This window comes from Salvia splendens, chromosome 4 (assembly GCF_004379255.2).
Source record: "Salvia splendens isolate huo1 chromosome 4, SspV2, whole genome shotgun sequence".
Classification (NCBI taxonomy): domain Eukaryota; kingdom Viridiplantae; phylum Streptophyta; class Magnoliopsida; order Lamiales; family Lamiaceae; genus Salvia; species Salvia splendens.
This window is the reverse complement of record NC_056035.1, coordinates 23,258,342-23,330,430: the sequence shown is the minus strand read 5'-3', so window position 1 is coordinate 23,330,430 and position 72,089 is coordinate 23,258,342. Positions and strand designations below refer to the sequence as shown.

At 38.9% G+C, this 72,089-nt stretch overlaps 5 protein-coding genes across 8 annotated transcripts in view; 2 read left to right on the top strand and 3 right to left on the bottom strand.

Moving 5' to 3' along the window:
• LOC121799175 overlaps positions 1 to 5,114 on the top strand; it is a 5,376-nt gene extending 262 nt beyond the window's left edge. Inside the window, exons 1-2 of the mRNA XM_042198518.1 lie at positions 1 to 4,597; positions 4,907 to 5,114. The exon at positions 1 to 4,597 is cut by the window's left edge and continues 262 nt beyond it. Of these exons, the coding sequence (XP_042054452.1) occupies positions 637 to 2,286 (1,650 nt within the window). The 5' untranslated portion in view covers positions 1 to 636 and the 3' untranslated portion in view covers positions 2,287 to 4,597; positions 4,907 to 5,114. The remainder of the gene's footprint in view (positions 4,598 to 4,906) is intronic.
• A 19,036-nt stretch (positions 5,115 to 24,150) lies between these two features.
• Positions 24,151 to 27,540, top strand: LOC121799514. 4 transcript variants are annotated; one of them, XM_042198909.1, is made up of 4 exons: positions 24,151 to 24,569; positions 24,689 to 24,788; positions 24,886 to 25,216; positions 26,003 to 27,540. In XM_042198909.1, exons 3-4 carry the CDS (start codon positions 24,974 to 24,976, stop codon positions 27,149 to 27,151), a joined length of 1,392 nt encoding a protein of 463 aa, XP_042054843.1. In that variant the 5' UTR covers positions 24,151 to 24,569; positions 24,689 to 24,788; positions 24,886 to 24,973; the 3' UTR covers positions 27,152 to 27,540. The 4 variants fall into 4 exon arrangements, with proteins under 4 accessions (XP_042054843.1, XP_042054844.1, XP_042054842.1 ...); XM_042198910.1 differs by lacking the exon at positions 24,689 to 24,788 and having other exon boundaries at positions 24,151 to 24,502; positions 24,892 to 25,216; XM_042198908.1 differs by lacking the exon at positions 24,689 to 24,788 and having other exon boundaries at positions 24,152 to 24,502.
• Positions 27,541 to 33,895: 6,355 nt separating this feature from the next.
• Positions 33,896 to 35,304, bottom strand: LOC121800853. Its single transcript, XM_042200347.1, has 2 exons — positions 34,586 to 35,304; positions 33,896 to 34,487 (listed from the first exon to the last, which is right to left on the bottom strand). Exons 1-2 carry the CDS (start codon positions 35,302 to 35,304, stop codon positions 33,896 to 33,898), a joined length of 1,311 nt encoding a protein of 436 aa, XP_042056281.1.
• Positions 35,305 to 43,459: 8,155 nt separating this feature from the next.
• On the bottom strand, positions 43,460 to 53,972 carry LOC121799174 (protein DEFECTIVE IN EXINE FORMATION 1-like). The gene is made up of 13 exons (XM_042198517.1): positions 53,683 to 53,972; positions 53,360 to 53,470; positions 52,987 to 53,069; positions 52,681 to 52,798; positions 52,438 to 52,595; positions 49,264 to 49,925; positions 49,107 to 49,177; positions 45,628 to 45,884; positions 45,006 to 45,187; positions 44,640 to 44,923; positions 44,429 to 44,546; positions 44,167 to 44,349; positions 43,460 to 44,074 (listed from the first exon to the last, which is right to left on the bottom strand). The coding sequence occupies exons 1-13, from the start codon at positions 53,832 to 53,834 to the stop codon at positions 43,757 to 43,759; spliced, it is 2,697 nt and encodes an 898-aa protein (XP_042054451.1). The 5' UTR covers positions 53,835 to 53,972; the 3' UTR covers positions 43,460 to 43,756.
• Positions 53,973 to 71,145: 17,173 nt separating this feature from the next.
• Positions 71,146 to 72,089, bottom strand: part of LOC121800852 (protein FAR1-RELATED SEQUENCE 5-like) — a 2,378-nt gene continuing 1,434 nt past the window's right edge. Inside the window, exons 3-5 of the mRNA XM_042200346.1 lie at positions 71,792 to 72,089; positions 71,582 to 71,689; positions 71,146 to 71,410 (exon numbers count right to left, since the gene is read on the bottom strand). The exon at positions 71,792 to 72,089 is cut by the window's right edge and continues 32 nt beyond it. Coding sequence (XP_042056280.1) covers positions 71,146 to 71,410; positions 71,582 to 71,689; positions 71,792 to 72,089 — 671 coding nt within the window. The remainder of the gene's footprint in view (positions 71,411 to 71,581; positions 71,690 to 71,791) is intronic.

The window sequence follows — 72,089 nt, the reverse complement described above, 5'->3', positions numbered from 1 at the left end:
AACTCTCGAGTCGAAGTAGCGTCTGGAAAGGAACCCTAGATCGAGGCGAACTCGGCGGCGCCTCTCCCTTTGCCGTCCGTAGGTCACCGCCGCCGCCAAGCTGGCTTTCCGTTTGAAACACCGCGGCCCGCTGCCGCTGCCTCTGGTCCCTTCGTTGCTGTTGCATGCACGATCGTGGAGGGGTCGATGCGTACATGCGACGTAAGAGTAGGACGCCTAAGTGCATAATAAATGAGTTGAAGGAATTGAATAAGGAGAATGTGACATCCGAATTGATGAGCTGGCAAGGTGGTACGGGTGAGGTGGTTTAGAGTGAGGTGGCATGCGTGAGATGAGGGAGTATAAAAGGATGGGGCCACCATCTTTTCATGCACGTCAATTGTGTGATTGTTCGTTGGGCCAAGGATCGTAGATCCGAAGCATTTCCTCTCGTTCAGTTGTTCCTTTCGTCATTTCACTTTCCGTAGCTTGTATTGTTCGTTTTAATCAATCCATCATTTTCGTTTCCCCCATTACTTGTGTTGATTTCTCGTGTTATGTTGAATCGGTGTTGATTTTGGTTGTCGTTGTGGTGTTTTGAGCTAAGATTGAGCTGAAATCACATCAAGTGGTATCCAGAGCTCTCGATCTCCGGACATGAGTTCGGCGACGCGCGGTGCCGAGTCGGAGAGGAAGATGTTGATGGAGGCGATGGAGAGGAGAATGGGTGAGATGATTGAGCAGTTTGCGAAGAAGCAGGAAGGGAAAATTGAAGGGAAATTGGAGGGTATTATGAAAGCTATTGCAACCATCAGCCTGCAAAATCAACAGTACATGCAGAATTCGGAAGTAGGTGAAGGTAGTGGGAAGAAGAAGGAAATCGCGGTAGACCTGAATGATGTGAGAGAGGATCTGGGAAGATCAACTCGATATGAGTTTCCTAAGTTCGATGGAGAGGGATTTGAAGGCTGGGTTATGCGATCTGAATTTTTCTTTGAGGTGGCAAAGGTGCCGTTCAAGGATCGAGTAAGAGTGGCGGCGATCCACTTCGAAGGGAAAGCCTTACAATGGCATCGGGGTTTTGCAAGCTTGCAAGGTGAAGCGGCTTATGCCGATTGGAATTGCTATATTGCAGCGTTGGGAGCGAGATTTGGCGCGCATGCTTACGAAGATCCACTAGCAGATCTTAGGAATTTGAAGCAGAAGGGTACTCTGCAATTATACATGGATCAGTTTGATGAGATCTACCCGCGAACGGGAATTAGAGAGGATCAGGCACTTAGTTTCTTCTTATCTGGGCTGGTTGATGAACTCCAAATGCCGGTGAGAATGTTCAGACCAAAGTGTTTGGCTGAGGCTTATTCGTTGGCTAAATTACAGGAGCTGACGGTGAGAGCTCTAGGAGGAAAGTCGAAAGCAAATCATAACGTAGGGCAGGGTGCAAGCAGCTACTATTCTCAATCCAAACCATTGGTGGTAACATCTACTAATTACAAGCCTAGTGGAAATGTTAATGCGGGTGGCGGTCGGGATAATGGCAGAGCTGGCGGAGCTAGAAACCACCATAACCTTACACCCGAGGAAATGGATGAGAAGAGGGCAAGAAATGAGTGTTTCTGGTGTAAGGAGAGGTTCACACCGAATCACCATTGCACTAAGCGACGCTCTTATGTTATGCAAATGCTGGGGGACGAGACCGAAGTGAAAGAAGATGAGGAAGGGGAGCAGGTAGAGGAAGAATCTGAAGATGAACTTAATCTGCAGTTATCTCTACACGCAGTATGGGGAAGAGAGGGTCCTCAAATTATGAGAATGAAAGGATTATGTCAGAAAAAGGTGCTCAAAATACTGATTGATACGGGGAGTACTCACAACTTCCTTAGTAGTCGAGTGGCTGGAAAAATTAAGGGCCAATTTGTGCAGGTTCCACCTAGAGCCGTGGAAGTAGCAAATGGGCAATTGCTGCAGTGTACTCAAAAGAGTAGCACCTTCCAGTGGGAAATGCAGAGTTTCAAATTCACCACTGAAGTTTATGTAATTCAGCTGGAAACTTACGATCTTATTTTGGGTGGCCAATGGTTATCTACCTTGGGAGAAATTAAATGGGACTTTAGTAAGCTCAGTATGGTGTTTCTGTTGAATGGGGAAGAGGTTAAGTTGCTAGGAGAGGATTGGCCTGTTAAGAGTGAGCAGCTGCATCAGTTGCATGTGTGTAAGCAAAATGATACAGATGATCATGAGCATAAGATGAGTTTGTTGATGCCTACTGCGGAAGGAGAGTTTGGAAGTTGCTATGGACTTCATTGAGGCTCTTCCAAATTCTCAAGGAAGAAATGCTATAATGGTGGTGGTGGATAGGTTGAGCAAATATGCTCATTTCATGGCGTTGTCTCACCCTTTCACAGCCAAACAAGTAGCTGATGTATTCTTGAACTCTGTCTTCAAATTACATGGTATGCCAGTTAAAATAGTCAGTGATCGCGGAGCTATCTTTGTGGGGGTTTTCTGGAAGGAATTCTTTGGATTGCTAGGTGTGGAGCTGTTATATTCTACAGCCTATCACCCTGAAACCGATGGGCAATCAGAGGTGGTGAACCGTTGTTTGCAGAGCTATCTAAGGTGCTCGGTAGGGGAGAAACCTCATTCGTGGGCACATTGGCTAGGCCTTGCAGAGTATTGGTATAATACTTCATTTCATACCAGTATTAAGATGACACCCTTTGAGGCATTGTATGGGTATGCTCCTCCTCTTCATGTCCCTTATCTACCAGGAGATTCTCAAGTTGAGGCAGTGGACATTGCATTGAGGGATAGAGAGGAAATGATTCAAATCTTGAAGCAAAACTTGGAGAAATCTGCAGCAAGGATGAGGAAGCAAGCCGATAAGCACAGGGAGGATAAAGAATATTCTATTGGAGATTGGGTATGGTTAAGGCTGCAGGCTTACAGGCAGAAATCCATACGAGGACACCATCAAAAGTTTGAGCCTAAATACTATGGGCCATATCAGATTCAAGACCGGATTGGAAAAGTGGCGTATAAACTGAGATTGCCTACTACTGCTGCGATACATGATGTCTTCCATGTGTCCTTACTGAAGGCCGCATCACCTCCTAACGGTCCAGTACCAGATCTTCCTGTTATATCCCATATTAATGATGCCATTCCTCAGGCAATACTCGAGCGGAAGATGATCAAACGACGTAACCAAGCTGTTACCCAATGGCTGATTCATTGGGTGGGACAATCTCCGGCCGATGCTTCATGGGAGTTTGCCGACGTGATTAAAGAACGTTTTCCTTGGTTCCTTGAGGACAAGGAACCTTAAGGAGAGGGTAATGTTGCATGCACGATCGTGGAGGGGTCGATGCGTACATGCGACGTAAGAGTAGGACGCCTAAGTGCATAATAAATGAGTTGAAGGAATTGAATAAGGAGAATGTGACATCCGAATTGATGAGCTGGCAAGGTGGTACGGGTGAGGTGGTTTAGAGTGAGGTGGCATGCGTGAGATGAGGGAGTATAAAAGGATGGGGCCACCATCTTTTCATGCACGTCAATTGTGTGATTGTTCGTTGGGCCAAGGATCGTAGATCCGAAGCATTTCCTCTCGTTCAGTTGTTCCTTTCGTCATTTCACTTTCCGTAGCTTGTATTGTTCGTTTTAATCAATCCATCATTTTCGTTTCCCCCATTACTTGTGTTGATTTCTCGTGTTATGTTGAATCGGTGTTGATTTTGGTTGTCGTTGCTGGTGTCCCACCGTAGGGCAAGGAGAGGAAGCTTCGTTTCTCTCTCTCTGCACCCACAGCTTCGCTCCGCCCGCACCGCTGGCCCTCCGTCGAGCTGCGATTCCGCTCGCTGCAATCCCAGTCGGCGTCGCCTGGATGCGCCGCCAAGGCAGCCACCGTCCACCAAAGCTAAGCCTCTGAACTCTCATTATCTAGCCCGCATCTATCCCGTTGATTAGGTGTACAACGGGTGAAGCTTGGTATTTGGGATTATAGCTATTCACAAAACATGGAAAGCAAAGCCTGAGGACAAGCTATGATTTTTCGTTCTGTTTGGGGGGTTGCTCTTGCTTGGTGGCTTATATCCTAATTTAAGATACATAGTACTGTTGTTGCCTACAAATTATCATGTTGCCTGTTGTTATGTGTTGAGAAAATGGTTGTGTGTGTGTTCACATGGATGAAAGGAATGATAAGGAGAGTTGTGATGATTTACATGTTGTGGTGAAGGGCTAAAAGGAAGGAAAGTGTTCTACCGTTCTTGCTTGCTCACTGCCCTTTTCCCTATTGTTTATTTAAAGTTATTGATGAAGTGAAAAACATAATCATTTTTTATGTAATTGTAAAAATAGTGATGATAATAATAATCTCTGGTTTTAAATTAATTAATCCAATCAAATATATGTCTAAATTAAACCTATGATGCATTGCTTGATTGATTTGCTTATTATGTTATAGGCAATAGTTGAGGTCAATTAAATAACTAAATCTGACTAGATGAAAAATCGAACATTTTTTAACTAAGAGGGAGTATTGGAGCTTGATAAAGGGCTGTTGGAAATAGATGCAAGAGTGGTCAAGCTTGAGGAAGAGCCTCTGGAAATAGAGGTACTTCTTTACCTTTCATTTTTGTTTCATTTTTGTTGATTGGACCTGGAACTTAAGCTTACAGACTATTGAAAATTCACTAGGAAACGGACAAGAAAAAGAGTGTTTGTAAATTCATTAGCAATTTGAGCTCGGTGTGATAAATTTTCTTTGTACTGAACCCTGTACTGAAGAGCAGTTAACACCTTAGTAATTTTCTTGACCTTATTTATGATGTTATGGAATGTAGCAATTTTTGAGTTATCATTGCTAAGATATGTTATTGACACAAATTGATGTTAATATTTTGTGTTTCTAATATCATAACAGGAACACATTGTTGGTGCGAAGATGAAGTTAACCAAGGATTCTAGTGCGGATGAGAATGCAATAAGGAGCTTCTAAGAGAAAACCTAAGTGATAGATAAATTGTATAGTCATTTAGAACCTTTTTTGTACCTTTTTATTTAATATTATATACGATTACATGAAAACTATTACATAAGTTATTTATATAAAAATATGTTTTGTATTTGAAGTCATGCTAAATGTCATGGGGAATTGATAGTACGTTGGAAAATGGATGTAATTATATATATTTAGATTTAGAAAAATCAAATAATGCAATTTATAAATGTTTGAAGGATGAAAAGATAATTTTTACATATATGTAGGTTAAAACTGTAAATTATGGATATTTGTAGGTGAAAATGTAATTATCAATATTTGTGAGGGGGATTCTGTAGATATTTAGATATAATAATGGGTGTGCTCGCATTGATAATATCCTTACACTTTTAATGACATGAGATTGTGTTTTTCTTGACATTTATGAGTGTGGTAATAGAATGTGTATTATTACAAGTTACATATTCTTACATTTACTGTCATCACATTCACACAAGGTGTGATTATAGATAAAGTGTAATAAAAACATATTCCTGCTCACATTTTCAAGTGTCATTAAAAGCCAATTTTCTAGTAGTGTAAGTTATCCACCCAGATCACAGGTTCTGACTTAGTTGAAATTTTCAACTCACCAAGAACAAAACTAAGCCAAGTGACCTCAGCTGCAGCATGAGCCAAGCTCCTATACTCAGCCTCAGTACTAGACCTAACCACAACATTTTGCTTCTTCACACACCAAGAAATGAGGCTGCTTCCAAAGTAAGTGCAGAAACCAGTGGTTGGTCTTCTATCATCCAAGTCTGCTGCCCAGTCAGAATCAGAAAAGGCAGACAAGAAACCATTGGACTTATGAATTTGAATTCCAAAATCTGAAGTCCCTGACAAGTATCTCAAGATATGTTTGACAGCTCTCCAATGAGTATCAAGAGGTGAGGCCATGTATTGACTCACCTTGTTAACAGCATAGTTGATATCTGGCCTAGTGATGGCTGCATATTGAAGAGCTCCTACAATGCTTCTTTACAGTTTAGCATCAGAGACTGGTTCACCAACATTCTTGCTTAGCTCACAACTAGAAACCATGGGTGTAGGACAACCTTTTGCACCAGTCATGTTGGCCTTCTTCAACAAATCTTTGATGTATGCAGATTGACATAAGTGAAGTCCATGCTGAGTTTTAACAATTTCTACTCCAAGAAAGAGATTGACATCACCAAGATTCTTAAGAGAGAAATGAGCATTTAACTGTTCAATTACTTTCTCAATGGCTGCAGGACAGTTTCCAGTAACTAGCATGCCATCAACATAGATTAGGAGATAGATAGACTCAGAACCTGATTTCCTGATGAACATTGAAGCATCAGCTTTGGACTGAATGAAGCCAAGTGTGATAAGTACTAAGTGAATGGTGAAGAACCAAGCTCTGGAAGCTTGTTTAAGGCTATAGATAGCTTTATTCAACTTGCAAACTAGATGAAAACCTCCCTGCTCAAAACCAAAAGGCTGCTTCATGTAGATGTCTTCTTTTAACTCACCATTGAGAAAGGCATTATTTACATCCAAATGTGTAATATCCCAACCAAAAGTCACAGCAATTCTAAGAATTAGCCTGATAGTAGCCGGCTTAACCATTGGACTAAAAGTCTCAGTGAAGTCAAAGCCAGGTTGTTGTGAAAAGCCTAGAGCTACAAGTCTGGCCTTGTGCCTAGCAATCTCTCCAGAAAGGTGCAATTTTAGCTTGAATATCCATGTACATCCTACAAGGTTCTTCCCAGGAGGCAGAGCAGTAAAGATCCATGTTTTATTCTTGAGAATAGCAGTGAACTCAGCATGCATGGCAGCCTTCCATGCAGGCAAGAGTAATGCCTCTTGAGCTGATCTGGGAGTGTAATGTGGAGAAATGAGCAGAGTATATACTTTAGGCTTGAAGATCCTAGACTTGGACCTAGTAGTCATGTGATGTTTGGCAGGAACTGGATCAGCAACAAGATGATCACTCAAAATAACAAGAGAGTGTTGATTGCCTGAGACTGAGTGTGTGTCAGTGACTGAATGATGAGAAGAATTTAAGAAATGATGAAGTGGAGATGACTGAGGTGAATCATCACTGGGTAGATCAGCATGAGGTGATGGAGGTGAAGTAGGAGAGGAGACAATTGGAGTATAGATATCAGCTGGCAGTGATGTGCTTACTGGTGGAGACAGTGTGTGAGAATCTGAAACACCAGAAGAGAAGATTGAAGAATATGGGAATACTTTCTCATCAAAAATAACATCTCTAGAAATGATCACCCTTCCATCAGGGAGAAGAACCTTATAGCCTTTGTGATAACCACTGTATCCCAGAAATATAGAATTCACTGATCTGCTATTAAGCTTGTGTTTGTTATAGGGCCTGAGAAGAGGAAAACATAGACAACCAAATACTCTTAAAGCAGAATAGTCAGGCTCCTTTGAATACAATTTCTGGAATGGATAGACATTGGCAATGATCTTGGAAGGCATTCTATTTATCAGAAACACAGCAGATATAAAAGCATCATCCCAGAATTTAAGAGGAAGTGAAGACTGAGCCAAAAGAGTGAGACCAGTTTCCACAACATGTCTATGCTTCCTCTCAGATAATCCATTTTGTTGAGGAGTATATGGGCAAGAAATCCTGTGAGATATTCCATTTTTCGTAAGAAATGAAGTTAAGCTTTGGAATTCTCCTCCCCAATCAGACTGAAAACTCTTGATTTTTGTTTGAAAAAGATTTTCTGTCAAGGCCTTGAACAACTTGAACACATCAGAGACATCACTCTTGTTTTTCAAAAGATAAATACAAGTGAATCTTGAATAATGATCCACAAATAAGACATAATATTTATAACCATTTTTTGAAATTAGTGGGGATGGACCCAGAGATCACTATGGATGAGTTCAAGGGGAAAAGAAGCTATTGATTCAGAAGAATTGTACGGAAGTTTGTGTGCTTTGAGATGCAACAAGAGTGACATAACTGGGTTTCATTCATTGAATCAAACGGGATATTACAACTTTTGAGAACACTTTTGACAATATCTAGAGTAGGGTGTCCTAGTCTATTGTGCCACAAAGCTAAAGCAGGGTCAGCAACTTGATTTGAAGTAGCACTAGGTGCTGGTATAGTGGATCTAACACTGTGTATGGCTGGACTGCCTTGATTGAAAGGAGTGGACAGGGAAGTGGTGGAGATAGCGCTTCTCTTTATTGGTGAATGGTCTACTAGAAAATGGTACAACCCTTTGTCAAAAGTTCCCTTGAACACGATTTCCCGGGTTCCCAGATCCTTGACAAAACAAAAGTCAGGATGAAACTCAAAGAAGACAAGGTTATCCCTAGCAAATTTTGACACACTGAGGAGATTCTTGGTTATGCTAGGAACATGTAGGAGATTCTTTAAGGTAAGCTTCCTATTGAAACTAGAAGAGTGAGGTTTGAAAACAGATTCACCAATATTAGAGATAGCAACAGAAGATCCATTTCCAAGCAAGAGACCATTACCTTATGTGTATTCTGCACTGGTGTTGAGGTTGCTTAAATCACCAGAGACATGGTGAGTGGCTCCAGAATCTGGGTACCAGCTAGTTGAAGCATTTGAATCATAGCCAAACTCAGATGGTGCTCCAGTGCTCAGAGATGGAGGAGGCGTAGCTGCAGCAGAATGCACCAGATGTGCTGATGGACTGAAGAAGCCATGTTGCTGATTTTGAGCATTCCCTCTGAACTGAGGTTGTTGCGGCTGTGGAGGGGCATAATTTTGCTCAAATCTGTGCCAGCATTTTGCTGCAGTATGCCCAGGATTGTCACAAAATTGACACACCACCTTGTTGTTTCCTCTGCCATAGCCTCTTCCACCTCTTCGATTTCTTTCTCCACCTCTGCCACTTTCAGAATCAAACCTAGTGTTGTATGGAGTGAAATCTTTCTTTTGATTTGATGGCTGCATCAGATTCAGAAGAGGTTGTGACCCCTCTGTGCTGGAGGAATGAGATCTCATAGTCTCCATCCTTGACTCAAAAGTGAGTAGAAATGCAGTAGCATCACCTAAACTCCATGAGTCTGACCTTGAGCTGATTGCACACACAGCTGGATCATATTCTTGTCCCAGGCCTCCAAGAATGTGCATCACTTGCTCATCTTCAGATACTCTGTAGCCTACTGATATAAGAAGATCAAAGCAGTTTCTCATCTTTCCAATGTACTCACTCATGGTCAGGGAGTCCTTCTTGAGATTTTGCATTTGCTGTCAGTATTGCATTATTTTAGCTGTAGATCTGCTTGCAAAATTGGTCTCAAGGGCACTCCAGATATCCCTTGCAGACCTCATGCCAACCACCAAGCCCAGAGCTCCTTCTGAGAGTGAAGAGAGAAGCCATGCTGCAACTCTCCTATCTTGCCTCTGCCATGAAATAAACTCATCATTAATGACAGATCCCCCTTCTCCCTCTGCAATAACAATTGTCTGGGGTGGAGATTTCTTTTCTCCATTCAGAATTCCTTCAAGCCCATATCCATAGGCAGTGACATCAACTTGTTGTTGCCACATTAAGAAGTTTGCATCAGTCAGCTTCACTGATATGGGGGGGCAGCTGCTGTGCATAGAGAGACGGATTGTTTTAACCCTGAGCAATGCCTCCAGATGTAGAGCTGGAGCTTGCCATTTGTGGAAAGAAAACAAACACGTAGAGAAAGGCGGTATAGAGACAAGATCAAGAAGATCCTGCTCTGATACCATGTAAAGAACTATGTAAAACCATGCGAAGAAAAATGTAAATGGACATAACTCAAAATAGATGGTGAAGAGCCTCGACTACGGTTTCATTGATTGATTAACTTACAGCCAGATCCTATTACATATACTGCATATTGGAATGCTCTAGAATCTCTCCTTAATCTCCATAGTACAAGGCAAATCATACTTTAACAACGTTAATCAAAACTAACTCTGTTTATCAAAACTAACTCTTCAACGATTCCTTCTTCTTTAATCCACGTATCAACACGTCTCTCCAAGTACAAGTGTGGTCTTCCATCTTAGCTGTCTCGCTTGGCTTGTCCTTGGCTTCAGCTCGTGGCTCTCCTTGCACAGCACGTGCTTCAATCTTCTTTGTCGCATTCGCATCGATGCAACGTACAGTGAGGTCCAGTGGCTTGACACCTTGGTCCACAGCTTGATCAACTTGGCCATTAGGACCATGATTCATGGCTTGATCAAGTTGGCCGCCATTACGACCATGATCAACACGCTTGATCGATGGCGTGATCAAGCCATCTCGTTCAACACACTTGATCGATGGCTTGATCAAGCCATTTCCTTCTTGGTTGATCAAGTCAATCTTCTTCGCATACATCGATGGCTTGATCAAGATCTTCCTTCTAACATCTCCCATCCATCCCCAATATCAAAGAGCATAAATCCGTAGCCTATCACTTCTCTCTCTATCTCGTTGCACAACCAAACGTTTCCACCGTGCCTCGTTGACCGTCGGTGTCGCCCTCTCGGCGCTCAGTGCTGTCAGCCGCTCTCAAATTCCCTCATCAGCCACCGTGCCTCGTTGTCACAGCATGCCGTCTGCTGTCCGAAACTCCTCGAGCCTGAAATCAGTTATGTTAGGGTTCATGTTTTCGTCGAGCAGGACATTCTTGAGCTCCAGGTTTCCGTCGGTTATATACATTTGGAGGCAGTAGTGTTTTGCGGTGATTTGGATGAAAATAGAATTGGAGTAAAAAATAGTACTAGTATCAAAATTGCGGTAAAATATTAGGAAATAATTTGGTAAATTCATAAATATTGTAAGAGAAATAATAATAATAAAAGAGAAAATAGAATAGATAAAAATTAAACAATTCTTTTTTTCTTTCAATTTCGCATACCATGATTCCATATTTTGAAAGGTCAGCGAAGTTAATCTCAATTCCAATCCCTATCCTAAAAACTGATGTGAACCGACGCTTCGTATATTGCTGCTCTCAGAATCTGGGCAGTGGACCTTTCTAAAATCAAATTTTAGGCCTCAGTTTTCTTTTATTTGATTTAATTTGATCTTATAATTTTATGGTTCATTAAACTTAATCATATTTTTTAAATGGGAGCGTATTATTATTATTATTATTATTATTATTATTATTATTATTATTATTATTATTATTATTATTATTATTATTATTATTATTATTATTATTATTATTATTATTATTTTATTTATTATTATTATTATTATTATTATTTTATCCTTTGTCTCAGTCTAAGTGATACGTTTTCCTTATTGGTACGTCCCAACCTAAGTGAGACATTTTTCTTTTGGCAATAATTAACTTACTCATTTCTCCTATTTTATCCTCTTATATCTCTCTTACTTTTTTCACTTCTATTTTATTCTTTCTTTCTCCTTGTTACTTTACTATTATTACTATTACTTTATTTTCTTTTTCTCTCTGTTACTTTATTCTCTCCCTTACTTTACTATTAATAATTTAATCAACTAAACACCACCACCTAAATTCTGGTGCCAAAATAGGAACGTCTTAATTAGGCCGAGACAAAGAGAATATTTATTTGATGCATTTTGGTTTGAAGTTAAGTGAGACACTTTTTATTAGCATTAAATAAACTTGCAAGTATACAAAGTATATAGTCCAGAGCCTTTGTCCTAGCAGCAAGGAGCTTAGACATTATTGTATCGGGTGCCGAGTTCGAGCCCTCTTGACATCAGTTATAATTTTCTCCTTTCAGTAGGAGTTTATTTTTTATTTCCTCCTTCATATAGGAGTTTTAAAAAAGTATAAAAGTATATATAGTATAGCTAATGGTCCGTTATATAGTATAGCTAATGGTCCGTACCGGATATCGAATACAGGAAAAATGAACACAGACTGTCTACCTTCTACTAAGATTCTTCTACTATTTGAAAAAACAAGAGAATTTGGTTTTTGAAAATAAAAGATGTAAAAACAATAACAAATAATGAATGCAGATAAAAACACATAGGAGGATGTGCTTTCACAGTTATGGTTATACAAATTCCAACTACAATACCCTACCACGGTTCATACTTCACTAGAATGAGTCACAAATATATTGTCAATGCGGCACAAAGTGGATTACAGACACCAGGGGCGTCAATTCTAGATTTGTAACTCGTAAAAGCTCCTAAGAATCCTAATGTTCTCGCTCTCAATTATTAGTGTTGTTTTAAGGAAAGCTAATTGTAACGTCAACAAAGCTCTTCTAACTCGCAAACCTCATCATACGATTATGTTGAAGTCAATAGATCATCACAGAATGTGTCACTCAAACGTGAAGTAATTATCCAATACTTAGAATAGAAGCGAATTAATGAACAAAAAGGATATTAAATACTCTCTCCGTCCCTGAAAGTTTGCCACATTTTTTTTCTGTACTCGTTTTGTAAAAATAATAATTAATAGTTAAAATGGAGGGAAGGTAAAGTAAGAGAGACAATAATGTAGAGAAAAGTCTTAACTAAAGTATTCTCTCTCTTACTTTACACTCTCTCCACTCTAACTATGTATTATTGTTTTTACAAAACGAGTACATAAAAGAAGTGTGACAAACTTTCAGGGACAAAGGGAGTACATAGGAATCGTATAGTCAAAGTCGTTACTAATACATGCCTAGAATTCTATGAATTTAGTTACACATGATTGAATAAGCTAAAAACATAGTTGGTAGGGAAACCATTAAAAACATAAGAACTATGATAGAACCCAATGTTGAATCTTGTAGCCATGATCTTCTCTTGAATCCTTCTTCAAACACCTTTGAACTTTGATGAACAATGGAAGAACTCTCAAATATAATCTCTGGAATTTATGTAGCAGAAGAAGATATATTTGATGAAGCTTGAAGGGGTATTTATAGCCTTCAGATTCGTGCCCCTTAATAAAGAAAAAAAACCCGGCTGGGCGATTTATGAGCAAAGAATCGCCCGTCCAGGCATATGTTACTTGCCTGTTTTTTGAGTCTTAATTATTTAAATAGCTAGTGCACGACTTCGAAAGGATCTTTTGACGGCTGGAGGTGATTTTTAGAGAGAGAAAGAGCCTTGGAGTCCATTTTTGAGAGGAAGAAGAAGAATATTGAGGCTAATTCTTCCCTAATCTTTCCCGTATGGTAGCATTTACTTGTTTTCTTGTATTGTTGCCCACTATAAGTGGCTAGGTTTTAGGGATTACTTCTAGTTTGTTAAGGGAGCTTGTAAATATGAATCCATGACTATGTTTTGATATATTTCGATGTTTTGGTTCTTATCTATGTCTTTATTTCAATCAGTGTTGGGTTTTTCTAGAAAACTCAATCCGGTAAAGGCCTTTACTTCAATGTCTCTTTAATTGGAGTAGGGAGCTAACATTGATAAGGAACCCTAGGCTAAAACTGATCAGGGGATAGTCCGGGGTGGATCTTGTGTGGTGAACATTCATAGAAGCCAATCCCAAGCTTACTATGCGACTGTAGGAGTGAGAGGTTGGTGAGTAGAGCCTAGGAGACGTGATTAGCTTATCCTAGGTGTAAAATTCCACGATCAGTGATCAACTGCGTGAGAGCATAAAATCAACACGATCCCGATAAATAATGGAAAGTAATTACACTTTAGGATCATGTGAACAAGTGACCCGAAACAAGCTAGGAGTCTTCTCTCTTTATCGTGATTCTCTTGCATTTTTCCTTCTCGTTCTGTCCTTCACTCGCCTCTTGATCAAAAACCCAAAATTAAACTATTTTACTGTTTTTTAGTTAGGTTTACTAGTTTTAGCAATTAATCTACTCCATATGGGTTCGACACCTTTTTACTGCATTGCACGTCTGTATACTTGCAGAGTAGTATTTTTAGGGAATTATTACTTGTTTTGTGTACTTAAATTGCACCCTAAAAAATACAACACGGTCGTTGGCTATGTTGCAGCGGACCGCTGGATGACTCGAATACTCCAGATTTCTATCTTCGACTTTTTGCTCTCTTGTTAGGCTTTATTTTGTACATTTCTCACAAAACACGTCGAAATACCAAATAGACAAAATGTGTAATTAATGGACATGTAATGCAACTTTGACACTCAAAATGGACCGAATAATGGCCTTAAAACAGTGCAAAATTCGAGCGTATCAACTCCCCCAAACTTACATCTTTGTTTGTCCTCAAACAAAAACAATAAAGAAACATAAATAGACGCACGGATTGCATAAGTACTTGACGTCATAATTGCCTCAAAGTATGGTAAAAATAAATCAAGAATGAACTAACGCAATCAAATCAAGCAAGGCTTATTAGTGCACTTTCATTACTAACTCGTATATCACCTTGAAATCATGCACTCACAACGGTTAATCGCGGCCGGGGGAGGATATAAGAAGCGAGGAAAAAAGGGGGATTGAAGCAAAACCATCTTTGACAAAAATAGACAAAATAATAATTTATTAAGTCATCCAAAAGATGTATCCTAGAAAAAAATACTTTGACAAAAATAGACAAAACCATACTTTAATGTGTCTCGGCGCAAAGCGCACTATTCAAAATAGTTAATAGTCTTAGCGGAAGCAATCAAGAGAAAAGAATGACATCATGTATGAAGATACGACTCATTCGGTACAAAATAAAGAGCACGACTTAAGAGTCTCCACTCAACGCCCACCACGACTCGTCATAGCTCAACCTACTCATAAGGAAAACACATGCAAGACTGATATACATAGTGAACACTTGCCGAAATAATATTGGCATAAAAGTAATTGTCAAGCCCATTTGAGTGATCTTGGGTTTAGCTTTAAAAAGAACCCAAGTACACTAAAAATATTTAAAAATAGGTCCCATTTTCCGTTGTCCATACTCTATCTGAAATAACTCATGAACCGAGAATGTGACCACATTCCAAACGGTCATTGGACCGGCTAAATGTGCGACAAATAACTCACGGTCCCCACATGGTGTACACTAGCCTAAGTAAGGTCTGCGGCCCATGCTCAGATCGGAATTCGATTAAACATCTGTCAAAGCCAGGCAACTAGCAAAAAACCATGGCAGATAGGTATCTCTACGAAGTCCAAAACACGGCATGACAATCATTCATTTCACATCAAAGCATTTAAGCATCATTGGGAACAAAGCACAAAATATTTCTTGAACGATACTTCTTAAATTTAAAGAAGCCCACCTCGTTCGCTTAAAAATATCTCGCAACTTGAATATTCCTCGTTCCGAACTTAGAGTCTCACAGAACAATTCCCTTTAGAGAGAAAATAATTTTCCCTCCGTCCACGAAAAATAGGACACATTGTGAATGGCACTGGTTTTAATGTGGAATCGGTAAACTAAGAGAGAAGGGGAAAAAGTAAGAGAGAATTAGTGTTAGTGAATTTGGGGTCCATATTATTAGTAAGAGAGAGGGATAAAAGTAAGAGAGAAGTAGTGTTAGTGGAATGTGGGGTCCATATTATTAGTAAGAGAGAGGGGAAAAAGTAAGAGAAGTTAGTGTTAGTGGAATGTGGGGTCCATATTGTTAGTAAGAGAAGTTGTTGAAAACTTTCCCTTTTTAAATGTTCTCTAATTTTTATGGACAACCAAAAATGGAAAATGTGCTCTATTTTTTGTGGACGGAGGGAATAACACAACAATTAGCGCGAGAAAATTTCTAATTAGAATGCATGCACCCTAATCAAGGCGTCGTGTGCGACGCCGGTCGGCCGCTTGCGCCCACGACTCCTCCTTTGACTCCTCGTATTTTTCCTCCACGATTTAGAATTAAATCCCAAGGTTTAATTAAGCGCATAATTAAACTCTCGCACTCTATTTCCCCTTAATTAAATTACACACTCAAGGAGCACCGAAACCGTCGTTCCTGTCGCCCCGAGAGGATCAATTTTCGCCTTGGAAATGTGACCCACTCATTATCCATGGCCGACTTGTGTGATGTCTTCTAATGCTATGACCCCAACCCTGATAAGGAGGTCGAGTATGAGTACTCCGATGTTTGAATGGCATTCACTACTGAGGGTGAAGAATTTTAGTCGGGATATGCCAAGTCAGCGTCCATCCACAACCCCATCCTTCGATACCTCCACCGAGTCATGACACAATTGATCTTTGCCCAAGTAGATTGAGGTGGGGTGTCCCAAACCGAGTTAGATGTGATGTGGTACCTTCTAAACAAGAAAGGGTTCAACTTGTGCATATTGATTACCATCTATTTCAACTGCATCTCCAAGAAGGATGTGAGTACTATTTGCTGCGGATCCCGACTATGTATTTCACCGCCGATATGAGAGAGATGTTCATCACCTACGAGGTGTTGTTTGCGATGGGTCTTTTGAAGACTGATTCTAGTGGTCAAGCGTTCTTCATCCAAGTGGTTCAGTATCACTTTCCTCTTCCTATTCCAATTCCATACTTGACCAAAGTGGACACGTGAGACAATCAAACCATGTGGAAGCTCAACACTCAAGCCCATCGTCGTGCCATCGAAGCGACTGATGCACTTTTTATTAGCACTAATAAACCTGCAAGTATACATAGTATATGTAGTATAGCTAAAGGTCAATACCGGATATCGAACACAGGGAAAACGATCACAGATTGTCTACCTTGTACCAAGCTTCTTCTACTATTTGGAGAAAACAAATGGTTTTTATTTTTAAAAGTAAAATTGCAAAAACAACGAAAGCAAATAAAGATGCAGATAAAAAACATAGAGATAAAATAGATGAGATAAGGGAATTCCAGGTATGTGTTTTCACAGTTATGGTTTATACAAATTCCAACTACAACACCCCAACACAGTTCATACTTCACTAGAACGAGTCACACATTTATGGTCCATGCAGCACAAAGTGGATTACAGACACTAGGGGTGTCAATCCTTGGGAATGACAGTTCGGAAAAGTAAAATTATGGAAGGACAACATTTTTCAGATGAAAATAGTGCAAAATGACCGCCTATGAAATAAACCCTTAGTTTAGGGACTATTGAGGATATTTTTAAAATCCAGGGACTAGTGGTGAAATAAATCCTTAATTCAGGGATTGTTTTTGTAGTTCACTCTAATTAATTAAAGTCAAATAGCATACTTAAATTAATTAATAGATATTATATTTTAAACACGGGAAGTAATAAATTAAAGAAGTAAAGCACACATTACTCGTAATTTGGGATTGAATGAGCAGTCAATATTATTTTACTATTGTAGCTGATTATAATATTTTGTTAGGCTTGTATTAAACTGAGCTCAATATAATTAGTGAAACACCAACAGGTTTGGCCCATGCCCAACCTCCCTAGATCTGTAGTTTGACCCATTATAACTCTATATTGTTGGAGATTAGAGAGAAGATTGGTGACCTAATTCAATTACAATTTTCGTGGCCTACTTTTACAGGTGATGTACTTTTATTAGCACTAAATAATCCTGCAAGTATACATGGTATATATAGTATAGCTAAAGATTAGTACTGGATATCGAACATAGGGAAAACGATCACAAATTGTTTATCTTCTAATAAGTTTCTTCTACTATTTGGAAAAACAAAAGGTTTTGGATTTTTGAAAATAAAAACTTGTAGAAACGAAAGTAAACAACGATTGCAGATAAATCACAGAGGGAAAACAAATGAGATAAGGGAATTCCAGGGATGCGTTTTCCCAGCGGGCCGCTGCACTTTGTTCAGCGGTCGTTGACGAGTGATCCATAGCTTCTGCCTCTTGAACAGCTGATAGGGCTCGTTACAAGCATGGTTTTAAAGGGGTTTATTACACTAACCAGGTTGATAATGTGCGAAAAAAGTGGTGAATTTAGGTGTGCAGGGGCTGGAAAAGTGTTGAAGAGACGTAGTGCATGGACGACTTGATCAACTTGGAAATAAAGCAAGAAATGACCAAATCCGAGGGCAATCTAATCAGTTTCGAACAAGCAAAGGAGTCTGCCCAACCAGCGAGTTGTTCAAGTGAGGTTCAACACACGAGATGATAAGTCATAAGAGAGAGAAAAGAAAAAGCCACCTCAGGGGAATTAATGTCAAGACATGATGAGATTAACCTAGGGATTTGTGCCAAAGCCATCCTATAAATAGTCGAGAGAAGACACATAATAGAGTTCGTTCTTTTTGGGAGAATCGAGTATCATCAAGGAAGAAGGGACTCAGATCTGCCAAAGTAGCCTTCATAGTTTATTTTTCTTAAAGCCCTGAGGGGTTTAGGGTTTAGGGTTCAAACAATTGTTATTCAGTTTTAGTTCTTGGATTTTCCGCAATTCAGGTGTTCTTTCTGTTTTCTCTTAGCTGCTACTCCAGTATTTTTGTTGTTGATCGATCTTCTGAATCTGAAGTTTTGGAATTCTGTTTGTTTGGTTTATCGGAGATCGTTTATAAAATGGAGTTTTCAATACAAGTTGTATTAAATCTGATGTTTTCTGTTCTCGTTTTCTTCGTTAGTCTAGTTTTGTTCTGATTTTGAAGTGAGTTCTGCGTAATTCAATGATTTATGTTTAATCTGATGTTTTGGATAGAGTATGCCATGCATGTCTGTTGGAATTTGGTGATTTCTGGGATAGATCTAGCTTAAATTGCCTTCGTTGCTCTATTTTCGATTTATCATAGTTAGATCTAAGTTTTTGCTCGTCAACTTGCACGAAATTAGGATAGACCCTTTAGATCCGTGTTTGGATTTGTTTCTTTCTCGCTTTGATGTCATATGCCCTATTTTCCTCTGCCATGTGTGCTTGATTTATTGCTTAGCGAAGAAGAAGGTCATAGTTCGTTAGGATTGTAGTCACTGTCACCCTTTTCATTTTGCTGCTTTTGGTAGTGCGCAAGTTTTCTTTCAGTGGTCCCCGTTTGTTTTATGCTTGCATGCGTTTCTATCTGAGTTGATCAAATTGAAGTTATGATGTTTTCATGTTGGAAGTCTAGTTGATCGAGTTAGTTTACAACTTGAATAATCTTAGTTTTAGTGAACCCTCCAGTAGTGAAGCGTGGCAGCAGCCAACCCCCACACGTCTCATGCACAACTTAACCCACCTCTGTCCTTGTGGGATTCGACCCTTACTTCCCTTTACTAGTTAATACTCCCTCCGTCCCATTAAATATGCAACATTTGCTTTTCGGCACGGGATTTTATGTAGTGTTGTTTTGTGAGTTAATGAAGAGAGAGTAAAGTAAGAGAAAAGAAAAAGTAGAGAGAGTATTGTTTCCATTTTTAGAAACGTTTCATTTTTAATGGGACATACCAAAAAGGAAAACGTTTCATTTCTAATGGGACAGAGGGAGTAGTATTGTGGGTTAAGGTATTGAAGGCCTTTAGTCTCTAGGTTTGTGTAACCAACGACCCGATAGTTGCCAACTTGATCAGTTGCGTTGACTCAGCTTGCCTAAATCTGTTCCGCGAACTAGAGTGCTTTTGCAATCACTAAAAGGAATTTAAAATCTTCAACAGCGGTTGCTGCACTTTGTTTCAGCAGTCTCTGGCAATCATCCCGTAGCTTCTGGATCTCCTTGAGCAGTCGCTGCACACGACCCAGCGGTAGCTGGGCGTGTTTCTCTTTTCAGCTCAACTTTTCTAAAGCGGACCGCTACCTGTTCAGCAGTCGTTGATAGCCAACGGTCCCTGGCTGTGTTACAGTGGACCGCTGACTCCTAGAATGCTCCAGATTTCCATCTTCAACTTTTAGCTATCTTTTTAGGCTCTATTTGCACATTTCTCACAAAACACGTCAAAATACCAAAATAGACAAAATATGCAAATAATGGACATGTAATGTAACTTTGACACTAAAAAAGGACCAACTAATGGCATTAAAACAGTGCAAAATCCGAGTTATCAACAGGTAGTGGAAATTTTCAGTTCTTCACAAAACTGGTGATCTATCTTTTATTCTAATAGGGTCTTTTTGATTCTGACAAGCTTTGTCCACCCAATTGTCATTATTTGAGTTCAGGATACAAATTAGAAGATTCATGATCGAGTACGAAGATCATCACGTGGATATGTCGCAAACAATTGTTGATTCTTTTGAGAATCAAATCGGTAATCTAAACCGTAGGAAATTCAGGTTTTAGGTTTTAAATTCCTTTTGCATGAATTATAAGTGTTCTAGCATGCAATTTTTGTATTTAACATGTGAATTATCAATCCCAAAATTGGTCATATAGATCCATGTGTATGATTTATTTGTAAATGCATGACTTCCGCTTTGCAAGGGGCACCAAACCCCAGCGTTACAAAACTAAATATGACAATTAGTGATGATCAATTAGCGCATTTGGTTCTGATATGTCTTCCTCACCAGTTTAATCACTTCAAAGTCGCTTACAATAATTTGAAGGATAAGTGGTAACTGAATGAGTAGATTTCTCATTGTGTTCAAGAGGAAGAGAGGTTAGAGCAGAGTAAGAAAAAAAGTGCTCACTCGGCAATCGGCTATAGGGTAAACAAGGAGAGGACAGTGGAAAGAGGATTCTTCTTGAGTTCGCTAAGGGGAAGAGAATTCTTCCTAATTCGTTTAGAAATGTTGCGGGTCCATCATCAAAACAGTTTAAGAAGGAAAGATCAACTTCAACTTGCTTCTTTTGCAAGAAAGATGGGGACACAAGAAGAATGATTATTCTAAATATCATGTTTGGTAAGTGATAAAGGGTACATTTTTTCAATTATGTTTGTTCAGAAGTTAATTTAACTTGATTTGGCCTCTACTGTGCATTCGGCCATAACAAGGATGCTGTTATGATAAACAATAATAAAATATTCATAAATTATAATACTAACATTTTTTTAAATAAAACAACGTGGTGTTTCTAACAGCATCTCCTAGTGTGGCTGAATGCACAGCAGAGGATCCAAACCCAATTTAGCTTTCGTACTTAGATATAGGGGTGGGAATATACCGAAATACCGTAATACCGGACTTACCATATCGGAAAAATACCGAAAATACTGATTTTTCGGTATACCGCAGTTTCCGGTACGGTATGATATCGTACCGCAGTGTTTCGGTACGGTAACGGTATCAATTTTTCTATACCGCGGTATACCGAATCCACGGTATACCGAAACTTCGGTATATACCGAATCCACGGTATGCCGGTATACCATGATATACCGAATATTCGGTATATACCAAAGATTCGGTATACCGTGGTATACCGGTATACCGATAGATTATTATATATATATATATATATATATATTAATATTAAATATGTTGTAATATATATATTACATTTATATATATATTATATTAAAAAAATTAATACATCAATTAATACAATAAAATTAAACATTCAAATGATAATTTATTCAAACAAATTCAAAATTAACCTGAATTATTTTTTTATCAACTCATCCTATTAAATATAATAAACACAATAGCACATAACACCGAAAGAAGATTGGAAATACGATATCGGGAATATGTTTCAACAGAGCACATTTGAAAGAATTTGTATTAACTCACACCATTTAGTATATGATTCTTTGTGTAATGTCATATTCCAAATATACAAAGTAATTAAAATTTTTGTTTTATTCTTCGTCCCACTTCATAAAATGTCAATTAAAAATATGTGCAGCTGAAAATGAATCAAATCGTTTAATTAGTGTTTAATTCATTGTATGTTATCTTATTTTATATACTACTTAAATTGAAGGATGAATAAATAGGATACTGATCAGTCATTCTTAATTCTTAAAGAGAAATAAATGTCCAATTTAAATTACTAACTAGTGTCACGCCCGTGCGATGCACGGGTCATTTTAATTTCTTCATATTTATTTCATTTTGCGAAATAAAAGTTGTGAAATGATAAACAAAAGAATATTCGACATCCTCTTACTTTGGATTATACTTTTTCAATCACATTAACCCCACATAGACACAAGAGTGTGTTTAAATGCTACATTTTCTTAAAAATGTCAATACGATCACATTAAAATTTCAACACATATTCGTGTTGACATTTTAATAAACTGTCTTGACATTTAAATATCAGACTTAAAATTAAAAAGCATTTTAAATCTGTGAAAATATGAATTAACCGTTGAGTTATAACTGTAGGAGCAAGTTTACGTTTCAATAATTTAATATTGCACTGGTGAGACACTTTCTAGTCGAGATTCATTTCATTGCAATATAGCGACCCTATACACTAAAAACCCAAACCTTGAAACCTAAATCCTAAACCCTTAACTTTAAAATATACTCATCATAACCAACAAATGAGCCAAATTTTGATATATGTTGAATTTTAGTATTTTCACATTAAAAAAATATTATTTGCTAGTATTTTAAAAATTTATTCAAATCATAGGAAGACCGTGCCTTGTTAATATTTTTGAGAATTTGTATGCATGTTTATAATGATAGATTGAAATTAAAGTCTAGGGGGAAAAATTGAATCTTTATTTCATTACACTTGTAAATCTATTTGGAGATTTTATTTATAAGACCAATTATTACTACTATTGGTCTAAATAGCCAAAAATAATCAATAAGTACCTTCATTTTATCATTAACCACGATTATGAGATAAAATTCTGAATATATGTAATCAAAATAATCCATAAATATATATTAAAAGATACTTAAAGATCAACATCATCGGCAACAACAAATATAATATGATACTTGATAACATGCTAACCAAAATATAAAATTGAATAGAGTGATGGACGAATTACCGATAGCAAAAAATAATGAACAATCGAGAAACCAATTAGTAAATGAACAAATCAAGAAACCAATTATTTTTCGGTATACCATTACCTTTAACGGTATACCAAAACACGGTACGGTATACCATAATAACGGTATGGTAACGGTATCAAAAAATATCATACCGAATTTCCGGTATACCGAAAATTCGGTACGGTATCGGTATTGAATTTTGTCATACCGTACTTTCCGGTACGGTATGCGGTATGGCACGGTCGGTATGGTATACCGTACCGACCCACCCCTACTTAGATATACTTGGTAGGGAAAATGATCAAAATGATCAATACAAAAATTTATCTCAATATAAAATTCAGACTAAATCATGACAATGAAATTGGCAATCTAATAGTCAATAATTAAAGAAGAACACAACGGGTTATTATAAAGCAGTTTTTGGTCATATTATAAAATTCGGGTTTGAGGTCATGTTAAGATCATTTTATGTCATCCTTACTATAATGACGTAAAAATAAGCTTACGATAACCTAAAAATGACCTTCATATGCTTGGTTCTGCATTTCTGTATTCAAAATGAGTTTTGCATAGACCAAACTCTACTTGGTAGATAGACTATGGTGCTATTACCCACATAAGTGCGCAGAAGTGTGTCCATGCAGGGTTGCCTCCAGTGCCGTGATGCTGAAAGATTCATTTGTGTATGTGATGGAAAACAAGTTGAAGTGGATGCAACAGGCACATTCAGATTATAACTAAAAACTGATTATTATTTGAAAATTGTTATACCGTCATTTAGACAGAATTAAATTTCTACTATTATTAGACAAATTCTGTTATACTTGTTCATTTAGAAAATGAGGGACAACTCCAATAGCCCGTTTAGTGGCTCTCTGAATTTGTCTCTCATTATTTCTCTCTTGATGTGTCTCTCATTTTTTCTTGAACTTTAGGCTATTATTGTACTCCCTTTGTCTTATCATAAGTGAATCGGTTTTTGTTTTAGGTATCCATCATCATAAGTGAGTCATTTTTTTGTTTGGCAAAAAAATAATACTCCCTCTGTCCACCAAATAGACATATACCCTTGGGAATCCAATTTAGAAATGTCTTTAACTAAGCACGCTTAACTTTTCAAATTTTCTTAAGATTGATGTAGGAAATTTTTGTTGTGCAATTAGTAAAGGAAGAAGGATGAGAAAAAAGTAAGAGAGAAGTAGTGTTAGTGGATTGTGTATTCATATTATTAGAAAATTTTAATGTTTATTGGTTTCCATATGTAGAAATTGATCTAATTTTAGTAGACGGTCCAAGATGATAAAACTGATTTATATTTTGTAAACGAATATAGTATGTTTTCTCTATTTTACTTTTTTCTCTCATCACCTATATTGCTCTTCACTCTTCTATTTCTTTCATCTTATATTTTACTCTTCTTCATTTTATTTTTTAAATATAATTTCTTAAATATAATTTTTTATAGTTAAATATAGGAGAGAGATTAGGAAATGTCATAGGTGATTTCAAGTGGCATGCATTTAATTGAATATTCAATTCTGTATCTCGGAACATCCAATTTACGACATTCCTCTTGTGTGAAAATGAAAAAGATGATTTCAAGTGACTAAAATCGATTTGTTAATTTGTTTATCGAATTTCCTTACCAGATCCAGTTGAAGATCGAAGGAGGTCATATGAGCTTGGACCATTGAACTGAAAGAGTAATCTCCAGCGCATCTTACTGCCACTTGATCCACAGAATTGTTTTCCGCACCAGTTGTCACGAAGCTGCGTTCGGTTTCGGAACATGTTTGTGATGCACAGTTAAGTGCAAGCTCTACGATGCTCAATTCAGGAATTCCAGTGTTTTGTTGCTTTCCTTCATTTTTTGTAAGTGTCTATTTTAGGATATAGGGCTTCTATAATACTCCACATATATGAAGATACTGAATCTATTAAACTGCGATTATTCTAATGATTGATTTCATCATTTCTTAATTATACTATAGGAATATCTCTTTGATGGATTGGTAGTGATCGTGTTTACATTTGAATTTATATAGCTTTGTTGCATCAGACACAGGGCCTATTCCAGCCATTTCTTATGCTGTATGATTGCCTCCAAATTTTGTTTGTCTTTGAAGCCCAACGAGTTGGGGGTTTTTTAATCTACTTAGTTTTATAACTTTTCGTTATGATCTTCTAGTTCCAGGTTCTGGATTTAGGAGCTCCAAGCTTGAATTGTTTTGAAATAGGAGTGACAGATTCGTTTTCTGTGTTTTGAGTTGGAAGAGATGAGTGGACATCTAGCACAGGAGAAATATAAAGTTAAAGCTTCTTCCAGTAAAGGTGTGGAGGATATCCGATGCAGCTCAATTTTTGGACAGTTTTCAGAAAAAGAAATGATAAGTCAGTTAAAAGGGCTTGCTCGTGATCCTTCTATGCCACAGCTTGCACTTGATAATATCCAGCCTTTGTGGAGTCAGATTCTTGGTCTCAGAAAATTAATGGCTCTCGAAGCTTCTGAGATGCCTTGGGTATGGTTTTTGATATTCAACTCTTCCCATTGCCACATGATTTAAAATTGTAGCATTTGACCTTGCTTTATCATATACTACTTTATTTGGGCTTGATTTTTATGCATCTCTGTATAGTTTCCGCAACTTTAGTTGAACTGATATTGGGAGAGGGAAATGAATTAACAAAGAGGAAAATGAAAAGAAAAAACAAATGATTTCTTAAGAGAACTGACTACCGAGTTCCTTCTTATCCCCATTCTCTACTTTAACTGACAAATGGGAATCAACCCTGGCGGCAGTTCTGGGGGTATCACCGTTGATGGAGGAGGTGACAATAATGGTGGAAGATGGGGTGGCGATGATGGAGGGTGGTAGTGGTGGATGAGTTTGACAAACAGTTCAGGTCAACATTTTATTGGACTGTATGTTGCTTATGTTTAACATCCTCGTCCATCTTAACTGTTGAATGTTACCCTCTGATGCCCACACAATAAATGGAATATCCTGTTAGAGGCAAACATTGGATTGTATCGTATTGTGTTTTGCTTGTTGTTCCAGGGGTGTCACCCTCTTACCGTTACCTAGCATGAAACCTTGTGGTGTTAGATATGACAGATCCGTTGTTTGTGGCAAAAATATAATGTGCCCCTTTCCGTCCTAGATGAATTATAGCATAAAGATTTTTGTCATCCTTACATTTTCGCTCGGATATAACATCATTGTCCCCCACTTAAAATCAAGCTTTGTATGTTGAATAATATTCCCGTGAAATTTGCTTACAAAATATTTTTTGTTTTGTTAAAGAGAAAGCGGAAACTTGAGCAGCTTGTCAAAGATACCCTGAGAGCTCCAGGTGGCTTTGTTTCACCACACCAACAGAACATGACAAAACGCAGAAGACGGCAGTTATCCCAAGCTTCATCATCATTATCATGCTTGCTCAATTCAATTGACTCTGCCCAAAGTCATGATGAAAAATTCATCTTTGAGTCTCTAGTGACCTTCGATGAAGCTTTTCCAGAGAAACAGGTAACCACTGAATGTTCATTTGCTGATGATGTGGTAGATTTGAATTGCACCTCCAAAGATGTATCTCGGGTAGTAGGTTCTGATGAATCTGTAAATGTTTCAAACCCTTCCAGTATAGAGGACTCAACTCGTAATGTAGCACACAATTTAGCTATTAGTAACGTAGTTCGCAACTTGAATTTACCAACATTGAGTGGCACACAGAGAAAACACCTTGAGCCTTCTCATCGGTCAATCAGATTGCTGAATTTCATCGGAGATCATCTTCAAAGGAAGGTTATTCCAGTTGGACCTCGTTTTCAGACTGACGTCCCTAAGTGGGATGACACGGTGGACCTGGGCATTCGTATAAGCTCATACAAGAGTGATTCTGATAATTTGAAGTGGTTGGGTTCCCAAGTTTGGCCAATTGTAACTAGAAATATGAAATCCACTAGAAGAGAAATTGGGAAAGGGAAAAACAATTCTTGTTCCTGTGCATCCCGGGCATCTGCTGATTGCATTAAACGCCATGTACGTGAGGAAAGGCTACTTCTTCAACACGATCTGGGCCCTGCCTTTTCTAGTTGGAAGTTTGATGAAATGGGTGAGCAGGTCTCAGAGTCATGGTCTCTCAAGGAGCAACGAGCTTACAAGTCACTAATGAAAATGAGGCCATCAGCTAATGGGAAAAGCTTTTGGAAGCTTACCTTGAAGCGTTTACCCAGAAAGTCTAAGAAAGACATTGTGAACTATTATTTCAATGTTTACATTCCTCACCGCATGAGCCTACACAGGTCGTCACCAACCATAAAGCAAGTCGACACTGATGATGAGGATGAGGATGAGGCTGATAATTCTGATCACAAGGGTTTGCAGAAAGGAGCCGAAGAGAGAAGTCCTACAATCCCCAACAAGAAGGCTAGATATTTACGTACTAGTTAAGTTGTCCTTCCTAAGTCCATTGATTGAGTCCCATTAAAAGGTTCGTTTCTTGACCAATTTTTTTGTCCGATCAGCTTACCGTATATACCAACGAAAATCTTGACTTTGGATCTCAATTCATTAATCACTTAACTTTTGGTCACACCCTTAGTGTATGCATTCAAGCAGAAATGCATCATGCCAAGTATTCTGGTTGTGAGCTTTGAAAGTGGTGATGGGAGTCTTCTTGTTTATGTTTTCACAATTATGAAATTATCATGCTGTAGTGAATATGAACTCAGACTAAACTTGAGCTGAGTGGATGGAAAAGCTTTGCTTAATTTGCAGCTTTACCGCATATCAACTGTTGAATGTCTCAAAATGAAATCTTTAAATCCTTGTTTGTATCATTACCCTGTCTTCTTTGAAGTTCCAAAAAGAAAATAAACAAGAAAATCACACTTTATGTAGTTGATATAAATTCTCAAGGTCTAATTAGTGTGCTATGAGGGTTGTACGACTTGGTTAGTGTGCTCTCTTGTCTAATTTCTTGTTTACTGTTTATAATATTGTGGTCCATTTTGGTATTAAGGTTTATACTTTTGTACTTGTTGACTAGGATTAGTTATCCTTGTAGGGTTTGTAATTATTTCAGGTTTTAAAATTTTCGTAAACCTTGTTAATGAATAGTTTATGGACTTTTTTGTTTCAGCATTTATTTATGTAGTTATTATATGAGGGGACTATTTAGTTATTAGTAACAGTAACTGTAACTGATAAAGATTTATTATTCCATTATTTGGTTATTCTTTTTTAGGGTGTCATTGTTTCAAGTTTAAAATCTTTGGTAAAATTTGTTAATGAAGGTTCCTTTGTTCTACATTGTTATGAACCTTTGTTCTACATTGTTATGGTTTATGGAATTTTTTGTTTCAGCATTTTTTATGTAATTATTATCTTTTGAGGGGACTATTTAGTTATTAGTATCTGATAATGATTTATTATTCCATTATTTATAACTATGAATGATTTTAGTTGTGTCAAATTTCTTAATTTTATTTTCACTTTTATTTAATAGTTAAACTCTAGTCCCATAAAAATTGTCTTGTTTTTCTGTCAAATTTGTCATAGCGAAGATATCACATTTCTATTTTTGGAAAAAAAGTAAGTCAATATTAAGAGCATCCACGGCGAGAGCTGTGGAGGGGTAGCGCCGCGGGGAGCCGTGGCTGGAATCTCCCTCCTTAAGGATGCTTGCGGACGGTCGGACGGAAGGTGGGGTGACGAAGGCGGGGGCACGGGTGCCAGGAGGGGTGCAACCTTGGAGGGGTGGGGGATGGAATATGAAAATTGATTTTTTTATTCTCAATTTTTTTAGATACACCCCGTTAACATATATGCATCTTTATTCTTTTGTCAACACATTCATCTCTCACGAAATTTATCACTCAATGAGACATCGGATGAAAATGCTCTTCTCAATGCACTGCTTACACTCTCTCAAGGTATTATATTCACTGTGACTGTGAGGATGCTGCTCTCTGGCTATTTCAAGATTAGTTCTTCAAGGACCTTGATGGCATGAGCATATTTTTCGTTGGTGGTTCCGGATGCAGAGACCGCTATTTTTGCGCATCGCTGATGCACTCGTTGCTTGTGACGAGTAATTTCTTTAACGCCCTGACGGATCTAGATATGCAGGCCACTCAGCGTTGAGAAAATATCCATATGGCAACACTTTGGATTCGTTCGATAAATTTCTCCATATTGTCTACATAGCAGGATGCGAGAGCCTGACCGGATTGTGTCGGTGGGTGATTGCGGCTTTCCATGACACTTATTTGCATAAGCCAACATCCAAAGATGCCTCGATATTGGTGAACATGCATGATTGTCTTAATGGATTTCTCGAGATATTTGGCAACATCAATTGTATCCATTAGGAGTGGAAGATTTGTCCCGTGGCATGGAGGATTGCATTCACATTCGTACTTCGGAGTCGCTAGGGTCCAACAATGACCTCAATATGTTGAATGAGTCCGCGATATCTATCCTACATGCTCACCCGACGTACAGTTCACAACCAATGGCCGCCTAGGCAATACGCGCAATTATTTGGTTGATGGGATCTACCCACAATGTCTATGTTAGTGGAGACGATAATGTGCCTGAAAACTCCGAAGAGGATGTTATTTTCTTAGAAGCAGGAGGTGGCCCGACAGACATGGAGTGTGTGTTCAGGGTCCTCGAAGCACGTCGAGTCATAGTGTAAGGGACAACATGTGCATGGTACCGAAAAATAATCTCCTACATATTGTATGCATGTATCGTAATGCATAACATTATAGTGAAGATGAACAAAACAATGTCACGGTTTGATAAGATGAATCGGGTGCCTCAAGTTCGACCATGGTAAGCGACCCCCCAACTCAAGTGCTCTTCCAAAACTTTGCGAATTTGCAGCTCGTCGTACTTCTATGCGCGAAGAACAAATCCAAGCCAACCTCCAAGTAGACCTAATTGAAGAAGTTTGTACATGCCCAACATTTTCAAGCATTAATGTACTTTTTCATTTTTTTTAGTTTTAAATTTGTAATTTTTTTGTTTTGATAAAGTGGTTTCATGTTATATACTCCCTCCGTCTTTTGGCAAAAAGCAATAACTTTTGTTCTCTCTTACTTTACTCTCTTTTATTTTATTCTCTCTTCATTTATCTACCTTTTCTCTTTTCTACTTTATTATTCATTTACTTAATCCACATAATACAACTATAGATGAACAAAGGGATTACTAAATAAGGTACGAGGCATGGAAAGAGGGCTTCCATTGTGACTCAAATATATATTGTCCGTATTATTGTGGTACGCACTTCTAGTAAATCATCTAAATTATTTGGGCAAAATAGTAACGACACTCCTTTGTTCACAATTAATAATCATGTTTTTTATAGTTTGTACCATCCATAAAATTAATCCCTTTTCATTTTTTAAATTTTATCTATTTAATGAGTTGCGCCAACTATCAACTATCCCTCCGTCCCATAAATACGTTCACATTTTATTTTCATCCGTCCCATAAAAATATTTGCATTCTATTTTTAAAAAGTTATATCAATTTAAAAATGTAGGTCTCACTATTCACTAACACTACTTTAATTATCATTCTCCTCTCTCTTACTTACATTCTCATCTTCTCTCTTACTTTACTAATTTTGTCTTAATTCTCGTGTCATACACATTGCCCATATTTTTATGAGACGGAGGGTAGTAAAAAATATTGTAATCAGTTTTGATTTTTATGTCTTTTATACATTACTCTCTTCATCCCCCATTTAAAGTCCCGGTTTGATTTCACCCAAGCTTTAAGAAATTGTTTTGACTTTGTAACGAGTGGTAATTGTAGTGGGGTCCATTATGTGCAGTTTTATTTTGTTTCATTAAATCTTTTTACAATTTTTTTGTTTCATTAGGTTCTTACACTAAAGCATTTTAATTTACGAAGTTTTTATACTTTTATTTTTAATTTGTTGGATCTTTATGTAACAAATTTCAGAATTTAATTAACTTTACTTGTGTAATTTATTTATTTTTTTCTTATTTATTTAAAATTAATTAATTGCAATATTAACTTAAAAATCAAGGAAAAAAATAAAAACTTTATAATTTGATAACATGCAATATCAATAAATTTTCCATTTTCTGATGATTCTTTGGCAATATTGCAACTAAATTAATTTTAGTATAAACTAGAGAACAAAATAAATAAATAAATTTAACTAACTCAAGAAAAATTAATTAAATCGTGAAGTCTGTGAAATAAAGATACAGCCAAATTAAAAATAAAAGTTCAAAAATCTCTTAAATCAAAATAAAGTAAAAAAAAAACTCTTAAATCAAAATACATTGGTACAAGGACCTAATTAAACTAAAATTATAAAAGGACTTGTGATTCAAAATACATTGATACAAGAACTAAATGAACACACAATTTGTAAAAAGACCTAAAAAAACAAATTGTATTAATACCTACGAGTGAGAAAATGAAAAATTATCAAAACCAACCACCAAAGAAGCTGGGTCAACCCACATCTCTACGTCGGAAACGAAAGTTAGGATATCCCAGCTAGTCCATCCTAACCAGTGGCGCAGAGATTGGATCATAATAAATAAGGGCAGGGGTCTGAACCCCCTACCGGCAAGAAAGTCAGCAGCTCGGTTCCCTTCTCTGTAGATGTGTGAGAACCGAACATGCCGCTGAGCAGTCATACTTCGAATCAAAGCCATGTGATGTCTGAAATCCGCAGTGCCAAGCTGTCCAGATGACAACAAGGTAACCAGAGCCGCTGAGTCAAGCTCAATCCAGATGTGTGTCGAAAGCTCCATAGCCATCTCGAACCCCCGAATCAGAGCCAACAGCTCCACCTCAAAGCTCGATGATGCGTCTATTGGAGCACAGAAGGCACGCAGAAGTCCTCCATCAGAGCCTCGAACCAATCCTCCCTCCCCCGCCTCCATTGTCGATGTAGAGAAGGCACCGTCAGTGTTTAGCTTCACCCAAGGGGTATCAGGGGGATGCCATAGGACCATGAGTGACCGCAGAACACACTGTCTGGGGGAGGAAGGCATAAAATCAATCGACGTCGAACATCCCCTCCAGTGGGTCGGGGTGATCTTGCCGGCCAAGACAAGCACGTGTAGGTGGTGAGTGACCTGCCAAATAACATTAGAGTGACGAAAAGGACGACCGCCATGCTTGCAGTCGTTCCTCTCCATCCAAAGAAACCAAGCAATCAAACAGGGTACAAGAAAACTAATATGTAAGGCGGGAGCCCTCTAGAAAGAGGACCTCCGCCAGTGACCTAGTCTAAGTGCAAAATCAGTGCTCGTGTGAATCGGTGTGTGCGAGGAAGGAAACCAGACATCAAAATACTCCCATGCAGAGAACGCCGACTGACTCAAGAAAAAGACATGGCTAAGAGACATGACTGAAGGAGACCGACAACACTGACACCTAGATGCTAACTCAATCCCCCTCCTCTGCAACTTCTCATCCACTGGCAACCTACCAAATAGCAACCTCCAAATGAACACCGAGATGGTAGGGGTCAACCCTTGGTTCCAGATAAGCCCAAAAATCTCCTTCTTTGGCAGTCTAGTCCGGATGCTCTCCCAGGCTGAGGTCACAGAGAACTCGCCATGGCTAGTCAGACTCCATCGCCTCACATCCTTCACCCCCAACTCGATCGGCGTGGCTCTGATCTGGTCTATCACATCTGGAGGTACGCCAAACCTGAAAGATAAACTATGCAGCATATCCTCATCCCATGCATGCTCATGCCAATATGATGCAACGACCTGAGATTTAGGAGGATCATTTCCCTGGACGCACAGACTCCGGATGGGGCTAGCCCCAAGCCAGACATCATCCCAGAAGCTGATCTTCCTCTCACCCAAGGACCAACGAATATAATCATGCATGTATGACCAAATACGACGCAAACGACGCCAAATAGGACTATCATGTGATCAACAAGGGGATGTATGCAGATGACAAGGGAGGATACTGTACTTCTGGATCATGAACTGGGCCCAGAGAGAATCCTGTGCCAGAAGTCTCCACCACAGCTTGAAGCCAAAAGCCACTACCACTTCCCTAAAGCGGCGAATGCCCAAACCACCCTCATCAAAAGGCAAGCAGATCTGTCTCCAAGAAATACAGTGCAGCTTCCTCTTCTCCTCAGCTGTACCCAAAAAGTATCTAGCCAGTATCTGCTCCATCTCGTCCAGAAAGCCAAGAAGAGGGTTCATGACCTGTAAAATATGAAGCGGGATGGCAGCATGGGTGCTCTTAATCAAAGCTAGACGACCCCCAAAGGCAAGGTGACGATGGGACCAACTGTGTATCCTGTCCATGAGCTTCTGCCTAAGGGGCAATAGGTGACTGCCCTCCTCGCTCCTCTGAAGATCGGGACCCCAAGGTATGTGAAAGGCATCACCCCTCTCTGAAATCCTCCCACCTCCTCAACAATGCTAGCGAACTCCATGTGCTCAGTCGCCAAATAGAAGTGTGTTTTCCCATTATTCACCTTCTGACCAGACACAGCAATGTAGTGAACTAGGCATCCAACCAACCTTCCCACTGCCTCCCTATGCGCCCTAGAGAAAATGATGATATCATCCGCGTAGACAAGATGATTAATAACGGGAGCTTTTTTCCGGCATCTGTAGACCATCTCTTTATCCCCCTTGATCAGTCTATCAAGACATCTCGAAAGGTAATCTGCCGCCAAAACAAAGAGGGAAGGCGATAGGGGGTCCCCTTGTCACAGCCCCCTGGAGGATTGAAAGAAACCTGCCGGACCACCATTCACCAGGACAGAGAACCAGCATGAAGAGATGCATCTACTAATCATACCCACCCAGGCTGGTGAGAATCCCATCTTTTCCAAAGTCTTGAGCAAAAACGACCAATGGACTCTATCATACGCCTTTGCCATATCCAGCTTGAGGGCCAGATTGGGCAATCTCCCTCTACTTGAAAGTTCTTTCCCCAGGTCATGTATCAATTCTTGGGCTAGAAGAGCATTGTCACTAAGCAGACGACCCTTGATGAACCCACTCTGATTCGGTGCAATGACAAGGGGAAGTAAAGGTGCAAGTCTCGAAGCAAGGATCTTTGTGATGATCTTGTTCGTAACATTGCATAGGCTGATCGGTCTATAATCTCCCCACGTGACCAGGTTAGGCTTCTTCGGGATGAGAATGATCATGGTCGCCGTGAAACTTCGGGGCTTAAAAGCCCCACTGAAGAAGTCTCCAACAACAACCCATCCGGCCCGGACACACTATCACCACTGATCCCAAAAACTGCATCTCTAACCTCCTTATCCTGCGGCGCCGAACACAAAGCCTCCTGATCAACTGAGTCTGGGAGTGTATGGATAAGAGATAAGTCAGGTTCTGCAAGTTCCCCAACATTCGATGTCAGAAGCTGCTGAAAGAAGGCTGCCGCCGACTCCCTCATCTCGGTCTCTATCGTCAGTGCATGCCCCTCAAAATCAACCGTATGTATCCTCGACTTAACTATCTTCTGTCTGACCCAGCCATGAAAGAATTTGGAGTTCCTTTCTCCATCACTAGCCCACCTAATCGCCACCTTTTGTCTCCAAAATTCTTCCTCCATTTTGGCTGTGATGATGAACTCTACAGACACTCTACTAAATTCGGCTTTATGTGCTGGGGTCGGGTCAGTATCATATAAAATCTGTGCCTCAAGAACTGCCTGCTCTGCATCCTTTAGGTTCTGGATGATGTTGCCAAAAACCTCTCTGTTCCAAACCTTTAAGAACTTCTTGGTCCTGATGAGTTGAGCTGGAGGTTCATCATTCCATTATACCCCGTGTCTGCCTCCCACACTCTAGCAATCTCGTCCCTAAACGTCATATGTTTCACCCACATATTCTGAAATCTGAAGGCCGGTCTTGTGGTCTGGACAGAGAACTGACATCTCACCAAAAGTGGTGCATGATTAGAGCTAAATCTCGTCAGATGTGTCACTCGCGTCGTGGCAAAAACCGATATCCAATGCTCTCCAATCAATATGCGGTCCAACCGCTCCCAAAGCCCCCCCCTGTGCCACGTGAAGATTGGGCCATCAAAACCCGGGTCAATCAGCTGATATTCGGCAATAGCATTGGCAAAATCCATCATATCTCTGTGTCTGTCTGTGTCACTCCCCTGCATCTCTTCATTGGTCAAGAACATGTTGAAGTCTTCTCCCACTATCCACAGCCTGCCCTCCATAGTCAGCGAGATGTCTCCTAACTTTTCCCACAGTTCCTGTCTCGTCTCTCTCGTATGCCGCCCATAGACAATGGTGATGCAGATCGGAAATGGTAAAACTGCGGCAGAGACCTTAACGTGGAGAGCCTGTCTAGAGTTATCAACCACTTCCACTGTCCAATCATCATGAGCAAGTATCCAAATGTGACCACTTTCATTAGATCCCACAAACCGAAGGCCCTGAAAGTTCATTCCTAGAGCTGGCGGTGTCCTCTGTGGTTCAATCACTGCTGCAAACAAAATCTTGTGTTCCCAAATCAGATATCTCAGATGCCTCTTGGTGCGGGCATTCGCCACACCCTGTGCGTTCCACACTAGGAACTGGCTCGTCATGAGAAAACAAATCAGTTTGTGCGCGAGGTAGACACCCTCACCTTCTTCTTCGGTGCTTTGATCTCAAATCATCGATCCCCATCACTGGCGATCTCCAACGGCAGGCTCCCATTTCTGGAAGCCCCATTCCGTACCCCCTTTTCCCTTCTAGCCTCGTGAATAATCTGCGCATCTGCAGTCCCATCGTGCAGGACCAGGGCCATAGACGTCTCTGTCTCGAGATCATCATCCTCCAAGATATCAAATTTGTTGCTATGGACGCCGAGTCCCAAATATTCCCCCAAGATAGGGACACGGTCCCCCTAACGATAGGTGAAAGTGATCTCGGTCTGTTCCGTGATTCACCCCCGTCGTCAGTCTCAAACTCCGATCCCTCGGTCTCTGACATGGCTCGACCCTCAGTCTCCTCTAGCCTCCTCAACCTTCTTTTCTCTCTATATCTTGCTCTACTTTCTAGGCTTCTCTTCTTCTTTTCCTTGCCTTTTCTCGAAGTCGGCTGGTCAAGCATGCCGGAGTTCGGAACAAAAAGAGGCTCTCGAACCTGTAGGCTGGTATTGGGGTTGTCATTTCGGTTCGCTACTACTCTGTATTCATACCTTGCTGCCTGACCTTCCTTGTTCTGTCCCATCGCCACTGAGTCCCTCACAATATTGTCGTTCTTGCTAACACGGTTCCAACCTGATTTTGTCTCTGTCTGCGCATTTGGTTGCTCTCCCTGGGTCTGATCCCCTTGCTCTCCTCTCATCTCATTCTGCTTTTGTTGTGCCGGTCTGGAGAAGTTTTTCTTCGGTGGGGCCGGTCTCTTTTCAAGTGCATAACAGTGGTCCTCTGAGTGGCCCACATGTTTGCAGGCTGAAGCATGTATTTTTCTGGCACAGACTTTGAGATATCTATTTCAATGCAAATGCATGCATATGACAAGCGTGCACGTGTGATAGTGTCATGATCAATCTGAATAGGTTCACCAAACAATTTACCAATGGAAAACAACATAGATTCCTCAAATAGATGAATGGGTAATGCATGCAAATTGCACCAAACAACAGCAATCGGAGTCTCAAAATACAAATCAAAATCAGCAGTCCACTTAAACATTCTCATCGGATGATGATCAATAAACCAAGTATTGTTGTTATTAGCACCACTTAAAATTTTCACATAATCATCAATCTCAGAAAGGGTAATGAGGATATGCTTAGCATTGATGAAGTTCCAATTTATCGTACCTTTCAGTTTGAAATTCGTAAGGGCCTTGCGGATCGAGTGGGGGGTTGGGATGGAGTGTAAGAACTTTCCAATCAGAGCGAGCCCCATGCGACCTGCAAGCTCGTTATTATCAGTGTCAGGAAGGTCAAGGCAAGGGATACCGTCGTGTTGGGTCGTCGTGCCCCTTTGCTTCACTTTATTGGGGTCCAAGATGAAAGGTACATTCGATGGCTTTGGCTGACCCCTCCTTAAGCATATCCGCCATGGTCTTATTTCCCTTTACCCAAGGATTTGTGTTATCATTCCCGGACCCCTGCGAAGTATGGGAAGGGCATTCTTGGCTAGGTTCCTGTATGATGTTGCGATCCATCATCGCCATCCATTCCGTGGAGGGTGTAGGAAGATTATCGTTCTTTTTGGGTTTTCGGCTATGTGATGGAGGTTTGAGAGTACGCGTGTTTTTGGATGTCCGAGAGGACCGGGTGGAATTAGGATTGGACATGGGTTGGTTTGGAGGTGAAAGATCGGAAGAAGGTAAAAAGAGGTGGGTATTTTTGGGGTTGATCATGGTTTTCCATGGTTTGGGTAAATCTTGGTTGGAAGGTTTGTTGGTATTTAGGCTTTCTTGGGTGTGGATTTTGCGAAAATCACGTACCTTAAGTTTAGAAGCCGGCCTAGATGTGGGTACGATTTTAGCCCCCGGAATGGATGAAAGAACTAGTTTAATTTTTTCCCACGTGCCAAAATGTCTTTCAATTGAGCCCGATCCCGCCACGGTTGATCTAGCACGGCTGATCTCGAAGTTCGCAAATTTCACCTCTTCAGTTTGTAGTGAACGTGACTCCTCCAAGTCAAAGGAAGCATGTATTTCATGAGGAAAAATAGTATTACGTAAGGTTATTATTTCTGATACCTCCAAATTCCCCGAGCTGTCATGACGTTCAGTACCAACCCTTATCTCTTCTTTCTCCATGGATTCCGGCGAAACAGCCGGCGGTTCACGGGAGAGGTGCGTCAAAGCAAGCACCGTGCCATCGCAAACTTCCAGCGCTCCCACAGTCCGGGACGGCGTATCGCCGTCAAACCCTTCACCACCACACTTCAGTCGTGGTGGTCGCTCATTCTTCTCCGCCAACACGTCGCTGCATTCAGCCCCTCCACCAAGCGGATCCGCCATGGCGGAACCCTAAAGAAAACAAGGGCAAACCGCCACACCACCCCAGTCGCCGCCCCACCCTTGAGTTCCAACCTCGTCTGACAAGCAGACTCCCAACAACTCCGACTTGACCAAGAACAACCGGGTCTGGTCGGACAAACCAGGTCTGGCGACCAACGAAAGAGAGAAAACGAAAATCCTAGAAAAACCCTAGATTACGCCGCCGGCCACTACCGCCGCCTAATCCCTGGTCACCACCTGAACCAGCAAGACCTCCCCTACACAACCACGATGACCCCTCACCAGAAAGGCTGCCCGGCGACCAGAACGAAGACGAAAACAACGGGAGACTACCAGAAACGTAAAGCCGACACGAAAAACTCTAAACCTAATCAAAAACAGAAAAGGGAAACGCTAGACTCGAAGAAAAAGACACGAGGAATCCGATGAAACAAACGGGACCGAATTCCGACAGGTAAAACTCAAGATATCAGCAATTTCTGCATGGCAGAAATCGAAAAACCCTTCTCCAATCTCTCGTCTGTTTTTGAGTAATGCTAAGTTGGCTAGCAATAGCTTTGCACAAAAAATATTTGTAGAGAATCATCATTCATTGATCAAATAATATTATGTGAGTGCTATTCTATGTTAAGTTTTTTCTCAAATTTCAATTCATTGAGAAGTTTATCTCAAACGAATAATCATACTTGTTTGTGACATTATTCTACCAGTCTACGTGCTTGAATTTGTTCAATCTGGGTGAACATCTATATAATCTTTATGATCAGCTACTCAATTCTATCTGCGTCTTCCGCCCATCCTTGGCTCGTCGTCATTCATTAATGTCATTTTTCTATTTGGGTTTGCAGCAAGAAATTTTCAAATAAAATAAATTTTCAATCCTCTGCATTTATTCATAGGTTACATGTTAAGTAAGCTTAATTAACAAAACAAAAAATCCTAAATTATTAATTATGTGGTTAATGAATATTTACCGTTATGATTATCTGCAGGGGCAGCACAGTTGGTTCCGGATGGGCAGATTTGTATGAATGGCCAAGGATCAAATCCGACTACTGTCGTGTAGTTGCAACACCTCCCAGGCACAAGTGTGGGGCCTTGGGAGGTGGGATTATGGCATGTAGTACGTACCCAGATTTAACACCACTCACAATACTGTCGGACCGGGATGTGGGGGGACCTTAGGGTTGGGGTTTCAACCTTTTTGTATGATTATCTAAAGAACTGAAGATGGCATGTGACATCTCCACGTGTCTTTCGTCATACTAGATCACAAATCTTCTAATCTATTCTACGAACTCAAAGTTTGATCTTTGTGTGGCCAAAGCTTATCAAACATGAAAAGACTGATGGTAGAAGATGGAATTATGACTCAAGAATGGAGAAGAGAATTCAATTTTCTCTTCTTGGTATGACGGTATGAAATGGAATAAGGAGGCAATGGAATGGAGATGAGATTGGAATTGAGATTCCATGCAATTCTTGTGCTTGGTTAATGTAAAGAATACAAATGGAATGAAATTGAGTAGTGTGTGTAAATTATGTGTAGTATGTGCGGTGTGTGCAATAGGTGTAGTGTGTGTGGTGTGTGGAGTGAGTGTGCATAGTGTGTGCAGTATGTGTGTGCAATGTGTGTAGTGTGAATATTTATTACTCCACCCGTCCCCAAAGAATATGGACTTTGGGTTTGACACGAGTTTTAATGCAAAATTGAGAAAGTAAGAGAGGTAGAGAGAAAAAGTAATTAAAGTATTGTTAGTGGAGAATGAGCTCCACCTCATTAGAGTAAAAAAAGAATTGGAAAGTGCATATTTTTGTGGGATGGACTAAAAAGGAAAGAGTGCATATTCTTGTGGACGGAGGGAGTAATAATTAAAAATTATAAAATTTTAGTTTTATTATAAAATTTTAAAATTAAAGTTGAGTGATATTAAATTTAAATATAATATAACACTACTAGTTTTATAAATAAAATCTAAAATAAAAGAAAAGAGAAAAATGGAATGGAATGACCAATCATAAGCTAAATGGAATGAATGGTTATTCCCATGTGGAATGGAATGGTGATTCCTAAGGAAGAAAAATACCAAGCAAAGGAATGGAATGAAGGTAGGAATGTCATTCCATTCTACCATACCAAGAAGCCCCTAAGATCTTTGAAAATCTCAACTTGAGATAATAGGGTTTTCAAGTTTCTTCTGTCTCGTGTCTAGTCTTCTTTATACATAATTATAATGGGCTATACCAAAGATCTATAGAGTTGGACTTGGTCAATCATGTTGAACTTTTATGAATAAAATGAGTCCCAATTTAAATAAAGTCCAATCAGAATATTATAATTGGTCACTATAGTAGAATCATATTGATTGTTCATCCAATCTCAAATTATGAGTTATCAGGGTTTCCCTTTATTTTATATTTTCTTCCTCCCATGAAAATAGAAACTTTTTTCCTTTTGGTCCATCCCTCAAAATAGAAACTTTCTATTTTGGGAAATTGTTTTCTCACACATTCTCTCTCTCTCTCTTACTTTACTAATTTTGTTGCCGTTTCAAAAGTTTCTATTTTTAGATAACGGATGGAGCACTCCCTACATCCCACTCAAGATGTCCATATTCTTAAGTGACATGGAATTTTAGGAGGAGTTGTTAGGTGAAGTAAGTAGAGAGAAAAATGTAGTTGAATATTTAAAAGAGGGAGAAAAGAGTGATTTATTTCCAAATATAGAAAGTGGATATTTTGAGCGGGACAAACTAAAAAGGAAAAAGTGGACATATTGAATGAGACGGAGGAAGTATTACTTTTCGTGTTTAAGATAAAATATCAATTAATTAATTAAAATCTACTATTTAACTTTAATTAATTAACAGTATTTTCCAAAAGTGATTTAGTTCAAGATTTTTATGTTATTATACTTGCACGTGGAAGGAAGAGATACCACTCCCTCCGTCCATGAAATATTATCCAAGTTTGACTAGGTGTGAGTTTTAAGAAATGTGAAGAAAAATGAGTTGAAAAAGTTAGTGGAATGAGGGTCCCACGTTTATAGTACTCCCTCCGTCCCACAAAAATATGTGCATTTTCCATTTTCGTCCATCCCACAAAAATGTGCATTCCATTTTTGAAAAGTTATATTAATTTAATATTATAGGTCCCACTATCCACTAACACTACTTTAACTACCATTCACATCCTCTCTCTTACTTTACCATACAATTCTCTTAATCTCTCTTACTTTACCAATTTTATTTTAATTCACATGCCATATTCATTACCTATATTTTTATGGGAGGGAGGGAGTTTTAGTTTTATAATAGAATGTGAGTGTAAAAAGTTTGTGGAAAGTGTGGTCCATTTATCAAAAATAGGATAAAAAAATCAAAGTGGATAACTAACTTTTCACGGATATACCAAAATGACAAAATTGGATAACATTTCACGGACAGGGAGAGTATATGATATTATACCTTTAGAGTCCACCCATATTTTTGTTGGATGAACGATGGCATGTGGATCGCTAAGCAAAATTTGATAAATTCCTCGACAAAAACTCTTTCAACTCTGTCCAAAAGAAGTTAGTTCTTGTCCCTTTCTTTTTTTTCGATGAATAAATAAATATAAATTTAAAAGAAGTATAACAAAATGATTTAGTTTCTTGTCCCTCTCATACCTCAACAAGTATGTAAAGATCAAAAATATTTGCAACATGACTGAAAACAAATGCAACCAATGACGGTAGCCAAGATAGTTGCAAATGATACGAAGAAAAACAAAAAACTAGTCGATTGTTGAGGAGAATCAGAAATCAAAAGAGAGCATAAACGAAGAATCCATTTTTATTAATTATTTAACTATGTGTTCATTGATTTTTATTTTATTTCATAACTAAAATATGCATCATGATATAAAAAATTTTAGATTTATTAACTGTGAATTATTTTTTATTTTAATTTATATTCCTAATTAAAAGTTATGTCAATATTTAATTTATAAACTAATAATAAATGGAAATAAGTTTTAAATTAGTGGTGTATAAGTTGTACACTTCGCAGGAAAAATAATTAGTTGAGACACTCTAAATGTAAGTTATCGTTATTCAAATCTGTCAAACGTGGTTCTTTCCTACTTTAAAAATTAGAAAGATAGTACACCCATTTTACAGTAACTAAACGAGCTAATTATAAAAAAAACATATCCGATACACATTTTAGTACTCCCTCGGTTTAAAAATAGTTGAGGCATTTCTTTTGAATACGAAATTTAAGAAATTGATATGTTAAAGATTAAAGTGGAGAGTGTAAAGTAAGAAATGAAATAAAAGAGGACAAAATTTTTGCTAAGAAATAAATAGACAATCTAAAAAAATAAGATTCAATTACGTTAGGAAAGAGGGACTAGTAAAACTTTGTCTATTAAATTAGGTTAGAAAGAGAGAGAATACACAAGCAACAAATAGACAAACAAAGGGCTCGTTCACTTTGTCGGTTTTGGCCAGTTTTGGGCTCAAAACTGGTGAAATATGGGTGTTCAAGTTTTAAGTTATAAAACTGCGAAGCCCAATATATAAAACACGGCTCGCACTGTTTATTCATGATATGCCCAATTTCAAATACTGGCTCAGAGGTGGTTTTTATATTTTGGAACACCAGAAATGAAGGTGAGATTACACTTTACCCCCTCATTTTCTTTCCCTACCAAAAAGCTGTACTTTCCCAAATGATGGCAAACTCGAAAATCCCTAAGCTATTGCTCCGCTTTCCTTGTCGGCGGACACTATCAAGAAGGAACCCAGAGTAGCTAAAGGCGCGCCACGTGAGGGTTCTGAGCAAGAACGCCGCCGCAAATCCGGAGAGGAGAACCGGGGAGCCCAAGAAGAAGATCGCGGCGTTGCTGAGCTCATCCCAAAAGCTCCGGCAACACTGAGGCGGTGTCGCCTCTCCACTTATAACTGGCGATCCTCGACAAAATTCCTTGTAAGATTCATCCAGAATTTTGAGACGCCGGAAAACTCTTCATCCAAGACAGATTCAAGGCTCCGGTGGAGGGAGGTGCGCTTGATGAGGAGATTGGTGTCGAGTTGATTAAACAATTGAGAATGGGTCATTGATTGTGGTTATTATTTTGGTGTTGATTATGGTAAATTTGAGAATATCTCTGTTGCAATTTCTTCGTGGAGGAAAAGAATTAGAGCAGCAAGAACTAAATTTGTGAATTCAAGAGGGACAACGTAGACATTTCCTCGTGAACAGTGTATGGATACAGTAACTTCATATGCATACCTGGAGGCTTATTCTTGGTTACTAAACATGCTATAACACCTTCAAGTACCCATTTAAACAGTATCCCAAATCTTGCGAGAATTAAAACCGGGCATTTCTAAAATGATAAGGTGAACACGTCCTAAAAGAGTTGGACAGTGAATAGAAGAATCAAGTGGAGAACCCATAATTGAATTATAACAACCTCCTTCCATCACACAAATCCCCATTATATAACCTCTGCAATTGAAATCAGAGCCCTCAGACGCCAACCAATTTCTAAAAACCACAGCTAATTCCTAAGTCAAGATTCGATTTTGAAAAGAATTCATTCGTATGAAAGAGATGAATTTCAGAAGCATGGAAGAATTCTGGGCATTTTACGTGAGCCAGCACTCGAAAGCGGCGACGCGAATGTGGCACTTTGCGGCAATATTCTGTTTCTGATGTTCAATTTCCGGTTTTTGATTTCTTCTTGTAAATAGGGGCATAAATCATAATGCAGTTTCACAAATAAAGACCACATATCAGATCAAATTAGAATCAATTCAAAATTTTCATATCCTTATCATTGCCTTACAAAGTGTCCTCACAAGCAGGTAGAATTATGGAACAAGTTGCCTCAGTAACAGCATTGCCTTTTAATCAGCCAGCAACTGCTTTTGCCGAATATCTTGATAATTTTAACTCCATATACACACCATCACAATTTCACCGCTTCATCCACTTTCATAAAAAATGCATAGATAGCTTCAACTTCTTCTTTGTAGCTGATGGGTCTGTGTCAGATATTCAGTTGCAAAGCTCTAAATCACAAGTCAGTGTTCCGCGAAAATGATGGCAACGGCATGGCTTCTTGGGGGCGCAGGATGACAAGAATGACAAACATTCCAAGCATTGGAAGGACAAGAAGCCACTTCAAGAGTTTGTAGTAGTACATATGGAATGTAAGTGAAAAATCATCTGAGAAATAGATCCCATTCCGGTCAACCATCTCCACCATTACAGCTCCAGCAGTTCTTACACCTACTGTCGGAAGTTTAATCCGATGTGTCCCAGGATGATCGAAGATCTGGTTTTGCTTAATCGTTCTCTCTCCTTGGTAATTACCAGGAACCAACAAACTTATCTAAGATCACAAACACAGGTTTGGGATGATTATAAAACATATTGCAAAAATGATAAAGACGTAAGGATATATAGAGATGTGGAGTAACATACTGTGACATTATAAGGTGCTTGGGAGCCAGATGGAAACCTATATCTATCGACAATCTCGACTTCAACCCAGAAGTGCTTTCCTTCTTCATCTCTGAAAGCACGTGATGATGGAGTAATATAAATTCCTTGGCGATTGTGCTGATGTGCTGCATTATTTCTCCCTTGATTTGGTGACCTCCAAGCCTGGAATTACAAGATTTGAAAGACAAATTGAATAAAATCTGCCAATAATCGCAAACAGACGATATTGTTCAGCTATTACCTTGAGAGGATAGTGTGGTGAAGGGGTTGAAAAACAGAAGACATTTCCATTCATGGTGGCAACTATAAGATCAAGGTCGTCACCACCATCAATATTGTCAGCCAAAACCATGCTATATCTGTAACAGATCAAGAGTTGTTTTTGGGTGAATCGAAAAATAGTAGTAGCTCAAAGAATGAGCAGTCATTTATAGCACTCCAAATTATCTTACGCTGTTTCTCCAATATCCACAACATCAGCACATGAAGTAGGGCCATCTATGAGGTATAAATACCCATCAAATGAGGTTGTAACAATCGTGAGCCCCTTCTGCTTCTCCCCTCGTTTTTTCAAGTCAACTAGAAGAACTTGATTCATCACTCTTCCATGTGTTCTATAAGGATATGGTCGTATAATTGATCCATCCTTGCCACTTAGAACATATATGTTTCCGGATAGAGTTGGCACAACAACGTCGGTGTGACCATCACCATCTACATCTCCAATGGTGGGCCCCTGTAGGAAACATGTAATTGATCATGAGTGTATGTATATGTTGAATACAACCATATATAGGAGTCAAGATATCACAGATTACCTGTGGAACAAGGCTCTTCACATGTGTTACCCAAATTTCTTTTCCTTGTGGGGTCCATGCAGCAACATTTCCATGGGCATCAGCTGTTACTAATTCAATTTTCCCATCATCATTAATGTCAGCTGCAACAACTGCTCCTTGAATTTCAGCCATCTCAAGGGGAAACTTCTCTCTAACTTTGCCTGAAACAGTAAATTGGCAGGTAAGAAAAATAACAATAATATATGGAAGGATGGGACCCAATCAAAAACAATTTCAGTAGGAATATTCTCCATAGCATTTCACCTATAACTAGACACCATCCGACCAACAAAGATAAAATTTACACAGCTGACCATGATGAAAGGTGATCCAAGAACAACTTTTTCAGGTCTAAGATAGCATTATTTCCACTTGTGCAATACATTTAACAGTTGGACATTTAAAAGAACCAAGAACTTTCTCTACAAACTGCATAAAAGTTACCTACTGATATTTCTTTCATATCCACTAGAGAAAGTGACTTGATTGAGATTACATAAATCATAAATCTTAATAAACTGCTGCAATAACAGATTCTGGAGAAAATTTATTGATAAATTCCATGCAAGTAAACGTAACTCAATGATACTAATATACACACCTTTGTGGTCCAAAACATAGAACAAGCCAAAAGAAGTGCCAACTAGAATGTCCAAGTTTCCATCACCATCCAAATCAACAACTGTAGGAGACGAATAGATGTAGGCTCTGAACTTTCCAGTTTCAGTACTCATATCCAATTGTGTACTCCATTTAACTTGCTTTGTATCAAGGTTGAAAACTACAATGCCACCAGCAACATACTTTCCAATATCAATACCACCAAGCTCCTTCAAATGTTCTGGATTGTCGTAATACCTATCAAACTTCATATACATCAGTTGAAAATACCCATGCAAGCAGTTGTGCTAGTAGCAATTAATAAAAACACAAGATATGGCTAAAGAAGTAAGAACTTAATCACACTTCCCAAATGGAGTACTTCAAAATAAAGAATGGCTTCAAATCTCAGATCATTCATCAATACGAATTGCTTCAAAGGAAACTTCTAAGGGCATCGGCAGTGGGGCGCCCTAAGGCGCGCCCTATGCACCGCCACGTCTGCATTTTATCCTCCTACCCTTTCACTTGCAGTGGGGCGCCCTTTAGGTTTTACTATTGTTTTGTTAAATAGTTTAAATGTTTTCAACTATATAAATGCAAACTAATTAAAAAACACAACGATTAACAAAAAAACGGCAAATACTACATTGATAAAAAAAATTACACGAGTTAGAAATAAAAAAAAAGTTGACTACTCTACAAAAGCCCCAACTTCCGGCGCAGCTCATCGATCAACCCCTAGAGGTATTCGGCTCTGGCCGGGTCCGTACACTTCATGAGGGCGTTATGCGTGTCCAACAACGTCCGCACCATTGAGGCCGTTGCCAACTCCGGGAAGGCAAGTGCCGACAGGGTCGGGGTCGGGATCGGCGATTGGGGGGCGGCCGCAGCTTGCGAGGAGGATGCCGCCTTCGCCTTCCCATTGTTCTTCGCAGCCTTGACGCCTACGGGACGCCGGGAGGACATCGGTATGCCAGAACTCTCATCCTCCGTGTACGTCCGGTTGAGGTCCACCGGATATGCGCCGCTTTCGCTGCTCGTGTAACCACCAGTGTCGGTGGTCTTCGTCCTCTTTGTCGCACCGGTGTGCAGAATCCCGCCTTCGAACTTCTGTTTGTCCTTCAAGAGCGCCCAGACATTGAAACGCTTGAAGTCGTCGTACATGGACTGGAACGACAACAGCGCTCTATCGCGCACATCGCTCAGGCTCTCGCCGCTTCCCTGCTCCCTCTAGCACTTCTCGTACTCCGCCGCGAACAGGTTGACTTGCTTCTTAACCTGATCCTAGTGCTTGCGGAGCTGCTCCCTAAGGCGCTTGTACGCGCTCGGCGGCTTCGCCTCATTGTAGCGCTCGGCGATGCGCTTCCAGTATGCAAGCTGCTTTAGGTTGTTCGCGAATACCGAGTCCTCCGAGATATCCACCCAACACCTCGCCAAGACGAGGGTTTCATCCGGTTGGTAGTTCGTCCTCCCGGGGGCGTACTCTTCATTCGTTGCCGGAGGTGGCAACTTGTACGCCCGGTACTTGATCCGCTTCTTTCTGGCGGGGGTGGCAACGGCGGAGGGGGGGGCGGTGGCGCAGCGGGGCGAGTTGGAGACGGCTCCATGTCAGACTGACCGTACGAATCCGTACTGAATTCAGAATCGTACTGCGTGTCGGGGTCGAACAACCGATATTCATCAGGCTGTGTACCCGGCCAACGTGCACCACCTCCAAACATCGGACTATTGGGACTTGAGTAATCACAGGAATCCATTTTCTAGTGTAAATTGAGAGTGAATATGTGAATGAAAATGTTACAAATGAATGTGTGGTAGGGGGTATTTATATAAATGAATTTTTCGAATTTTAAAAAAAAACGCGTTGCATCCAGTGTTGTTAGGGTCGAGGGTCGCACCGGGTCGATAAGGTGAAAATTCGGGTCGCGGGTCGACGAGTCGACTGGGTCGAGAGACCCACTAATCTAGGCTAATTTTTGTGCCTTTTAATATTAAATCAAATAAATATATTACTCTAATGTTTATAATATATCAAATAATATAAATGTAGACGTAATTCATGTAAATAGAGATAAAGTGGAAAATAGAAATTATCAAAATATCAAAACAATTCATAAGTCATAAGTATAACACAAAATAAATAATTGAAACCATTGTCTGAAAATGTCAAAAGAAAAAAGTTATGAAATGTGCGTCATTTTGTATGTAGTATTAACTTATAATAAAATAGGAGTAGAATGTGAAATCTCTTTTAAAAATTAGTAAAAAATAAATGAATATGTATTAGTAGACAAACCTATATAAAATATGAGACGAATAATTACAAAAAAATTAATAAATAATTTGATTAATACAATAGATTATTATACAAATAAAATAATAAAACTTTAAATAGTACAATTTGAATCTCGAAACGTTTATATAGTAGAAGAACAAATATTAATTTATTCCTAAAATTATATAGACTATTAGTGACTTAAACGCACTCAAGCAGAAAAATTCTCAATGTCTTCTTTATTAGTACTACTCATTTTCCACCATTAAATTATACTCCTTGTTTGGATTGACAATATATCCATGTAAATATATTGGATTTAGTTTAACTAATCAAAAATTTGGTAAAATAATATTTATTGCTGCCTATAAAAGTGAGATAAACTATGTCAATTTTTAATATTTTCCTAATCCCCAATTTTTAATATTTTCCTAATCCCACTAAACAAATGAATAGTGACAAATGATGAACTCTATTCCCAAGGTTATGACTCATAATTATACTCCTCTTTCCTCTCTCCTCTCTCCTCTCTCTTCTCCATCATCTTCCTCCATCATCTTTCTTCAATCTCTGTAAAATACAGCGCAAAAACACTGTAGCCGAAACGCTCGACCCACCCGAAACGCTCGACCCCGCCGACCCAACCGACCCAGCGCGACCCATGCATCTCGATCAACCCACCCATGTTGGGGCGGTGATGGTCTCGACCTGGGCGACCCGAGCGACCCGAACGCCAAATTAACAACACTGGTTGCATCGTCCGCGTCGCCCACAGTGGGCAGAAGATGGCGCGGACGATGCCCTATCGTCCGCGCTTCCTCCGTGGACTATCTGTCGGGCGAGGACGACGCATCGTCCATCGTCCGCGCACCCACAGTGGCGGACGATGGCGCGACCGAGGCATCAGGCGGCCTATCTTCCGCCCCACTGTGGGTGCCCTAATACTGAGCAACAGTAACAGCGACACAAATACGTAATAGTAACAGAAAAGACGAGTAAAAGAAATTGTGAGGAAATTTCTGAGGTACCCAATACAAAATTACAAATGAGATGACCATTTTATGATGCTCAGGCACAAAAGAGTTTTAGCTAAAAGTACGCTACAGAGGCTCAAATAATACTGATCTGTTGAGAATGTCACCTGAATAAAGCATGAGGAGGCTATAAATGGAGAGATACTTTACAGGTAGAGGGAAACTTACTCGTGGTCGAAGAAGTAAGAAACAGCAATAATCATCTCAAAGACACCATCGTGGTCTATGTCTGCTATAACCTGAAGTTGATCAGAACAAAAAATTATATTTATTCAATTAACAAAGAAGCTGACAAGAAAAAAGCTTTAAGCATTGATATACTTACTGGAGTGCACAAGACATGAGCATCTATGTGAACAAAATCTTCCAATTTCTCATGTTCTGATTCAGTCCATTCCTCGTCTCCCCACAAGGTTTCATCAACATAATCATCATAGTCATAGTTATACTCATCTCCCAACTCATCAGTCTCCCTGAACAAGTCAAATGAAGAATCAGCTTCTGCTTCCAGACCTTCCTCATTTTCTACAGTCGCAGCATGAACATCCTCATTGTCTTTTGTATCTTTAACTTCAAGAAGCCTCCTTCTTGCAGCCTTTCCAGTTTCTTCAGACCCAGTAGCAGAAGATGATGTATCATTTGTTTGTGGTGGAATCCTTATATCTGCTCCCACTGGACTGTCATTCTTTTTGTCTTCAGATGAGGTTGTGCTGTTTGATGTGTCGTGATGAACTTCTTCCGGGACAGAATTAGATGAGTCATGGTCACTCACGGTGGAGTGGGAGATATTTGCAGCAAGTGTGGTCCCATTCAGCTGACTGTTTTGAATATCAGAAGAGATTGTGTGGTTTGATGTGTCATGATGAACTTCTTCTGGGACAGGGATTGATGTGTCATGATGAACTTCTTCTGGGACAGGATTTGACGAGTCATTGTGACTTGTTGTGGAGTGTATAGTATTTGCTGTAAGTGTACTTGCATTGGGCTCTGATAAATAATTTGAATTACAGATAAATTTACAAAAATATACACTCCATAAAAAGCAACATATATCCCACTCAGGGCTGAGGGGTACACTATGCTACATGGTTAAATTGTCTATAGACATAAGTTTGATACGTTGGTTTGCATATAAAACGTAGTTTTAAAGTCTAACTAAAATGGAAAACTACCAGATGGTATTGAGAGAGAACAGAATAAAAGCGTGTCAAGTCAAAACCTGTGTAGTGGACAACTTTACAAAGTACACTGTATGTGATAGAGATAACGCAGCCGTTGGCTGGAAACGAACAGAAAATGCATGAAAAGAACAAGGGGAGGAGAAAAAACCACAACTAACTGGATCAAAACTTGACTGAAAATAAATTATAAACGATAAAACTTCTATGTAAGTTCCACATCTCCAGAAAGGATTACATGCCTCCATGAAGGGCTACAACAATCGCTGCACTTAAAACTAAGAAACATAAACCTATTTATAAGACTACTATAGACTCTATTTCGAATAAAACTATAATTAACTAAAGACTCCTAATCCTGCTCTGACAGCGATCCCCATTGTCGACATGACAGGGAAGTAGGAGTGTGTGAATGTGGAAGTGGTGTGGAAATAGTTATTTATATTCCAGTGGGTTAGAAGGGGAGGATCTAGCTTGTATTATTTTTGTGAAAGTTCAGCAAGTGCTGAATGGAAAAAATGTGTAGTCCTTTTTGTTGGTCTAGCATCTCCAAGCCATCGAGGTGGTGCCACTGTTGAAACATAGCAACATCTCAAGGTTAAATTGTGTCCACACGAGAGCCGAGGAGCATCAAAGTTATAGTTGAATCTATGGCATTGTTAGAATGGACAATGCGATGAGCACAAGCTCAACCCATTGCTCAGCGATGTCTTGCTGACGAGAAAGCATTAGCCCACGTGCAAGCCATGCAGGAGTGTCGGTGGCATTGAAAGGTCGTAAGGCATTGTTGGTTGTATGGCGAAGGGAGGAAGGGTTGTAGGGCCATTGGTGCCGGTACTGGCTGTGGGGATGATCAGCAGTGTTGGGGGAGTAGAAGAGGAAGCGGTCTGCTAATGGAAGGGGAGGCAAGCCTTGCACAAAATGCTCGAGCCATGTATGAATGGATTTTATTAGTTCCTCGGAATGGGTGGCTGAAATTTCTTTCAGCTCATTCCAAATCACTTCCTGTTCTGCAAACGATCACGATCAGGTGGGGTCTTCGACCGCCTTCTCTAATCATTCAAGTGTGGGTTAGTGCTTTGTGTCGAAACCAGACACAAACCATCAGTCACCACACTAAATTGATACAGATAGGCGGTTGTTGGCTGGACACGAACATGAAAAACACGAAAAGAAATGATAAACTCCTCTCATCCTCTGAGAAGGCCACACCTTCAAAAAGGTCTACACACCTCCAAAGAGGGTAACAGCAACCGTTGGACTCAAGACTAATTTTGTTCACACTTCGGCAAACTTCAAAGTTAAAATTGAGAAACAATAAACTATTTATAAGACTCCAACTCAAATAGAACTCTTACTAACTAAAGACTTATAACCCTACTCTTACCTTGAAAAGATAAACTTAACAATTAATTTACAATTAAAGATAAATATTGCAGAGATCAGAGAGAGCATGGGAACTACTACTTCAGGAAATAGAACATGAACGATCAATAGCAGTAAGTCCATAACACTATAAAACTGAGAAATTGAATTATTATCTCGGGCACCACCAACCACATTAAGAAAGATCTAACATAAGATTGCCATTAGTTGTTATTTTATGCATCATGCAACCAGAATAGTCACATTGGTTTTAGAAACTATGAAAGTAACATGATGTGTGTTGTTAAATGAGCACAAAGGCACCAAGACGATTAGGTGAAATTTTGGGGCGACAAGGCAACCCCCACCCCCCCCCCCCAAAAAAAAAAAACAAAAAAGAAATTGGGGCGCACTACTCCTCCAACCCACTATAAGCGAGTCGCCCTTTGTGGGGTGTCGCACCATAAGTGGGTCATTTCCCTTTTTAGCAAAACATAATACATTACCTCTCTCTTACTTTATTCTCTCACCTACTTCATTCTCTCTCTTCACTCCTCTACTTTTTTTCTCTCCCAACTTTACTATTTAAATATCAATTTATTAAAAATCATGCCCAAAAGAAGCGTTTCGCTTATGGCAGGGTGGAGAGAGTATTAATTACTTCTTTTAAGAATATCCAAAGACACATTACTGAAGGTGTAAATGAAATTAAATATAGACCTTTCATCTTTATTTTAAAAGGGCTCTATTAATTAGTTTCACTTGAGAATATCCAAAGACAAATTGATTAGATGTGTAAAAAACAACTTAAATTTTCCCCCTAAACTTTCCCTGTGCCACAGCCAGTGGCCCTGGAATATAGCCACAGCTACCTTGGGGTGATTCGAGTTGATGCATGTGCACAGCCCGCTTTGGACAACACTAATAATGCTTAAATGACAAGGTAACAAACTTACGGTGTAATGACTCCATAAGAGCCTCCTGGACCAATTGGTCATCGTCAACATCAGGATGAGAGCGATCAACAGGATCTGGAAGCAAACCAATATGCCAATCCTTTTTAACTTTCAACCTTGGAATCTCCAGTTTATCTGACATCATGTGTCCTGAAACCCTATTTTATGAAACAAGATTAATAATCTAAGCCAGGATAACTATAATTCCATACAAGGGAAGCATTTTGCATAAACAGTAGTTACCTAAAAAAGAGCACTTCACCGTTATAGGTGGCTAAAGCGATTTCTCTGACACCGTCCTTATCAATATCGTAAAGAAGTGGACTAGAGTAGACCGTAGACTGATGAAAAGCTGGCCATCCTGATAAAGTGCTCAATTACAGAATAAACCAACATTATTCCTTATACAAATAGGGATCACTATCAATTATTTGATTCTTTATGCAACTTTCCTTCCAGATGTATAGAAGAAGATAACTCAATCTAGAATATACCTTAAGCTCACTTCGTAAAAAAACAAGAAATTATATGAATTGTCCATTGTGCTACCTGGTAATTTATCTCCATCAGATCCTTCTAAGACTTCCAAGTAATGCACAAAGGAAGGAACTATGACTTCTAGCTTTCCATCACTGGTGTATGAACAGAACTTAGCAAGATTCAGATGTGAAAGCAAATAATAAATAGACAAACTAACATTATAAGAATTTAAGAAAGCTCATAGTATTAAATCAATATCCATACATGTACATCAGTGCATATACAATAGGCCCATAACCTGTTTAAAAAACATCTCTTTTACCATCTACACATTTAAATCAAACCTATAGGTGGTTTTACATAGCATCAATGTTCCATAAGGGGAAGTGAACAAACATGCAATGTGCAATTAACCATTCAATAAACGAGTTGCATCCATCACCTGTTAATATCTGCCACCAAGGGAGTTGCATATATGCTAGAACTCACTTCAGCCTGCCACCTAAGTTCCAGATGCTGAGGGCATTGTGTGTTCAACAACTCATCCTCGTCACTATCGACAGAGAAATTTTAGGCATCACTTAACTCTTCAACAAAGTTGCAAAATGAAATGCGAGAATTAATCTTTAAATAAATCATAAATCAAAGAGGAAAAACAGGCATTCGCTTTGAATTGATTTAATATCATAACCAATAATCTGATTCCGCCAAAACCAATATGAACCGATTAAGATTGAAAGCAATAGAAAACATTAATAAACTTACAAATTGGGGTAGCCTAGGGCATCATCCGTGGCCTCACGCTCTCTAAATTTGTTCGTCTTAGCCTCCTCCGATTGAGACGTGCCATGATCGAAACTCAAACACAACATCGCAAAAACAAGAAAACTACGAAACGTAAAACTCCAAGTTTTCATGAATTAGGCGAAAGAAATTCCACGATTTGAACTGTTCGAATCAAAATAAAATGAAAATTTAGGGAAAATGACCAAGATTTGTAAGTAGTCAAAGCCGTAGTGAGAGAAATAAAACAGTTTGCAGTAGAATTTCAATTCATACAGTAGAAAACTTATAAATTCTAGTGTGCGTAATACTCTCGCTTTATTTTAGCTTTTACTTTTTCATCACTTTTTTCCCTTCTTAATTTACTAAACAACGCAATATAAAATCTCATACTGTAGAAAAAAATATTTCATTTTTAATAGAACGAAGGGAATACATTTCTTAGTCGACATAAATTTTAAGAATTGTTGGTTAATGTTGTTAACTGGAGAAAGAAGGAGTGGGTGTTAGAGCATCCGCAATGGCGGACGTCCACGCGGAATTCCCACTGGCGTGCGGGAATTCCGTGGCGGACGTCTGCCATTGCGCGTCCCTTGCACGGATACGGAATTCCGTGAAGGAATTCGCAGTTCCGCGGCCATCGGAGGAATTCCGCACGGACGTCCGCCATTGCGTTGACGCCCGCAGAATTCGGCGCGGAATTCCCGTTTAATGCATTAAATGGTTTTTTTTCGGTTCCTATATATACATCCCGTTGAACTTCATTTCATTCGCACCACTTGTATTAACAAGTTTCTCTCTCTCTAAATTTCTTTTATATATTCGTAATGGCCGGTAGTGGTAGTGGTAGTGGTAGTAGTAGTGGTGGTGGTGGTGGTGGGCATTATGAACACATGATGCGGATGATACACGCACGTGTGCGGGAGGTCGCTGAGAGGGAGGAACAAGCGGCCGCGGTGCCTCGACCCATCCATCGTCGCACTATAGTCTCCCGGGATCACCTCGCTGCCCACAGGCGGTTGTACGAGGATTACTTTGCGCCGAAGCCACGGTTTGGGGAGAACCTATTCCGGCGACGGTTTAGGATGCATCGGTCGCTCTTTATGCGTATCGTGGGCGCTTTGGAGCGTCGATACGGGTATTTTAGGGTGCGGGAGGATGCGGTTGTTAAACCCGGTCACACGCCAATTCAGAAGTGCACTGCAGCAATTAGGCAGTTGGCATACGGAGGTTCGGCCGACATGTTCGACGAGTACCTCCACATCGGCGAGACGACTGCGCGCGACTGCCTGAAGTATTTTTGTCAGAGCGTTAGAAAGATTTTCGGGGATAGGTATCTTCGGAAGCCTACCCTCGAAGATTGTCAGGCTCTGCTGGATATGCACGGGAATCAGCACGGGATTCCGGGAATGTTAGGCAACATAGATTGTGCACTGGGATTGGAAGAACTGCTCCACTACCTGGAAAGGGATGTACACTACTGGTTTCAAGGCCAAGAATCCCACAATAATCCTTGAAGCGGTAGCTGACTACCGGTTGTGGATTTGACATGCCTATGTTGGAGTAGGCGGGTAGAAACAACGACATCAACGTCCTCCAGTCGTCGCCCCTTTTCAACGACCAGTGCATGGGCGTCGGTCCGGCCGTCAACTTCGTCGCCAACGGCAACCAGCACAACATGGGCTATTATTTGGCGGATGGGATATACCTGATGTGACCCGTCTTTGTGAAGACGATCAGGTGCCCAGCAGATGAAAAGAAGATATACTTTGCGCAACGTCAAGAGGCAGCGCGCAAGGATGTGGAGAGGGCATTCAGAGTGCTACAGGGTCGATGGGCGGCAGTGAAGGGTCCCGCACGGCTGTAGTATGTCGACAGCATCGCTGACATCATGTACACATGTATTATCATGCACAACATGATTGTCGAAGATGAAGGTCCAGCACTGACTGAGTGGACCAACGAGGACGTTGATGTTGCGGGTCCAAGCCACGGCGTGGCCACTGGCAATGTCCGCATGGGGATACCCCATGACGATGTCGATCGAGTTTGTGCATTCGCCGACATGCGCCAAAAACAAGCCCATGTTCGACTCTAGAACGATATTATTGAAGAAGTATGACAGCGGAGGGGTCGTCGTTGATGTGGGGGTGAAGCATTATTGAAATGTATTTTTTTAATTTGGTGAAATGTACTTTTCTTTTTTTTTATTAATGGAATATTTTTCCCTATTTGCGTCGACTATTTAATTTCGTAAATTTCTTACTTCCGGATATTGTTTAATTTGTGAATTAGTGAATTTTTTAATTGTGGGAATTCCTTCGAGAACCCCGCAGGGAATTCTACCACTGTGCAGTGGGAATTCCTTATGACGTGGCAGGAGGTGTTTTTGGGAATTTCGCAGTGAATTCCGCCGGGAATTCCGCACCACTGTGGATGCTCTTAGTATTAAATGAAGAGAGAAATATAATTGAATATTTAACTTGAGAGAGAAAAAAGTGGTTAGTTGTATTAATTGGAGAGAAAAAAGTTACTAAAAATAAAAATGTGTCATCTTAGTTATGATATACTAAATGAGAAAGTGTGTTATCTTAGTTGGGATAATGCTAATACTAATATGTTTATACTCTAATTTTTTTTTATTAAAAGTTACAAAAAGAATTGATAATATAACTAATTATTTAATCAACTTATAATCATTGCAAGTTTATGCACAAAGTGTTAGTTTTCTTCAAAACTCGCCCATATAATTTGTAGGGATTATAGAATTTGGGATTAAATTCACAGTGTTTTTTAAAAATGGGATCGAGACATGCAAACTTTTCATTTTTGAAATTTTTACATTTTTTCTTATTTTTTTTATTCTTTTCTCTCACAAAATAAAAGATTGGAAACTATCAAACGAGATATTTTAGTTTTTTTAAAATTAAAATCCCTTATTGAATAGTTTAGTCAATTCTTGTATTTAGTGAAGGAAAAGAATAAAAACACTAAAAAAATTTGTTGGATAATTTGGTCAATTCATGGATTTTGTGAGAGAAAAAGAGAGAAATAATGTGAATCACAGTTGCATAGTTTCCCCATTGATTTTATGCACTTTTAAGTGTTTTGTAACTCATTGTGTTGTAAATTTGCTTTTATAAAAAGTAATCAGGTAAAGTGAACAAACAAGGGATGTTTGAATGTAAACAGTAATAGGTCTACTAAGATGATCTTCAAACACTCTTATAATACTATCAATGTCTCTATCTTAGAAAGAGTTTTGTGAAATTAGACTTTTGGGAATGCGTGCTTTGAAATATGATATATGAATGTAATCGCAAACGGACCAAGCAGACTGACCGGACCAAACTGATTAGGCAGACTTCCAAGATCTATCAACGTGTCGTCGGACGCGCAATCCTAAGCTAACTTCAAAACCTTAACCCACAAATACTAATTAGTATAGGGAAGTAAAGATCGAATCCCACAAGGATGGAGGTGTGGAGTGTGTGTTTGTGACATTTTGGAAGGATTTGGCTGCTGCCACGCAACTAAGTGGGTTAAGTCTTTCCTACTGGACTTGGCAAAATAGCCAGTGGACTTTACCTAACTGATTAATTAGACAAGGAACATATGGAAACATGCATGATCGACTAAACTCGAAGAAAACACTTTAATTTTAAATTAAGCAACTAGGAACACCTGCAACTAGGAAAATTCCTAAAATAGGTAGACAAAGTGTAAAAGTAAGTGGGGAACATATTTCCTAAACTGACTGGTTTAGCAAGAAAGCTGCAAAAGCATAAAGCAAAAAACAAACATGCAGATCTAAATCTCTAAATACTTTTTACTTCATCATCTTCATGTAACTAATCTAAAACAGAGCAGAGTATGGAGCAGTATTGATGAAAGGAATACAAAGCATGCTTAAAATGAAACACAAACGAGAGATCTAAGCAAAGAACTACTGGATCTACGCTAACTGGTCAACCAGAACTACGAACATGCTAAAACAAGCCATAATCATTCCGATTCGAAACAGAACAGGCTAGATCTACAGATTCAAACACTAACTAGCATGGATCTATGAAATCAGACGTTCAACAAGCTAGATCTAAAAGATCCTAACAACTACCAATTGCGAAAAGCATTCGACAAACATACCAAACTTGACATCATTAGATCCAACAAGAACTTCAACATAAACTCCCATAACTTCAAATTCAAAACAGATCCAACAAAATCTTACATCAAGATTCAAACGAACAAGGAAATTCCAAAAGATCCTTAAGCTAAGATGTTCAAATACTGAAAACTTTCAAGAAAGTGTAACTAGAACGATGCAAAACAAGAATGTAAAGATTGTATCTTCGCTCCTAGGAGCGGTGGGACCACGATTACAAACGAAAGACAGTTGGAACTAGGTTTCTCCCCCCTCCGAGCTAGGAGGCAGAGAGATTAAAACTGGAGTTGAGTGGATTTGTACCTAAGAACTCGATCTCAAAATGACTGTGAGTGGAATGGTGAGCTCCCAGAGGCTGTGAGCTAGAAGAGCTCTAAAGGGGGGCTACCTCAATTCTCCATGTTGCTCCCTATTTATAGGACAACTTGAGGCTCCAATATCTAGGGTATGCCTTCCCTGATTTGACATTTGCACCCTTAAAATAAGAGTGTCTTCGAATTCTCTCTCCTCTGTCCCACTGCTTGCACTGCCTGCTCTTTCTGATAATTCCCCTTAGTCAATTAGGCGGCTTTTTGGCATTCTCACTCCATATCTACTCAATCTGTGTCTGCTCGATCAATTTACATGGTCTACCTGATCCAGCAGCAACCTGCACACTTAAACTCAAAGTTTGTGCATTATCTCCCCCATAAGCATGTAAATTCACCCACAAATCAATGCATGAAACTAGCCTTATCACTTTACATGAGTACTTTGTATGCCTCAATTGGAGTCTGGTAGATAAAGTTATGATTGTTTTACGAAAGTTACCGCAATGCAGTCAAGAAGTGACAGAATTTTGGCAAAAATTCGGAATTTAGAGATATATATTCCATCCATTCCGCCATAAGCAAGACCCTTTTTTTGGATCCATCTAAAAAATTAACGATTATTCATGGATTGTAAGTTGCTCTGATAACATAATACAAAATAGAATACGGAAAAGAAACTCCTGAAGAATCGTAAAGACTACAATTAAGTATTATGTTCTTGTCAATCAACTCTAATACATTCAACTCCTAATATAAAGTTTTAATTATATTTGTGACTCAATTATCTTTATTGATCTAAATTAATTTCTTTCTTATATGCTCTAGCTATACTTTTAATTATTTTCTTCAATCACATATATTCTCTTCAATCCAACAAGTTATTAATTCTTGGTGTGGAACTTTTGAAATAGTTGTTCGTCAACCAACAAAACAGATTGGGCTTCAAAAGGCTAAATCAATCCATTAATAATCGTTAGTTCGTCCAATTTAATACCTAAATTATAATCTAATACTTTTCTAATTGAAATGACTCGTGGGACATGAGCAAAACTGTATGATTAGCTCTTTGATACGAATTAAACCTGTCAATGGTAAAAATGATAAAAATTGAAGTGCTCCTTGGCAAACGTCAAAATTGTCATTCAAAAACTAATGAGCTTCTTTGCACGAGTCTAAGCTATGAATGAAAATTACAGAAGTTCCTTGAAATGAGCCTAACTATCAACGAAACTGCAAAAGCTCCTTGAAATGACCATAAACTTTTGATATAGAATGAAAAAGCTACATGATACGAACATAAACTATCAATGAAAATTGAAGGACTCCCAAATATGAGTATAAACTATTCATCAAACTGAAGACCGTTGCAAGTTAAGTACTCCATCCGTTCCATGTTAATTGAGTCATTTTTCTATTTTGAGAATTTTCAACATTATTGAGTCATTTCTATTTTTGACAAAAAGTTTCCCTCTCTTTTACTTTATTCTAATTTCATCTCTCTTACTTTATTCATCATCCACTTAACACACTATTTTTAATCTTTGTGCTGAGGAGAATATATATGATTGAAGGTAACAAAGTCAATGTATATATAATTAAACTTTATATAAAAATTGAATGTATTCGAATTGATTAACAAGAGCATACTAATACGTCTTTACGAATCTTTCATTCGTTTATTTTGTCGCATTCTATTTTCTATCAAAACGAGCACTCATTTAAAACAAAATTTTGTTAGATACTATAAATTGAAGAACATGACTATTTGAAGTGGTATACAAATCATTAGTACCCTGCAATTGTTTAGCATAATTAACTTAGTAGTTTTATTTGAGAGAATTATTATGCTAGTATATATTAATATCGGTTGATGGGATGAAACAGATGTTAGTAATTCTTGATAGCGTCTTCATTGGCATCGCCGAGCGCCGCCTCATTCAGATACTTTTTAGACAATTTAACTCTCTTCACATTGTCCTGCTCTTGAACGATCATGTTGCCGTACTCAATCAGCTTCGCAAGACTGATTTCGGGCAGCTCAAACTCAGGCGGCTTGTCCCTCGAGTTCACAAGCTTGCTCCCCATTGCCGCACTAGATCATCGTACACTCTTGCCCTCACAGCCCCAAAGAAATCTACACGCGGTAATAGAGAACATTCAGAACTGATTATCACAGTTTGCAGATGCATTAATATAAGTTGATATCACAAAACCTATTATTTAATAAATTAATTTAATTTGACATCACAGAATATATTAGTTATTCAGATTTTAGTATATCTAACTAATATGGTTATCATAGTTGTCATTGTGATTAAATTAAATTAATTGGAATGTAGATAACATATACCTACCGATAGATTGGGCGGGGAAAATGTCGACATCGTGTATGGCAAGACTGAAGATTCCAGAACAGACGCCGATCCGGTCATCTCTGGTGGGAGCCCAGTAGAACTTGTCCATCCGGCCATCACGGATGAGTGGAGCGTACAAGGTTGAGAAGTCAATGACTGGCATTCTAGGATTATCCTGTTTGTTGTACATTCCTGGGAGCTGAACGCTGGTGGGATTGTCTGCAATATTCATCAGCGTCGCATTCACCATTTGATTGTTCACTGTGTACTGCGTCGTCCCTCCGATAGATCATTGATCAACAAAACACACATTTTCCCTTTAGCGATCCTGTCCGCCGCCTCCCGATATCTCTGTCTGATCAACTTTGCCGGCTCTCCTGCGTTTCCGCTGTAGAAATACAAATACCAAACAAGATCTCATACTATACCAAACAAGACTAGATGAAGAATACAAACAGGGGAAATATGTGAAGAAAGAAATCTTATTTCATTACTGAATTGAATCAAACGTTTACAATCGGTAGCTAGCCATTTATACTTGAGCTAAACATGAAGAAGCTAAAAGCAAAAGCATTGACAGCTCATACTCTAAGCTAACTAACAAAAAAAATCTTCTAACCGTTCCAACGGTCATATGCCAGCTCAGCCTAACGACTCCAACGGTCATGTCTTCTCCAACACCCCCCTTCAAGATGGAGCATACAAACTACAAAAGCTCATCTTGCTCAATATCTTTTCAAACGCTGCTCCAAGAGGCTTAGTAAAAATATCAGCTAATTGCAAATCATTCTTGATATGCATTGGTTTAATGGTTCCCTCTAAATACTTTTCTCTAACTGTGTGACAATCAATCTCGATTTGGTTGGTACGTTCATGGAACACTGGATTTACACTGATGTGTACAGCGGCTTGATTGTCACAGAAGAGAGGAACAACTCTTTCAACCTTAACTCCAAAATCTTTCAACAATGCAATGGCCTAGGTTACCTCACAAGTTGCTTGAGCAGTTGCTCGGTATTCAGCCTCTGCCGAAGATCTTGAGATAGTTTGTTGCTTCTTAGACTTCCAATATACTAAAGATGATCCAAGGAATAAGCAATACCCAGTTATTGATCTTCGAGTGTCCAGGCAGGCTACCCAGTCGGCATCAGAAAAGATGCTAAGTTTAGGTGTGGTTTCACTTGAGTAGAACAGCCCATGACCCGGTGTGGCTTTCAGATACCTCAATATTCTTTCACTTGCTTCCCAATGCTCAACACATGGCTTTGAAACATACTGACTTAACTTGTGCACAACAAAAGTAATGTCCGGTCTAGTGATGCAGAGATACAATAGTCTTCCTATTTGTCTTCTATATTTGGATGAGTCTTCCATTATGTCTCCGGTTTCTTGCTTTAGCTGCTTGGTAGGATCCATAGGCACAGAAGATGGCTTGCATCCAAGAAGCCATGCATCTCGGATCAGATCCATTGCATCTTTGAGAAACCATAATGCCCTTTTCACTTCTAGCTCTTTCTAGGCAAAGAAAATATTTTGGATGACCTAGGTCCTTGAACTTAAAGAACCGACTTAGAAATTCTTTGAAGTCCTTCATTAGCTCAGGCTTGTTGGTGGCAGCCATTAGATCATCTACATATACCACCACTGCAAAGAAGACTGAATTCTCATTCTTGAAGAAAAAAGAATGATCCGAGGCTGATTGTTGAAGACCAAACTTGGCTAAAACTTCAGTGAGTTTCAAGTACCACTGTCTTGATGCTTGTTTTAGTCCATATAAGGATTTGTTGAGCTTACAAACCATTTTAGAACCTGGATTGCCACCCTCAACAAGCAACCCTGGTGGAATGTTCATATAAATCTCTTCTTTCAAGTCACCATATAAGAATGCATTGTTTATGTCAAGATGGTATAGAGACCAGCCATGAATAGCAGCTAGAGCAAGGATGAATTTGACAGTTGTAAGCATAGCAACCGGTGAGAATGTATCAAGAAAATCAATGCCTTCTAGTTGTGTAAATCCCTTAGCCACTAAATGGACTTTGTATCTTTCAATAGTAGCATCAGGTTTGAACTTTACTTTGAAGACCCATTTGCAATCAATGGAAAATTTTCCATCAGGAAGTAGAAGAATCTGCCAAGTATGATACTATATAAGAGCAGAAAGCTCATCTTGAATTGCTTGCTGCTATTCAGGGTGTTGAGCAGCTTGGGTGTCGGACTTGGGTTCAAAAATAACAGTCATGAGAATGATGTATTTGAGGTGAGGTGGAGAGAGTTTGGAGAGAGAGAAGTAGGCTGAGATAGGATATGGAGTGGAGGATGAGATGGAATTGCAGAGATAGTCAGTGAGATGAGCAGGTGTTTGATGAGCTGCAGGTTCTCGGTGTTGTGTCAAGCAAGGGTGTATCCACCTGATCAGGATAGAATTCCCAGCCAACTTGAACCTGGTATCAATAAATTCCTCAACCCACTTCTACTGGCTAGTATAGTGGAGGTAAGGGTCGAATCCCATAGAGATGGATACGCTTTGGTAATTATGGTGATAATCTGGAGGGTTTTGGTTAGCTACCACGCTTGGGTTGAGATTCTACCTAGACAGGAATTAAAGGTGGTACTCTACTGACTGGGTGGTGTGAAAGTGAATGACATGTAGTTGTGTACGTGAGAGTGGGAGACACGGTGTTTCAGTAAAATGTGGAAAGTACTCGGTTACTATAATAGGCTAAACGGAATATCAGAGAAAAAGTGGTGGTTGGGTGGCTACACTGTCAGATCTGTAGGATACCAGCAGAAAAGCAAAGGACAAAAGCAAAAGCAACTAAAAAGAAAAAGTAGTCCCAAACTTGGATGTGGATGTTGTCTTCTTCAATAAGCATGAGCAAAATCAAACAAACTTAGATTCCATAGATGAAATTATAGATTAACAACTCCACAATTCAGATCCACAAATTAATACTCTAAAATCCAAAGATTAATCTAGCGAAACAAAAATCACGTGTACTAGGTGACATGCAAGGTGGCAGAATTCACGTACTAAGCTTTCGCACTTAACCACATCAAAACTAATCTAACAACAAACTAAACTCATAATCTCAGATCGTTCAACTCCAAATGGAAACATGCTTTCAACACTTAGAAATTAGCGCAACAATTAGATCTAAGCTACCTAGGCAGAATGAAACAGATTCAAATCGAAAGAGATGCATAAAAACAACTTCATTGCATAGAACGTTTGGATCCCAACAAAACACTTCAAAAGATCACAAGTACTGAAAATGCAACAGATCCAACGAAAGGAAAACAATTAAAGATTAACTAGGAAAGCAAATAAAGATTGTTTTGCCACTCCGGGCGATGAAACTGCTATAACTACGGAATGAACTGGCTGGAATGATGGAAGGCGATTCTCCGGTGGACTTAGGTAGTTCAGGTAACCATGGCTGTGGCGAGGAACGAGAAGATTTGGACGATGCTGAAGGAACTTCACTACCGAGAGAGAAGATTCTAACTAAGTTTGAATGTCGATGATTCTCTCTCCAAGTGGCTTCCTTTTATAGGGAGGCCTGCCCTTGCTTTTTAGGGTAGACTCTCTGCGTGAAATGACTCATTTTCCTTTGTTTGTGGTTGATCCTTCCCAGTAATCCTTCTTCTCCATCTCGAGCCTTTTTGGCATGCATCCTGGTCAGTATTGCAACCTTCTGGCGCTCTTTTCACTTGAGTTATCCGAACCCTCTCGTACTGACTGGGACCTTTTTCCTGCACACTTTAGTAACTGTTTTGCAGATATAATCCAATCACGCAGTTATACAGACCAGTAACCAAGGCCTAGAATGCGACTTATCAAACTGCTCACACTTACCACATGCTTGTCCTCAAGCGTGAAGAACAAACAAAAGAATTAAGTCGAATTCTAGCCTGGTTACACCCCTGACCGACTCTATCCTAAACTATACTATAAACTTTGACGCAAAGAAAAACACATAAACGACGGACAAACACATATAAACAGACACACAACACTTAAACACATGAACGGGCTATATTTTCAACCATCCCTCCCCTTGGGATCAGGTGCAATCAGGCTTTAGACAGCCTTGAACTTCTGCCGCCCCCCTTTTCCTTCCCAGTCAGTATATCTGCTCGTCAAGATCACCCAAACTCTCAGCCAAACACCAGATTCGCTCAGTCACTCATTCCTCACCGGGGATGTTAGGACTGTCTTCTCTCAAAATGCTGAACCACAGATGCTTCGGACTCAGATCTCACGTGCGGCTCCTGAATGGCCTTAAGGCTTGTAATGGGGCTATTGGTTTGTAGTGTTTGGACTGGATGTTCCTAAGGCTCTAATGTTCAAAAACTACTACTTTATTTTGATGTAGGAGAACTGTGTGCATTTGGGCTCTTGGCTGTTGCTTCTTTTCGCCTAGACGTTTCCTGTTATTGGACTCCAACTGGTCAGTAGCTTCTTTGTGGCTTTGCCACCCTTATTTCTTCTTCCCTCTTTTTTTGTGGTCAAGTGTTTTCGACAATTTTCTTCAACATTTTTTTTATATGTGGCTTCGCCACCCTTATTCCTTCTTATTTTTTTTTGGACCTGGAATTTTTCCTGGTCGATTTTCTCCTTGCCCCTCGGCTTCTTTCTCCAGTTGGTTTTTCCTGTATGTCCTCCTGGGCAGTCGCCTTCTTGCCTTATGCCTCGCACACACACAGTCCCAGTGGCTAGTGGGTTATATATAGGTATAGATTTAGCTAGAAAGAGGGGTTCTAAGGGATATTTTTTTTTATTTTTTTTCCGGATGGGGGTTCCTACTGCCTTCAGGACTTGCTACACGCTGTCACCTTACCCTAGACATCATGTGGCAGCCACTCTTTTCTTTTCTAAATTGGTGGAAAGTGGTTCCACTTAGGCTTATAACTCACCATTTAAGAGGGCTTTTGTATCTGACTCTAAGGATGAGTTTTTCTCTCATACTTGCATCATCTATACTGACTAGGAGATACTAGGGGGGGTGGTTTCCATTGTCCAGCATGCCTTATCTCCCTCAATTCCCCTCATCAGTTCGAGGCAGTTGAGTTTTAAGCCCATTTATAAACACATATATACAAATCCTAGACCTAAACAAACACTAGCAAATAAAGTTAACACAGACCACACATATATACATGTCATACTGGCCATTGTCTTCCCCCTCCCACTTCACAAGTGCCTGCCCTCAGATATGACTGTGAAGTGGAAAATGGGAATGACTAGTATGGCCGACATACAGACGCATTAACAGACATACAGACGCATTAACAAAACATGAACAAAACATACTTAGTCTAAAACTTCTCACACTTAGACTATGCAATAGGCTAAGTGGGAGAGTTGAAGACTTAAACAGAACTCAACAAACACAAACATATATATATATATATATATATATATATATATATATATATATATATATATATATATATATATATATAGGGGAGCGTTATTCTCCTTTTCACATCTTAGATCCTTTTTCCTTCTTAATATTACGTGTTAGATCTAAGGCATCAACGGATCAGATTGATTCTATAAAACTGGTTCCGTGTTGCATTATAGAAGGTGGTTGTATGCATTACAGGGTTATTATTGACATTTGACGGAAAAGTAACTGCCACATTTTGGTATCTGCGAATAATGCACCACATGGTCACGAGTAATGCATATAATTGACTATATAATGCACAATATGTGAACTGCAATGCATACGAATAAGATGTACCATGTTATGATGTTTGGACACACGTTTCTTGTTTCCCCTAAGGGTTTAATAAGCTTAGGGGCTAGGGTATAGTACGTAGACACGTATGTAATCTTCACATGGTAACGAGTAATGGATATAATTGACTATATAATGCACAATTTGTGAACTGCAATGCATACGAACAAGATGTGCTGTGTTATGATGTTTGACACACGTTTCTTGTTTCCCCTAAGGGTTTAATAAGCTTAGGGGCTAGGGTATAGTACGTACGCATTAATAACAAATTATAAAACGATACGAATAATTCACCAAATTGTCACGAGTAATGGATGTTATTAACTATATAATGCACAATATGTGAACTGCAATGCATACGAATAAGATGTACCATGTTATGATGTTTGACACACGTTTCTTGTTTCCCTAAGGGTTTAATAAGCTTAGGGGCTAGGGTATAGTACGTAGACATTACTAACAAATTGTTGTTATTGGAATATACGTATGTGCATTATTTGGTTTAGGTAGTGCATTATGTAGCTGTTAATTGTCATTATCTCAGTATATTATGCATTATTAGAGGTATTGTGTATATGGGTTAATCAACGGATTAAAGATTACATACGTGTATTTAGTAATGTCTACGTACTATACCCTAGCCCCTAAGCTTATTAAACCCTTAGGGGAAACAAGAAACGTGTGTCAAACATCATAACATGGTACATCTTATTCGTATGCATTGCAGTTCACATATTGTGCATTATATAGTTAATAACATCCATTACTCGTGACAATTTGGTGAATTATTCGTATCGTTTTATCATTTGTTATTAATGCGTACGTACTATACCCTAGCCCCTAAGCTTATTAAACCCTTAGGGGAAACAAGAAACGTGTGTCAAACATAATAACACAGCACATCTTGTTCGTATGCATTGCAGTTCACAAATTGTGTATTATATAGTCAATTATATGCATTACTCGTTACCATGTGAAGATTACATACATGTCTACGTACTATACCCTATCCCCTAAGCTTATTAAACCCTTAGGGGAAACAAGAAACGTGTGTCAAACATCATAACACAGCACATCTTGTTCGTATGCATTGCAGTTCACATATTGTGCATTATATAGGCAATTATATGCATTACTCGTGACCATGTGGTGCATTATTCGTAGCGGTTTCCAGCCTAGATTAGATTACTATTGTACCCTCATAATGCACAAAATAGGACAAATAATGCAACACGGGATTAATTACCCAATGTTGATCTTGACCGTCCATTTCTCTAATCTAATGGCTGATATTAAGAAGGAAAAAGGAGGAAATATAGGAAAAGGAAATGAATACATCCCTATATATATATATATATATATATATATATATATATATATATATATATAGTGTAGTGTTAAACTCCTTTTGTCCCCTTAGATTTAAGTTCCTTCTCAATTTGGAGCGTCGGATCTGGAGGATGGACGATCCGGATTACAATCCTAATTAAACATCCTGTACTTCATTATTTAGTGTTTTTCGTGCATTATGAAGGTGAATTAGTAATTTTATGTTCTAAAATCTAACGCAATCGTTCTGTGTGAGATATATGCGGGATTTGCAAACTACTTTCCATCTACTCAACGCCTCATTCATTAGCAGACGAATTAAATCCCTCTGCTCTCTCCCGCTCTTCTCTCCCGAAGCGTCTTCTCAAATTCCTACCCATATCAAAACCCTAGCCGCCACCACTCAAGGTCTCGCCGTTCATTCTGAAATTCAACCAGTGTTTCATTCGGTTTTTAAGTAATCCGTTCTGTTCTGAACAATATATCACCCAGGCGGTCTAAGAGGAGGTAGGGTTTTTTCGATTGTTATTGGAATGGTTTAATGTACGAGTTGCAACAAGTGCTTCTCCAAGTTTTGCCCGTAACACACTACCCACACCACGATTCAACCGATTACCCCCAACCGCGCGTATTTGTTAATACAATCTTATAAGTTTTTGTTTGTTTGGATACCTGCGCAGTTGTTAAAATGACAAAGAGAGGAAGACCAACAAATTCCCAACAATCCCAGCAAGAGGGTGAACTTCTGTTCTTATTTGCAATTCGAATACCTGGACTGTTGCTATGATTCCATGCTTAATATATTTGTATTTTAATCATACATGGTTTAATTGAGTTTGTACATTATTTTCATTATTGTGTGAATTACTTAAACTTAAGTATCCATTGTCCGTATGCTGGTGGATATTATTGAATAAATTAATTTAATGTTGGTGTATTCATCACTGTAATCGATCTGAACAGTATTTGTGTATTTTGATATGCATCAAAATATCATGTTTCCTGCATCATAAACCTGGTGTTTGTAATTGTCGAAGAGTACATGCAATATGTGTGTGTGCATTACTTGTTATGGTATATGCATTATATACCTATATAAATACATTATATTCAACTGTAGAACATTATAAGACTTATGCTCATTAGGTAAATGAGTTAGTTCATTAATTTGTATATTTCTATTCATTATGTAAGAGGTAGCATGCATCTTGTCAATGTTGTTTTAGATTGTGAAAGAGTTGATTGAGAATTTGTTAGTTCAATACTTGGTATAGTAGCTTCATTATCTGCTAATGTGATTACATTATTTAATTATGTTATTGCATTATGTTGATTTCTGTTGTAAATTGTCAAATAAGAAATGGAATAATTCTGTATTCATCACATCACTCAATCCCTGCAATACGTTCATATGTTATTGGTGTGTTCATTACTGTAATGGATCCGCACATTATATGTGTATGTTGTTATGCATCAAAATATCATGTTTCCTGCAGCATAAACCTGGTGTTTGTAACTGTCGAAGAGTACATGCAATATGTGTATATGCATTACTTGTTATAGTATATGCATTATTTACCTATATAAATACATTATATTCAACTGTAGAACATTAAAGAAACCGCGGTTGGTAATTGTTGTAATAGCGAAATCATAAGATTTATGCTTATTATGTAAATGAGTTTGTTCAGTAATATGTATATTTTTGTTCTTTATGTATAATCTCTTCATTGTCTGCTCATTATGTATATTTTTGTTCATTGTCTGCCAATGTGATTACATCATTTATTTATGTTGATGCATAATGTTCATTTCTGGTGTAAATTGTCATGTAACAAATGGAATAATTGTGTATTCACTACATCATACAATCTCTGCATTAATTTCATATTTTAGTGCATTATTATGCTATATCATAGAATTATGTTAAATTCTGTTTTATATAGTCAAAGGTTACTGGTATTTATTGTTACATACTTTGTATTAAATCTATATATCACTACATTATTTACCTACATGAGTACATTAATATTGTGGTTGGACATTGCTAAAATTATTATAATGCTTTAGATGTTCATTTGGTGCGGTTATTTTACAATAACTATCTGTTTGGTATATCTTTTATTGCACGTTTAATGATGCATGTCGATGCTGCTTGACAGGTAAGAAGCAACTACGGATGAACATAGAGGACGCCGTAGATGACTTGCTTCCTGTTGGAATCGCCCAAAAATTCCGGGCGAAATTCAACTTTGAAGATTGGGTCGGACGGTACGGGCTGGAGTGATATTTTTTAGGCATTATAGATTTAGATTTGGTGATGGGACAAGTAATGGCAGAATTCAGTAATCTCTTTACGTTTATGGAAGTCTGTTTTTGGTAAAACACAATTGTTAGAACATCTACTAGTATGTTTTTTTGGGAAGAAATAACCTGCGCCAGGTTTATGAATGTTTACATTAACATAACGCCGATTTTTGTCCTGTACTACCCACTAATGAAACATAACTACGTAATAATAGCAAATATGTAGACAATAATGCATTCAAAGTCATATATACGCTATGATGTACCCAACTTACGAAATGATGAACTAAACTTACTAAATGATGTACTGAACTTACTACATGATGTATTTATTTGTAATGAACCATAAGTGTAAACTAATATACTAAACTTACGAAATAATGTACTTAATAATACGTAATAATGACCAACTATGCAATACATTCATACGCTATGTAATAAGCTCAAAACAGACCAAGCACATTCGCCATATTTAACAATTTTCAAGCATTATACGGGTATGCATTATTTGCTTAACTGCTTACATTACTAATTAATTTTCATGCATTTTTTGTGCATGATCTTGTTTGCTATGTATATTACGGTGCCATCCATAGCGCAATATTGTTTATATTTTCATTTTGGTGTGACCTGTACTTACTATTGACTTTAAAGCTACTTATTATATGCATTGTTATATTAAGCATAACTACGTAATAATAGCAATATGTAGCCAATAATGCATTCACAGTCATATATACGCTATAATGTACCAAACTTACGAAATGTTGTACTAAACTTATAAAATGATCTTCTAAACTTACTAAATGTTGTATTTATTTGTAATGAACCATAAGTGTAAAATAATATACTAAACTTATGAAATAATGTACTTAATATTACTTAATAATGACCAACCATGCAATACATACATACGGTATGTAATAAGCTCAATACAGACCAAGCACATTCGCTATATTTAACAATTTTCAAGCTTTATACGGGTATGCATTATTTGATTAACTGCTTACATTATTAATTAATTTTCATGCATTTTTTGTGCATTATCTTGTTTACTATACACAATTACTCTTGTGTGTTATGGTGCTACTTACGAAAGGTAGATGTCTAAGGTGCAACACTGACTTTCTGTAAACCATTAATTCCTCATATCGTTCAGTTTGATTAAAATTAAAATGCTAACACACCACCATACGAGAAAAAAAGACACGTCAAACCAATAGAATACATCAAATCGAACGCTTGCCCTTCCCCAACTCTTTCTCCATCTCCATCTCTTTAAGCATTGGACAATTTCTGGAATCATGATGGCCCATCTCATCGCAAGCCTTACACCGTCTAAGAGGCCTACTCGCATCCTTCAAAGCCTTTTCTCTCTTCGAAATCAGTCGGCTCGCTGAGCAGCTTGCATGCCCCTTGGTCTTAACAACATCTGGAGGATGGACCTCAACAACTTCAGGCCGCACCATACCATAAAACTCTTCAACCATCCACCTTTTTTCAGCTACAGACGTTGTAGGATTCCCAGCTTGTAGAGAATTACCAAGTTCTTCCACGCCGCCTACAAACTTAGCAATTCAATGTCCCCCTCGAAGGGCCGAAGAAAACCGTAGAAAATAGAAATGCCTTGCTTTTGACAGTGTTTGCCTATCGTCAACAACAGACCTGATAGGGAGGTCATTATGGAACTCCCCATGGACCGCCTTGGCTAGCGGAGTCTTCATCCACCTACTTTGGCAGTATTTATCTGGTATCTTCTTCACTTCATTGTTCCTGAACAGGAAAAAAATATGACTGCACAAATATTCATGCCTACCAAAGAGTTTGCATTCGCAACAGTATGAATCATCACTCCTATCATGTGTCAGCAAATACGATTTTCGATTGCTATCCCCAAGCTTATATGTGTCTACAAATTCAGTCGAAGTAAAACCTAGCACGCGACACCTGTCGTTACCCTCAACGATTTCTTCTTGTATTCTCTTGAACATCGTATCGGTGTATAGCGTTGATGCATGTTTCTCGAACAGCAAGGTAGTGGCCAAAATGGGCAAAACAGTGGCATCGTGGTAGTCTAAAGCAGCCCAACTGTTTCGCTGAAACTCAACAGCATGGTTGAAATTCAAATAGAACTCGGCTATGTTCACCCGGGGCTTCAAAAATCTTTTGTAGA

Excerpts from the sequence above, each read along its gene's own strand:
- LOC121799514 (XM_042198910.1), top strand. The coding sequence starts at position 24,974 with ATGAGTGGACATCTAGCACAGGAGAAATATAAAGTTAAAGCTTCTTCC. Across the intron at positions 25,217-26,002 it reads AAGCTTCTGAGATGCCTTGG|AGAAAGCGGAAACTTGAGCA; the intron begins GTATGGTTTTTG and ends GTTTTGTTAAAG.
- LOC121800853 (XM_042200347.1), bottom strand. The coding sequence starts at position 35,304 with ATGACGAGCCAGTTCCTAGTGTGGAACGCACAGGGTGTGGCGAATGCC. Across the intron at positions 34,488-34,585 it reads GCCTTCAGATTTCAGAATAT|GACCAAGAAGTTCTTAAAGG; the intron begins GTGGGTGAAACA and ends TCAACTCATCAG.
- LOC121799174 (XM_042198517.1), bottom strand. The coding sequence starts at position 53,834 with ATGAAAACTTGGAGTTTTACGTTTCGTAGTTTTCTTGTTTTTGCGATG. Across the intron at positions 53,070-53,359 it reads TTGGTGGCAGATATTAACAG|TGATGGAAAGCTAGAAGTCA; the intron begins GTGATGGATGCA and ends TTCATACACCAG. Across the intron at positions 44,075-44,166 it reads AAGCACCTTATAATGTCACA|ATAAGTTTGTTGGTTCCTGG; the intron begins GTATGTTACTCC and ends TTGTGATCTTAG.